Source organism: Coffea arabica, chromosome 5c (genome assembly GCF_036785885.1).
Source record: "Coffea arabica cultivar ET-39 chromosome 5c, Coffea Arabica ET-39 HiFi, whole genome shotgun sequence".
NCBI classification, from domain to species: Eukaryota; Viridiplantae; Streptophyta; class Magnoliopsida; order Gentianales; family Rubiaceae; genus Coffea; species Coffea arabica.
The window spans coordinates 16,651,411-16,723,499 of record NC_092319.1 but is presented as its reverse complement, the minus strand read 5'-3'; the positions used below and the strand labels follow the sequence as shown (position 1 = coordinate 16,723,499).

Sequence of the window (72,089 nt, the reverse complement as noted above, 5' to 3'; positions counted from 1 at the left end):
CAAAAGACAAATAACAAAAAACAAATAAATAAAATAGGAACACGTGAATTTACGTGGTTCGATCAAATTGATCTACGTCCACGGACGGAGGAGGAGCAATATTTTACTATGAAGAAGAGAGTACAAAAATGCTTTAGGAAAGTGTTCCTAGACCCAATAATACCTAATACTTAAAACACAAGCGAGGCCAAAATAGTTAACTAAACAAAAGACTTAATAACTCAAATGCCCAAATAGCCCACTAATACTCTCTTGGTTTGGTGCACTTAATCCCATCACAGACCCACTATATTTATAGGCAACTAAGGGAAAGATTCCCTTATACAAAAAGCGATGTGGGACAAAGCCACTTTAACATATACCCTTTTAATTTTTTCTCTCTTCTGATTTCATGAGATTACTCAACTCAAATTTGCTTTACTTTCTCAGTTTCTGATTCATTTTTGATAACTTTAAGCCTATCTAATTTTCTGTTTAAAAGTGCATGCCAATTGTAGATTGTGGAAGGATGCTGCAGACAATTTGTTTTGGTTTGAATTTCCTTTCTTTTGTACTTTTAAGTATACAGGCGTGCATGTCTCGTGTATCTTGAAGTTTATGTTCTGCAAGTTGGACATGGTTTCTTATGGTTTGTCTCTCCATTCTTTCACAAGATGTCCTGCTCATTCTTGCAAGAGGCATTAGTGGAGATGGTACACTGACTCGTTAGTCTTAAGATTAGCAATTGAAAGCCAATGTTGGTAAATATTACCTGATCAAAGAGAAGTTCTTTTGCGTAGCAGTACATAAATTCAGTTAAAAAGCAAGAAAGAAAAAGAAAAAGTTGTGGCATTGTTAAAATTATATAAAAGTTCAAGAGGATTCTTAAATCCTAAATTTGGATGCAAAAGAGAAAGAAAGAAAATACAAATTTTGATGTCTTTTATTTGGTTTCTAAACATAATAATGAAAAAGTGTTTCAAGTTTACTAATCTCTATTTAAATGAAGAAACAAAATAAGATATTCTACAAGACAAGAATAAACTACTGGCAGAATTTCCGATGCTCGTAAAACACTACTTGATCAAAGCAAAACTTTTTCTACCTAGTAGCACATAAATTCAGTTTAAAAACAAGAAAGAAAAAGGAAAATTTTGTTGCATTTTGAAACAAGAGATAAAGATTCGAGAGGAATTTTAAATCCTACATTTGTATAAAAGAGAGAGAGAGAGAGAGAGAGAGGAAGAAAGAAACACAATGTTTCATGTCTTTGATTTGGTTTCAAAATATAATTTGTAAAAAGTGCTTCGAGATTACTAATCTCACCTAAAATGAAGAAACAAATTCAAGTTTTCTACAAGATAAGGGGCCTGTTTGGAACCTGAGTTTTTTGTGAGTTTGTCTAAAACTTTACTGTAGTGAACTGTAGAAGTTTTTGAAAAAATTTTGTAGAAGTTTTTATAAGGTGAAAATTTTTTTTGTAAGGTGCAAAATTTTGTAGAAATTTTTGTAGAGTGAAAAACTTTTTTTTCCTTTTCTTTTTTTTTCTTTCTCTTTCTTTTTCTTTTCTTTCTTTCCTTTTTCTTTTCTTTCCTCTCTTCTTCTTCTTTTTCCTTTTTCTTCTTCTTCTTTCTTTCTTTCCTCCCTGTTACCTCCCAGCATCACTCACGCCCGCCACCCCTCTCCTCCCTTTCCTCTTCTCCTCCCACCACCTCCCCTCTGCCACCGTGACCCCCTCCCCCCACCACCCCCTGTGCCCCTTCCCCCTCTGCCACCGCGACCCCCTTCCCCCGCCACCCCCCTGCCCTTTCCCCCGGCCACCCCCTGCCCTTTCCTCTGCCAACATGACCCCCTGCCCTTCCTCCTCCCCCGTCCCTTTTCCCGAAACTCCCTCCCCCGCCGCCCCTCCTCCCTCCCCCTCCCCCGCCACCCCCTGCAAAAGTTAAATCCGCCGCCCCCTGCAAAAGCTCCCCCACCCCGTCGCTCTCCTCTGCCCGTAACCCCCCTTCCCCACCCCTGCAAAAGCTCCCCCTCCCTCTCCCTCTGCCCGCAATCGAACAGGAAGGCAGTCGGAAGATTCAGGTTGGTCTGGGGCGGCCGGAAGATTCAGGTCCAAAGACAGGAGGGCTCTTAGCGTTCCTGCTGGTGCCAGTTAGCGTGGGCAGAACCTTTTTTATTTTTTATTTTTTTTGCAATTTTTCTTCTCCCCAAGCTGCGGGAGGGGGAAGGTGGCGGGGAAAGGCAGAGGGAAAGAGGGGAGGGGGGAGGGAGAAAGAAAAAAAAAAGAAAAAAGAGATTTTGGAAACTAACATATCGGTCAAAGGGGAAGGGGAGGGAGAGAAAAAAAAAAAAGGAAGGCCGGCAAAAGTTGGCCGGAATAGTTACCGGCGCCGGAAGCGGTGGTGGCCGGTTGGGTGGGGGAGGAAAAAGAAGAAGAAAAGTTGAAGGGAAAGTTTTTTGTGTATTATTTTAAAGTGTGTAGATAAAAAACTTTGATAAGTTTTTTGGGGTTCCTGTAGCAAAAGTTGTTAAAAAACTAGTAGCTAAAAAACTTAGCCAAAAACTTCACTTCCAAACAAGCCCAAGATTACAAAAAGAAAGAAAAAAAAGGCAAATATCGTCAAATGTAAGTTGCACAATTTCCCACCCTAAGCCATCCTAACTGCACCAATCATACTTAGCGCTGAAGCATTTTCCAACATGAAACCTAAATGTTTTTCTTTACCTCACTTCTAAATCTTTAACTCAAACCCCCGGTCGCCTAACTTCGGTCAATTGACATGTATATTTATGCCACATGCATTTTATTTCTCGCCTTACCCAAAAAAAAGAAAAAAGAAAAAAAGCATTTCACTTCATCTCATTTTGCCTTTACCAATTTTCACCAATCTGCCCCTCTGGCTCAATCCAACTACCATGGCAAGTCCCTCCTCGAATCCCACCAACAACCTGTAATTAACACAAACCTTTGGTAGTAAGCTTTAAAGACCATAATCCTGTTATTCTGCTGCAGTCAAACCCCACCCGTAGTAGAAGAAATTAAAACTAGGATCATAAAATTTAGTTAAGGGGTTTGACTTTATACCTTCACCTTTTTTTTTTTTAAATATGATTTCGTCACGAAGCCATAGAATCTAAATTAAAAGGCACTTATAGGGTTTGATGCTTAAATTACTGATTAAATTAGAGTTTGGGTGTAGAAAAATTTTGAAAATTAACCCTAAATATTGTTGGGCTTCCATTGAAATTGATGTTAAAAAATTTTCTGCAAAATTAACCCTAAATGGTGGTGATGGTAGCGGTGGTGACTGATGAGCTAAAGAAGATGATGGAAGGAGTTATTTTGGACTTGGGTAGAGGATAGAGAAGAGAAAACAAAAAACATATTTCAAAAAAAAAAAATAGCTCTCGTGAGGTGTTTTAAATGACTACAATGTATCAAATTGTGTGACTGCATAGCGACTGTAATATGTGATTGAGGATTTTGTCCCACTTAAATCCTTCTCTCCCCGCTTCTTATATCCTCCATTTCCTTGCTAGGAAAAAAATTTTAAAAAGAGAAAAAAAAAAAAAAAGACTGATGGCATAGAGAAATCAGTAGCAAGATAACCACATATAATTAAGGGCCTATTTGACAACCTAATTCATTACCTAACCTTAATAGGTTCAGATTTTAACCTGTTTAGATACGTTTAATAACAAAAAATCAAATATTAAGTGACACTGAATTTTTTAGGTAAAACTTACTCCCAAAATTGAGTAATAAACTATTCACTTATCACTAAATATCATATATACTCAAATGTATCAGATTTAGTATTTTGCAATTCATAACTTAATTGATTCAAATGTTAGATTTTAGATATTAGATTTCAATTTTATCAAGCACACCCTAAATCAACTAATAAAAATCATATCTTCCCACACATTTGCCAAATATAAGCAGTAATTTAAGTGTGCAACAATGAAACATTTTTCTATTGTCAGCAGTAATTTAAGTGTGCAACAATGAAACATTTTTCTATTGTCAAATTCGATCATGTTTCTCTAACAAGAATTGATGTGACAACAAAAGTTGAGCATCTGACCTAAACAAATGTGACAATTTGGTTACTTATCAAGACTCCTAAAAAATCAGAACTGCATAACATGTATACAAACGATAATACTCTTTAGGGTGCAAGTTGCAACCTACACCGTTTCTTTATAAATTACCACTTACTTTGATAAAAACTCCAGCACATATTTTGAAAAATATATTTTGTAATGAAGTTCGTATTAAAGCTTAGTCTTTGATGTTGTCAACAAAATCAAAAGAGAAACGGTGTGGCTACCCACGACACAACACAGGCAATGCACGTCACATTAGCTACCCAAACACAAGTAAAATAAAAAAAGATTGCAAGGCCAAGCAACTCGAAGGGCTTTATTGAAAAGCTCACTGTTCTAAGTTCTGACTAGCTACCCAACACAACTTTGTCGATTGGAAACAACTCACAGTACAATCTAATCCAAGGAAGGAAATAGTTCAATCAAAATCTAATAGTATAAACCTTAGACAGCCCAAGCACAGTAGTAAAAAGGGGTAAGGGAAAAGGCCGAAGTGAAGAAGGCGTGAAAGGGGAGCTCCGAAACAATACTTACTACAAAGCACAAGTGTAAGAGCAGTAGCGACTTTTTTTTTCCCCGTCACACTCTTTCCTGCTGGGAAAGGGGTACCGGTACAGGCACACGATATCAGAGTTAACTCGGGACAAGTTTCTCTTTCCCCAAATACCAGTTAAAATAGCAATAAACCAAATCACCAAGTAATAATACCAGCAGTGATAATAAAATATAAGAAAAATAAAATGCACAGGACACCAAGATTTTTACGTGGAAAACCCAAATTGGAAAAAATCACGGGACCTAGTCCAGTTAAAAACTCCACTATCACAATAATGGAAATATACAGGTCTATCCAAAATATTCAGATGACAATAATATCACCACCACCAATCAAGTGAAATTGCTACAAAATTACCCCTAAAAATTACAATTGTCAAATAAATGGGTTTTGAAAAAGTGTTACCAAATAAAGAGAAAATCTGAAATCTGAACTGGTAGATGAGTAGAGTTTGACGAGAGAATCGCCTGTGTAAAATTTGGTCTCAATCGGATTTCAAATCACCTTCCAACTGAGATTTCAAAGTTGCAAAGAATTTTCTCTCTCTAGCTCTCACTCTTTCTCATTCTTCGTCTCTCTCAAAGTGGCGGCTGTCCTTTTCTCTCTATCTATTTTGGCTTGTGCGGCAGCTTCTTGTATTTATGCTTGAGAAACCCTCAAGCTTTATTCACTTGCACAAATGGGCTGGCCCACACACAAGTCCAACAATCTCCCCCTCCAGTTTATTTGGGGGGTTCCACCAGACCTACTTCTTGTCTGCAAAACAAGAGTTTCTCCTTAGGTAATGTTTTGATAAATATGTCAGCACCATTATCATCCGTATGCACCTTCTCAAATGTCAATAACTTGAAATCCAGTACTTCCCGAATTCAATGATACCTCACATCAATGTGTTTGGATCGGAGTGGAATGTAGAATTCTTACACAAATGAATAGCACTTTGACTGTCACAGTAAAGACTATACTTCTCTTGTTTCATGCCCAACTCTTGAAGAAATTTCTGTAACCAAAGAGTCTCCTTACATGCTTCAGTGGTTGCGATGTACTCCGCCTCCGTACTAGAAAGGACGATACACTTCTGTAACTTACTTTGCCACGACACTGCTCCCCCTGCAAAGATCATCAAGTACCCAAATGTAGACTTCCTATTGTCAAAATCACCTGCCATATCTGCATCAGTGTACCCATCTAGCATAGTTTTATTATCGTCAAAACATAGACACAATCTAGAAGTTTTCTTAAGATACTTGAGAATCCATTTGACAGAATTCCCATGCTCCTTACCAGGATTTGAGAGATACCGATTGACTACTCTAACTGTATGATCAATATCTGACCTAGTGCAAATCATAGCATATATCAAACTACCAACAGCCGAAGCATAAGGAATCTTCTTCATGTTTTTTTTATCTTTCTCACTTGTAGGACACTACTTAATATTCAGTTTAAAGTAACCTGCAAGTGGAGTTGAGACTTCCTTAGCTTTGCTCGTGTTGAACCTGTTGAGTACTTTTTCAATGTATTTTTCTTGAGACAACCAGACCTTTCCATTTTGCCTGTCAATTGAGATTTTCATCCCCAATATCTGTCTAGCCGGACCCAAATCCTCAATTGCAAAGGATTTATTTAACTCCTTTTTCAATTTGTCAATTTTTATAGTATCACAGCCAACAATCAATATGTCATCAACATATAATAAGAGAATAATGAAATCCCCATCTGAAAAATTTTCACATAAACACAGTGATCAGATGTAGTCCTATGGTACTCATGGTCCGTCATAAAGGAATCAAATTTCTTATACCACTGTCTTGGTGCTTGTTTCAACCCATACAAACTCTTCTTGAAACAGCATACAAGATTTTCCTTACCATTTTCTTTGAACCCCTCCGGTTACTCTATGTAGATCTCCTCTTCCAAGTCGCTATGCACGAAGGCTGTCTTTATATCAAGTTGTTCGATCTCCAAATTTAAACTGGCTGCAATACCAAAAATAATTCAAATTGATGACATTTTTAACACAAGAGAGAAGATTTCTTCAAAATCTATACCCTTCTTTTGACTAAATCCCTTCACAATCAATCCCGCTTTGTACTTTGGTTGTGAACTGTGTTTCTGAGTTTTCAACCTGTAGACCCATTTATTCTTTAGAACTCTCTTGCCCTTAGGCAGTTTCACTAGCTCATAAGTGTGATTCTCATGCAGGGACATCATCTCATCTTGCATGGCTTGCAACAAATCTTCTTTATTCTCACGCTCTAGAGTCTCATAGTAGGACTCTGGCTCTCCTCCATCTATCAATAACACATATTTATAGGGATTATATCTGCTCGAAGGTCTCCTCTCTCTGGTAGATCTCCTAAACTCATCTTGTGGTGGCGGTGGTGGAGTAGGTAGTGCCTCATGCCCAGGTTCATCAGCAGTATGATTATTACCATCATCAATATCCTCTCTCCGCTCTGTCTCAACTCCCTCTTAATTAAAATCAACAGGTATTGAAACTGGATCTGGATCTGAATTTGAACCAGCAGGAATGTCATCTGAAGATTTTGGATTGTCACTTTTATCAATGTTTTCAATGGTTTGATTTTCAAAGAAGATAATATCTCTACTCTTGATCACCTTCTTATCAATAGGGTCATACAACCTATAACCGAAATCTTCACATCCATAACCCAAGAAAATACACTATTTTTATTTTACATCAAGTTTTGACCTTTCATCTTTGAGAATATGAACAAATGCCCGACAACCAAAAACTCTTAAGTGCTTAAAAAATACATCTTTTCCCGTCCATACTCTCTCTGGGATGTCACCATCTAGAGGAACTGATGAAGAAAGATTAATCAAATCGACTGCAATCATCATTGTCTCACCCCAAAAGATTTTGGCAATTTAACATTAGAGAACATACATCTGACCCGTTCAGTAATGGATTTATTCACCCTCTCTACTACTCCATTCTCTTAAGAAGTTTTTGGCACAGTCTTCTCCAATCTGATCCCACGAGACTTGCAATAGATTTCAAATGGTCCTCTATACTCACCACCATTATCTGCACGTACACACTTTAACAGCTTACCAGTTTCTCTTTCAACTTTGCTATGAAAGTCTTTAAACACATCCAAAACCTGATCTTTGGATTTCAAAGCAAAACACCAAACCTTTCCAGCAAAGTTATCAATAAAAGTTACAAAATAAACAGCACCACCAAGAGACTTATCTTTCATATAACAAACATCAGTGTGCACCAATTCTAACGGATTCAATTTTCGAGATGAAGAAAAATTTTGAAATGTAACTCTGTGTTGTTTTCCATAAATACAGTCAACACAGGGTTTAAGTACATTACCTCTAACTTTAGGTAGAAGTTGTTTGCGAACAAGTGTCTGAATCCCTTTTTCACCCATGTGTCCAAGTCGCCTATGCCAAAAGTCAATTGATGAATCACGAACTGCATTCACTTCTCCCTTCCCCAACTTGGCTTGCATCAAGTAAAGGGTAGTCTGTTTCTTTCCTCTAACAACAACGAGATTTCCTTTGCTGAGTTTTCATTTGCCTCCACCTTGCAAGTTATGGTAACCCGCATCGTCAAATTTTCCTATAGAGATAAAATTAAGGCGAATATCAAGGACATGTCGAGCATTTCTTAATATTAGCTGGCACCCCGTATCTGTATCCAAATATATGTTTCTCATGCCAACAACTTTGTATGAGACCTCATTTCTCATCCTAACATATCCAAAATCTCCTTCGGTGTAGGTCGAGAAGAAATGCCTGTGAGAAGTAACATGGTATGATGCACCCGAATCAACTACTCAATCACTGTCATAATGAATAATATTCACTTGACCATCATCACAGAACACAAACATATCATCATAAGTTGCCACAACTGCTGTAGTCTCTACATCATCTTTTTCTTTCGCCTTACCCTTTTTCTTAGTTTGTTCCCGTTTTAGGATTTTGCATTCTTTCATATAATGTCCAGCATGCAATATTTTTTTCGACTCAGACCTACCTCTGGATTTGTCATTTCTGTTGTGGGGTCCTCTACTTTTGTTTCTCCCTCTTCTTTCTTTCTTTTCTGTCACTAGGGTCTGGGACTCATAAACAATTCCTTGTTCCTTCCTTCTGAACTCTTCATTTATCACGGTCTCTTTTGTAATAGCCATAGTCAACACACCATTGGGAGCTGAATTGCTGACAGAGACCACCATGATTTCCCAACTATCCGGTAGTGAACTGAATAATAATAAAGCCTATATTTCATCATCCAAATTCAAATTTAACGTAGTTGCCTGGTTTATCAATCCCTAAAAATTACTCAAGTGTTCAGTCATATCTTTTCCATCTTTATATCCCATCCGAGTAATCTGCTTCAGACATCTAGCCTTGTTCAAACCGGTATTCCATTCATACATACTTTTAAACTTTTTTCATAATACATCAGCTCTGGTGTCATTAGCAAAATATTGAAAAATACTTTGACCAATCCATTTTCTAATATTATCAATAGTTTTCCTGTGCATTACAGCCAATTTTTCATCACTCATATCACTTGGTCTACCTTTATCCCCTAGAATAGGTTCAAACAAATCTCTACAATACAGGTAGTCTTCCATTCTAGGCTTCCAAATCGAATAATTAGTAGCATTCAATTTTATCATGCAACCACTATCCGAATCATCCATTTTTAACTAGTACAACTGAGCAGCCCAATCTGATTGCTCTGATACCACTTGTTGGGAAAGGGGTACCGATACAGGCACACGATATCAAAGTTAGTCCAGGACAAATTTCTTTTTTTTTTTCAAATACCAGTTAAAATAGGAATAAACTAAATCACCAAATAATAATACCAGCAGTGATAATAAAATGCAAGAAAAATAAAAAGCACAGGACACCAAAATTTTTACGTGAAAAACCTAAATTGAAAAAAATCACGGGACCTAATCCAGTCAAAAACTCTACTATCACAATAATGGGAATACACAGGTCTACCCGAAATATTCGGATGACAATAATATCACCACCACCAACCAAGCGAAATTGCTACAAAATCACCCCCAAAAACTACAACTATCAAAGAAGTGGTTTAGAAAGATGATACCAAACAAAGAGAAAATCTAAAATCTGAACCGGTAGATGAGTAGAGCTTGACAAGAGGATCGCGTGTGTAAAATCTGGTCTCAATCGGACTTCAAATCACCTTTCAACTGAGGTTTCAAAGTTACAAAGAATTTTCTCTCTCTAGCTCTCACTCTTTCTCTCTCTTCGTCTCTCTCAAAGTGGCGGCTGTCCTTTTCTCTCTATCTATTTTGGCTTGTGCGGCAGCTTCTTGTATTTATGCTTGAGAAACCCTCAAAGTTTATTCACTTGCACAAATGGGCTTGCCCACACACAAGTCCAACATTTCCTTGCCATTTTTGGGCACTCGGATCATTCCACTGTACTAACAGTTTCAGATACAATTGGAAGTGTCTATGAGAGATTGTGAGGAAATAAATAAACAAGATAGTGGGAATTCACCCAACTCCATGTCAAAAATTGATGCTTAAAAAAATTGCCACCTTGCTTATGAAGTATTTTCGAAGAGGGAGTAGTTGGTTGGTATGGAATCTTAGACTTAAAAAGTGAAGAACAAACAGTTCCACAGGGGCGTCAGATAAAATATACTGTTAATCATGAAATCATGCCATGTCAAAATTGTAAAGGAAAAGATATTGTCAATTACTGCTTCACAAACTAATGGAGAGCTCTAGACAGAATGAAGCTTTAGACGAAATTACTATACCACTTTAATTTTGTGAAGTAGGCTTCAAAAATCTTGATTTGGAGTTGTGTAATTGATCTCGACCATTTCGGTACCTGCACAAAGCAAACTGGAGCTTCTTTGTAAACATTACTCGGACAAGGAAGGTAAAGGATAAATTGGTGGAATTTGCAATCTTAACATATCCTTTATGTAGGAATCATAATAGGTATATATTCCATATCACGTGCTTCGTACGGAATTTGGTATGTTCAAGTCTTCAAGAATAGAATTCCAACACTTGATAAAACTTATTGTCATACACTTCAATCACAAGTTTTTCTAATGAATAAACGAAAATTTGTTCTCCACGACTTATCACCGAATTTTTTACAATCCTATTTTGCATATGTTGGAGTCGCAATCAAAAAACCTGAATTTATTCAATAATTCTAGGATTTTGTGAAGACACTACAACTCTAAATCCCAAATTCATCTTAAAAGAGTTAAAATATCATCAACTCTCAGTTGCGTAATTCTCACCCTACACCATCCTGACAGCATCGATCATACTCAGCACTAAAGCCATTTTCCAGCATGTTTGTAACACCTAAATGTTTAACTTTAACCTCACTTCCGTTTCTGTTTCCAAAATAGACTGATGGCATAGAAAAATCAGCAGCAAGATAACTATATCAACTGATAAAGGTCATATCTTCCCACACATTAGCCAAATAGTATGTAATTTAATTAGGCTAAATTACTAATAATTCCCTTGTAGTTTATCTATTACCATATAATCCTCCTAATGTTTCAAAATATCCAGTTCACTTCCTATTATTTCATGTAAACTGAAAATTTAATAGAAAATAGCCTATGTAATATAGTTAACTGAAATACCAGTAGTGCCCTTACTTAAATACTAATCAAATGACGATTTAACAACCTTGTACAAAATCATAGGGGGATTATGTGAATAAATACAAAAATTATAAGGGGGCAAAGTGGATATTTATGCAAACTATAGAAGTTTAAGTAGATATTTTGATTTCATCACGCGCACTTTTAGAGTATGTGTGGTCTAATCACCATAACTGATTATGTATTCTATCCATTTTCCACTTTATCTAAAATCACAGGGAGATTATGTGGCTATTTTGAAATATTAAAGGGGTCATCTAACATTATATAAAAGTATAGGGGATTATATGTAATTTACCCAATTAAATCTGTAACAATGAAACATTTTATTATGGTCATACTCAAGTATGTTTCTGTTACAGGAAAAAAATTGTTTCTCTCACAGGAATTCTTGGTACTACAAAAACTAATGTGAATTAAGGCATGATGAACTAGTTTAGGTGATCTAACATATACTTACATAAAATTATGTGTAGGCCTCAATTTCAATATTGACTAAAGAAAGGATGCCAAAACTTTTCTAGGAAGTTGATGGAAAGGATTAAAAAAATATATAAAGAATAAAATTAAAGCTAAGCTAATCTAAAAAAGTCGACACACTTTATACCCGTGTTCGAGTGCTCATGTCACGAAGGTAGTCGAACACTAACTTCTTAGTTTTCGGAAGCCCTATGGAAATTGTAGCACTTTAGGTAACTCCCAAAGTCATTTTCACTCTTTTTTTATCACAATCCCTATTTGATCATTCGGTCTTTCAGTTAGATTCAACACTGCATACGCAGTTGTGGAATTTACACCCTCAAAATCATTTCAGTTATAAAATGGTTTTCATGCACAACTTATAATTACCAGAATTATTATGGGGAGAGAAATTCATCTGCATCGCATTTGCAAGACGTTGACATTGTCTAGTCAATATGAGAAAGCCAGAGACTATGGCTTACCTAAAATTTTACCATAAAGTACTTTGATATTTAGTTTTTTAAGAAAAGAAATTTACTTAATGGCTACCTTGGAGCAATTATTTGGTAGTTCTTGAATTATGGAACCCGATGGTCTTCTCTGGCACCTTTTTAATGGTCCTGGCGAGAAAAAATTGTTAAAAGAAATATCAACAATTCCTCATATACATTCGCCTAGTTTTTTAAATCTTAGAAATAAGCTCTCTCGAGTTGGAATAGTTGGTGTGAGGACTTGATATTCCATTGTCATCTATAATTCCAATCACATAAAAGTCATTTGTTTACATGAAAAGAACTAGTAAATAATATAGTTTTTTGATAAAATGATTGATTAAGTGCTAACAAGATAGGAAACCCTAATACCATTAGCAAAATTCCTTTGAAACTTAGATCCTTCTGAATCACCTCTATAACTAAAGCTCTTGAAACAATGTTCGTGAATACAACTAACCATTTATCCTATGAATCAAAAAGGAAGAAAAATAGTTTTTAATAGCATTTATAAAATTTAAATCTATTAAATTATCAATTTAAGCCTAAAGAAGAAAATATTAGCTACTTGCCATGTGCACTTCGTTAGATTCACATGATTCATCTTAACTATATTGGTCGCTTTGGATGCTTCAACATTAAATCTTTGTTAGATTCACAATATTTTTGCCAAACTGCTCCAGGGAACATATCATAGTAAGCATCTTGATTTAGCAAATAGCTCTTATTATCAAATGGTTGGGATCCGTAAAAGATATTCAATGCCATCCTGCTAAGCTCCTCCGGAGCCGAATTCACAGGCACAGTAGTTGTTGTCTTATCAATAATAGTTTAGTCCAGATAATGACTTAATCAAGTCTTATTCAGCAATCGTCTCCTTAGTAACATTTGGTTGCCATTCTCTGGATGCTACCACAATCTCAGGATTAACAGAGCCACTTGGACTAGCTGAAGAGGAAGCAATATATGTTGTTATTGGCATCTGCCTGATTAACATATTTTGCCACTAGATATATCAAAAGTGCAATCTGAAAAAGAAACCAAAGTTTTAGTAATGACTGATAAATGCTCCAAAAAGATAAACATTTGAGCTCAGAACTTTGACAAATTAGTTGAATTTTAGTGCCTTTTCTTTAAGCCCTAATATTCTCCACCCTCAACTAATGTAGATCAAGAGAATCATTAGTTGTAACTTGAGAGTTACCAAAAGTCAAGCAACAAGTACTGGTCCAACATTTGAAAAGTACTGTTATAATAACATTTGAGCCAAGAAAAAAAAAAACATTTGAGCCAAGGAGGACTTTCTATTGGCTAATTCATGATATTCAATTGTCACATCAACTATATTATGTATTCTTCCCCAAGTGTCCGCTGCAATGTGCTATAATGTTTGACATGAAAGAAACTATTTCGGTATGGTCCATTGGAACAATTGCACAAAGGATCCCTAATGCCTCGTGTTCATTAAGGGGCATGCACATTATGTGCTATAAACATATTGGTAATTAAGGTGACCGTTTAGAGGATACTTCTATCACCTTCATGTTTTGTATTTTGAATTATTTAAAACCTAATGTTCTCAACTGTTTTCAGAACTTTGTCCCTCAAATTTTTGTTTTTGCAAAATTTGCTACTTAATTAATATTATCTTTTGGGTGATTTAGGAGAAGTTTTTTACGTTAAGTTGTCAAGCCATGCACCCCAAAAATTATTACGAGTATGAAAAAGGAATCTGGTGAATGAGTTATGTGGAACGTTTTCTGGGAAAAGCCTCCGTGAAAAGTAGCGATGTTTCTGGTGTGAATGATGCTGCTGATATGGCTGAAGGGAGTAGGATTCGTTAACAAATTAATTTGTTAATTTCGAGAAAATACTTGCACAGATTTGGCGCTGTAGGTTATGTCCTTTATGCAAATCATACAATTTACTGACATCTTCTAGTATAAAAAACGATATAAAAGAACCAAAAGTGGCAAATTCCATTAAGAAAACATTTTCATAATGAGCCTAATGCATTCATTCGTGTTAGAACCTAGTGCTATTGACTTCGGGTACTATTGTCAAATCCAACAATGAAAATAATCTTTGCTGACAACATTGCTCAAGCTTAGGCAATAACAAATGCCATTTACGTTAAAAATAAAAGATGCCGTTTACGTTAAAAGAAGGAAAAAACAAAAGGGAAAATCGCCATTTCGCCCTCAAACTTAATGATTTTATACTTTTAGTATTCCAACTATTATTTGTATATTTTTAGCTCCTAAATTGCTAAACGCAAGTACTTATGGTCAGTCTGTCAAATTAAATTGTTAACTCTAATGGAATGCAGTGCAAAACGATGTAAATTTGATCTCTTCTTCGTTAAATCAGGTTTGGTGACCACTATAACTATTTCACCACTAGTTAACTGCAATTAGCCACCAATTAGCCGTCATTGACCGAGGGTTGACCTTCACTTTATCATTGTCAAATTTTGATGAAATTACACATCCGGACCTCATTTTGTGCATAGATACCAAATTTGGACTCATTTTAAATGGATCGCACAAAGTGTTAGATCGTAATTCTATTATCATTTTATAGATCTTCCACCAAGTCTTTTGAGTTTTACAAAAAAAATGTTCCTTGAAGTAGCAAGAAAAAATATGATATGAAATAATCTAAAATTCATAATTCAACTTTGCACTATTGCAACTTTTTCTGGTTACTTCAAGAACCACTATATGTCAACTTAATTTGCCAATATTTTATCTGATGACGTTTTCATGTCATGATTGGTCCGAATATATGATTCATTTGTACGTCCTAATTTTGTTCAACTAAAAATCTTACAATTTGGGTGCTCCCTTTACTACTTCGGAAAAAAAAAACTTTTTAGTTTCATTCATGTATCGCACTTGATGCTCTATATGTTGACTTTAACCTTTCAAGCTAACGAAAAGAGTCACAAGTATACATTTTTGACAATTTAAGGGCCAAAAGGATACAACGAATATTTAAAGGGCTAAACGTTTGAGGGCCAAATGAACTTTTTGCACTAGAAAAAATTTTAGGACTTTCCACTGAAATTGGCAAACTTAACATCTAAACTAACCCCACAAAAGAACCCCCAAAAGGCGTTAATTTTTGGAGTCTCCTATGGAACTTAAATCCTAAACCCACAGACCCCAACAGATCGATGTGGGACGCGGGACAGGAAAACAAGGAGGTTGAAAAAATTGTAGGGCTCATATAATGAATATAATTTATATCACAGTATACATCACAGTGTACTATAAAATTTTGTTAGATATGATGAAAAATTTTATTTCAAACAAGTAGACAATAAAACAGTTCCCCTTCTAAATGCCCTCAGTTATATCCTCTCTCTCTCTCTCCCTCCCTCTCTCTTAATCTGCTTATGTTCTAACCACGCATCCACAATAATGTCGAAGTTGAATTAATCCCCACAAGTACGAAACCATTACTTGAAACACATGGATTTGTCACTATAGAACAATTGGCAATTTGTTTAGATGTAGTTTCATATTGCCCGCCCAATTTTTAGATGTTATGGCTAGGATACATGGCATGACCAACAAATGGCCCAGATTTGGCCAAAAATTTGACTTTAACACAATGAATGAAAAGAACTAAATAATTTTTTCTGGGGGAAAATTGTAAAGGTTTTATTGATCAAAAAATCAGTGAAGTTTGCACACAGAGGAAAAGTCTTCTTTTTTTCTCTATCAGACACTAACTATTTACATTTCCAGTCAACCTATACTTAACAAGTAAGAGAAACGTTCCACCCCCCAAACGAGCCAGAATCACGTTTTGGGCATTTGAAGTAATAGCTAACAAAATGCGAGTAGAAAAGCAAGGAATGTATCGGAACATAGCTGCATTCCTTGCCTTCCAAACCTGATATATGAAGAAAGACGAGGCTAATCCTTAAATGCACCCAGCAAAGTTGGTTGAATTCCAGTGATCAGCTTGTTAGATCTTTAATCCAACGTTAGATTCGCATGTGAATAATTATGAGTTACAGATTGTCAAATAAGATTAAATTCAATTAAAGTGATTAATTATGATTTGAGGTTTAATATATCTAATAGAATATGGGTTGTGTAGAAATTTAAGTGTTATTTGTATTTTTATGATGGATTGAAATAGGAATTCAAAAGATAACAAAAAAATTTTCTATAAGTAAGGTTATGGTTCTTAAGTCACATATATTATTATTGTCGTACTTTAGTACTACAGAACAGCTCTCTCTTGATATTTCATCATTAAAAAAAAAATACTAGAGAGAAACTAAAGGATTCTTTCAAAAGAACATCGAATATATGTTGATCTGGAAGATCGTCCTAAGACTTTAAGGATTCAAATATCAGTCAGTCAACATGAATCCAGGCACACTTTCACAATTTTGTTGTTAATTTATTTCTTACTAATTACCGTAAAAATTTTGACTTTAATAGGTGATAGTTTTCACCAGTAGTTCATATAAACAAGCACTAATAAGTGGTATCGGAGCTAAATAAGGCTGATGATTGAGAAATAATTTATGGTTTAGTAATTTCTGAATTTTCTGGATAAAATCAAGTGTACAAATTTATTGTTTATTATGATGCTTCCGTTGGCCGACATGATGCAAAATCAAGTGTACAAAATTCATTGTTTAGTTTTTTGGTTTCCATGTTCATTAAAAAAAAAACAAAAAAAAATTGAAGATAGAAAACGCCTACGTGAATAACTAGTTGAATTATCATTTTAGTTGGCTATTTGAAACTTTTAGTAATTACGATAACAAAAAATTTTAATTAGAAATTGAGAATTCTTAGTGGCTGTTTTTCACCTGCAAAAAATGCTACTGCAAAGAGCCATACCACTAGGAAGAAAAACCAGTTAAAGAGAAGAAATGATAATCAAAGACACAAGTCATTAATTTCATTCAGAGGGTCAAGTTACACACGCATTCCTGTAAATTCTCCCAATTAATTAGGCATGACTCTATTCTAAAACAAATTGAGCCAGCTAAATTGGCCACCAGAGGAAGGACTAAGTCCCTCCAAGGACGTAGCTCAGGGAGTCAGACCTTCCTAACCGCTATTCCTCTCCAAAATTTCTTGGAACATGGGCGAAGGTTATCTGGCCCCCTTCAAGTCTCTCAATAGATTCAATATCTCCATCCCCATCCCCTTTCTCCCAGTATAGGACCAATTGTAACAATGTCATACTAGTGATTCGAAAAAAAAAAAAAAAAAAGACTCTATCCTAAGATATTCACAACATTGACTAATTATTCTTTTATATGTAGCAAACGTAAATTACTGAGACAATCAAATACTCGGACCCACAAGAATTCTTAAAAGTGCATTAGAATTTAGAAGTGTATGGTAGAGGTGTCAAAATGGGTGACTTGGACGGATTTGGATTGGGTAAAATGAATAATAGGTATAAATGAATCAACTCATTTATGCCCATTTAATTAGATGGGTATAAATGGATAAGTCAAAAAATGAATTGGGTAACCCAATTTCTCATTTATAACCCATTTATTTTAACTTTTTGTAAACTCATTTAAATTCATTTTTGCAAACTAAGTTATCAATTTATACCACTCTTTGTACCCATCATTAGTTTTAAATATTTACTTATAATGTTCAATAAACTTAATTACCAATTTTTTTCATTTATACTCTATGTCACTAAATTACCTATTATTTAATAATTGAATAATAAGATTATAAAAATTTGAACTAAGTACTATAAAAATTAATATAAAAACTTAATCCAAAAATTTTGAACCCCTAACATTTTTTCATATATAAATTTAAAATTTCATTTTATAAAGATAAGAAAATAAGCTAAAATTTATCATAAATTGGTAATGCTAACAAATGAGCAAGTTAACAAACTAAGAGAAAATAAAATAATAAGATAAAACCAACAAATAATAATAATAATAATAATGAAACAAAAGTAGTTAACATCATAACAAAATGAAAAATTTGAAAAAAAAAATGGGGGAAAAGAAGAGATTTGAGGGGAAGAAAATTCTAAATGAGTTACCCAATAATACCCATTTAATAAATGGGTATTATTGGGTAACCCATTTATACCCATATACATACCCATCTATTCATGGGCGGGTATGGGTAAATTTAGTTAAGTGAGTTGATTTGCCACCTCTAGTGTATGGGGTCCCCTAAAATTGTCAATGAAAATAAGGATGCAGTTCACTCATTAGGTTCACCTTACTGCCAATACCAAGAAGCAACAGACAAACTGAAAAGGTGAATGAATAAATAGTAAGTAATTAGAGCTAGAGATGGATAAAAAAATCCTGGATTAAATGAAGCAAGAATACACAACCAAAAGTTCCAAAACCCGAGTCAGTTCAAATACTGTAATAGCTGATAAATACCTTATCATAATGTGATATTAAAGAAGAAAATTGTGTCAATAACTGAACTTTCAGAAACTTCTGCCTTGTCTGGTGAGCTACTAAGGTTCACAGCGAGAATTACCCCTACTTTTACATACATATTGGAACCAAATATCAGACAAGTGTAGAAAAATCAATGAGCATTCTTGTTTGCAAACTACAGAGTCTTACAAATAAAAACTTTATGAGATCCTCCATTTCCTCTCCAATTCGTAGCATATACGTCTCACACAGACACCTGCACTCAAAGGAAGTGCAGAAACTACAAGTACAAAATCCAGACAAGATATTAACATATAAAGAAAAAAGGCCAATCATACACAAAGCCATTTTACTCACAGGAAATGTGTATTTTCAAGCATGTAGGTGCATATAAAAACAGTACCTGATATAAGATCATCTGTGTAGTCACTATTAATTTTCCCATGAGCCATGGCACCAATCTGTTGGGAAGTTTTCAAAATTTTAGAAGTGGCCTACCAGAAAAAACAATAGTAAATCTAATTAAGACAATTAATCCGAGGAGACCTAAAGCCGTACCACAAATACAGGAGTGCAATCATTGCCCACATCATCAACATAGTCCCGCAACCTTACAGCATTTGGTGAACTAACAGAAAGCCCTGAACCATAAAACTTTTCTACATTGTCAAATAAACAAAAGAAAGATGCATTTTCCATAAAATGAGCAAATTCAACAGATTACCTATTATTCGAGAATTAACAGGCAAATGCTTGACCAAAGGGTTGTCAATCAACTGCATTAGTTTCTCACCCCCACCCCTAGCTTTGATACTAAACTTCTGCAACAACTGGGCTGTATCATTTATTAAAGTGATATGGGGAATGCAAATGAGTAGAATGAGAGTAGGTAGGTGAAAAGGGCACATATAATAAACATAAAACAATATAGAAGACTCACACATCATAGCACAAAATTTGCCCAATGTCGGTGGTATGTGTACATGTGGCTTGATTTTGATAAGATGCCCTAGATCAGTTTTAACAAACACAGCCTGAACCATACCAGCCATATTAAGTCGGCTGCCCAGTATATCAACGAGAATCTGGAGATACAAGATATAGCAAAATAGATGGTCAAGGTGAGCATGATTTTGAATAAAAGAGAAAAAAAACATGGGCTCAAGCAAGAACAGACTGATACATAGCACTTTATTGCCACAATGGGATCATTGGGAGATAGAACATTATAGATCCTTCACACACGGTCATATGGAAACAAAGTATGACGAGACTATACAGGCATTCATAGGTAGAACAAGAAACAAGGAAAACATTCCATGCAGAGAACTTAGAAAATCCAGATACAAAATCAATAGATTTTACTACTCTATGTCTTCACATATAAACCAGGCTGCTGTACTTTGCACCTTTTTCCTCTTTCTTTTTGTTTTATTTTATTTTTGGCCCTATGGAGGGCTCAAGGCCCAAAGCTATTCACAAAGATGTCGGTCTCAGCATATAGACCCCTCTGCATTCTGCTCAAGAAGGCTCCTTGATTTAAATGCTATACAAAAAAGATAAGAATCACCTGCAATGCAAAATATTAATGGAATGGAACATGGGAAAACATGAAAGCATGGAAGCAGCCGAAAAGTAACAAAATACCGGATACTACTCCCTCAGATGGATGTTCATTTATACAACCATAAACAAATGGAAAGGCCAACAATACACAAGATGTCAGATGCATTTATAATGTATTTAAGTCAGTAAAGAACAGGAATCTTTTCACTTCTAAAATGACCTACAAAGGAGACATTGCAAGTGGATGAATGCATTCTTAATGCTGTTGGATATGCACACCCCTATCTTCTCTTTACCTACTGGCTACTACTTTAGGTAGAAGCACCAAAAAAAAAAAAAAAAAACACACTCACACACACACAAACTTCTAATTCATTTTTAAGCTTTGGTCTTTATGAAGACTATGAAACTCGGATTAGGCAGACAACCCAATGAAAACCCTATAGATTACACAAAATAACTTAGTACCAAACCACGACGACACAGAGAGAGAGAGAGAGAGAGAACTTTGTCAAAGTCAAGTGTAATCAAGTAGGCCTGTCCAAAATGCTTTTCCTTCTTATCTTTATCTCCAAAGTCCTAGTCAACTCAGTCAGTTACGCTTTCTATTTTTCCTTACCCTAGGACCCTTTTCTCCAATCTAAGGGTCTCAACATTCAAAATACACGACAAATTCCAGAGAAAAATGAGCTCATAGTAGAAGTAATTTAATATTCTTTCTTTGACATCATTAGGCTGAGAGATTTCAGGAAAGCCACATGGAAAGGTATGTAAGGATCATGGAAAACCATAGAATTTGTAATCATGTTTAAATAGATTTCAAATTCCCATGCTTAAGAGATTTTATAATGCCAGAATTTTTAAAACCTGGAAACTTCATAGAAAATGGCAATGCAAATTAAAGAATATTGTCAAAGGAACACACAAAAGGAAGAGAACTTCTCCTGAATTAAGAAGTAAAACGATAATAAATGAATTCTATAGAGAAATAACTAATTTATTTGGTTATTCTTTGCCTCCATGCTCCATTACTTAAATAAAGGTTAGGTAAACTGAAAATATGCCTCGCTAATATATTACCATGACAGCAAGATTTAGACTACATCTATAAGACATGAAACAGCCAGGGATTGAAAACTGAGTAATGGTAAAGAATGGATCATCTTTAACAGGAAACATAGAGGAAGCTATGACTCAGAATGAGGGCTTAGCACTGTAACTCTCGTAAAAAACCCTTACTGAAATTTTGGTTGGTAAAAGACCAAATACTACAATATTAACTAAATCAGCAAGGCCCAGAGATTTTATGCAGGGAACTTGGTCATTTATAAGTTACTAAAGTGAAAAATAGAACATGGATGACAGACATAAAGAAATATGCACACCAGCACACGCACGCACGCACACCAGCACACGCAGGCACACACACCCACACACATATATATAATGCACACACCCACACACATATATATAATGCATGCACATGTATATGTACATGTATGGAGAGAGAGAAAGAGATAGTGAATATACAATTGTCGCTATTGGTGTATACGCAAATATATTATATAAACTTGTTTTTATGCCTCTCTCTATGTATACAAATATAGATTATTATGACATTTATAACATTTACAACTTTAAGTAGAAATTATACCTACCTCTAAATCTGCCGAGACTGATCAATCATAAGCAGAGACTGTGAAGAATAAAGAGCTCATAATTTTTTAATTACCTTCAAGAATGCTTCTGAAGAAAAACAACAAACAAAATTTGGAACAAGATTTCATACACATCTTCTACTTTGGATGTTGAATCTCAAACTGATTTCAACTCACAAGTACAATCTAAATGCAGGAAAAACATCGAATATCATTTGCAGAAAAAGAAACAAAAATGAACCATCTAGAGGGTGGTTAGCCTGCCTTAAACTTGGTAGAAAAAGGACCAAAAACAACACAAGATCATTGACTTTCCATATATAGTGGTTTAATTTACAACAAAGTTTAATTACAAATTGATTATCATAAGATTAAAAGGAAAATCTAGCCAACTTGACCAAGAAACTAAAGCCAAAGAAAGATGATCCATCAAAGGAATGGGAAACATTAAGTTTCTGAGGTTACATTCAACTGTATAATTATGGATCACATATTTGATTACCTAGATGCAACTTCAAGTTATTAACTTGTGTCTAATTTATCCTTCAATGACACCAGCCTATAATACAAAGAAACAGAGATGCATTTTTATAGTCAGACTAGAATCTCACAAACAAATAAAGAAAATAATTCTCTCAACCCTCAATTACACAACTCATAATCTTAAGAAAGAAAAGATACAGATGTATCTCTAGCACATGAACAGAGTAAAGTGAGCAAGCAAAGAGCAGATCGAGATCATTTTTGTCTAAACTGAGACATCAGAGTTTATAAAAATCAAATATAAAAATTCCATAAAAAAAACATGAGCAGATTGATAACGGATACAAAGGAATTTCCTTGAGATATTCACAGTATCATCTTCAGCAAGAAAGAATTTAACAGATGAAAAGCCACAAAACTACTAAACACTCTGCAAGTAATATCTTCAAGGTAAATTTCCAAATTCAACAACTATGTCTAGATCATAGCATTCATCAAGTACGAAAATTACCTCATGGACAATATCAGGTCTGTAATCATAAGGATTCATGTTCTTCTTTCTTAAAAAATCAGCATGCTTGTCTGGATTCAATATCTCGTATGTCTGAGGGAAAATAAAAAGAGAAACCAGCTTGAAATTTAATCATGCATCAAAATACAAGTATGAAAGCATCGAGCCTAATTATGTAATACCCTTTGAACAAATTGAAGAAAGCAAAAACAAAATAAATATTTAGAGAATGCAAAAGTTGAAGAGTATTATCCTCATCTACCCTTCCGACATAAGCAGGCACAAGTGAAGCTTTTTCAAGAACAAATGCTACACCAGACTTTGGGTGGTTGCTCGAAGGAACTGGTGGAATCCCTGGAAGTACATCCTCAGAGTCACCAGCTTTTGTCTCCTCTTTTCTGGCTTTTGCCATGTCTTTCTTCCTTTCCTCACCTTTGTTCACAGCATGTTCATGTTCTTTCTCTGGTTCAAGCTCTTTTGTAGAATGACTTAGAAGTTTCTCCACTGAACAAGGACGCAATATGCTTTTCCTCCGTCTTCTTTTTACCCTAATTAAAAAAATAATAAACCTCAAAATGGGAAACTCGCACACGGCAAGTACAACTGGAGAATAAAAAAACAGCAGGAAAACATGCAAAATAGAATAAGGCACATAAGGAATAGCATACCAAAACAGTCAAGATCTGCTATTAAGACAACTGGATACACTCTTCTCAACTCGTCAGAAATGCAGCAAAGGACCTCAGGTTATTTTAGCTTATCATTCTTCCAGGTTTCAGTTATAGTGGATAACATTACCATTCCAAAATTAAATTCAAAGAAAACCAGATCAATTAAATTGTGTGCATGTAAACCTGAGCTGCAGAAGGCTTGGGAGTTCATCAAGTTACAACTTACTCCTTGATCATTGTAAAGGAGGCTTAAGAAAAAAATTCCACTACCTTTATCATTCCAAATAGCTCTTATCTCTAGTATGCACATACTAGATAAAACAGATATGTATTAAGTTTCTTAGTAGAGTCACAAAACCATCTCTAACCACATCTATACAAACTGCATGTCAAAATTTGACAACCTAGCAATGTTTGCCAATGTCACAAAACATATAAAGTGGTCTTGCATTTATCAAAAACTTGATAAAACAATCCCAACTTGAAATTCAAGAAAAACTCTGTTAACAGTATAGATATAAAAAATGAATACTCACAGAGCATAACTCCAACAGCAACATAAGCAATTTTTATTAGCACTGAAAAAGATACTGTAAAATAAATAAAGTCACATTAAGAAATGGTAGAAACAATTTACTTATTCCAATACGACCAAATAATTTATCTATTCACTCCCAAAAGAATAACAAATATTGGTATCAAAAGAAGTTTAAAAAAAATGGTGAATGATGGTTTTTGGTGGTAGTGACTTGAAAAATAGATTATCAATCTACTCCTTATTTTGGAAATTCACTCCATAAAGATTCCTCCAGTGACTTGCGAAAATGACATTGAATTCAACTACAGACCACAAACAGGACAAAGCTCTCCAATAACGAATTTCAAGAGTAAGCAGTCAGTTACCAAAGACTCCGCTGATTATAGATAAGTCGATAAGGAAAACCTCGAGGCAGTCCATGTGCAGTAACCATCACTAGCTCTTTCAACTGCGCAAGAGATGCAAATAGTTATGGATCAACTCTTACGCATCATTAGTATCATGCAATGCTTCCCAGAGAATTAAAACCTCTCCATCTAATAGTTCAATGTGCAGCTCCTACATTACATTCTACCAAACTCTTATCTCAAGCAACATTGAGAACAACGTTAGTAGATAATTATACCAAAGTTCACTTTATCAGGCCAAAATTAACCAGTAAACTTCAGAGAAAGCAGGTCCAGTATGTAATGAAGCAAGTAAAACACGAAGGTATTGCAAAACTCTACCAAACCACTAACTTCTGAATAAATGACATTCGTACAAGTAGTTATCCTTGTAATTTTATACTCAATGAACTCTTAGTACATGCAAAAGCTTCAGAGAGAGTCAAAGAAAAGTGCTGAAGAATGTTTATCACTGTCTAGAGTAATAAATCAATTTTTTTCTAAATTAAAAAGCAAGGGGTGCAACCCTGGTTCAGTGACTTGGACGGGCTGTTCCGAGAAGGCGAGAACGAGTCCGAGAGGTTGATGCCGGGTGTGGCAACCCGTTTCATTACTCAAAAATTTATGCAAAGACAATGCCAATCAATTCCTCAAAGATAATGAAAAGTGAAATCCAATTGGAAAAAATCAATGAAAGAAAATTACACCAGAAACAATCAGAAACTAATCTAATTACCTGTATTTATGCCAAACCTGTCTCCTGAAAAAACCGTTGAAAGAACAGCAATTGGGAGGGACAGAAGAAGAAAGGGCCTGAGAAGGGCGACCGGCTTTGCTGGGTAGTGGCCGTCGAGTGAAAAGGTTTTAAGTTGTTAGCGAAGGCTGTGCAAAGGGTTTATGGGGGAATTTCGCCAATTGTGTGGGCTGACCGAGGCACTGTTTGGATTGAAAGGGGAGAGAAGGGAAGAAAAGGACTCTGGTGGAAAAGAATGGTAAGGAAAAAATGTAAAGGAAAGTGATTTCATCAATCTTGTTTAGATTAAATATGAAAGTGAAACAAAGAAAATATTGTAGATGGATATCATTGGATTATGGAAGGAAAAAAGGAAAGGAAAATATCACGTATTAGTGACAATTTTACCCATAATTTAACAAAGTCTAGTTTAGAAAAAATATTTTTAGCACTTTTCCCTCCTAGTTTTTGTTTCTATTTTTATTTTTATCATTAGGATGCGCGGGGTGTTTGGTACATGTAGTTAAAGAGAATTTTAAATTAGTTATTTGTTAGAATGCCAACGTTGGAAGAGTTGAAGGATGTGGCTTTCTTGATGTCCTGCGAAAAGTGCTGCTTGATCGGATGGGTTTGGAGCAGGTTTTTATCAAGGGTATTGATCTATCATTCATGATAATTTGTTACAGGCTATTCAGGAGTTCTTTAAGGGGGCCCAGCAACTAAGGAGATTCTCCAGTGCTATGTTAATTCTTTTTCCAAAGGTTCGTAGGGCATCTCAGTGGAGAGAGTTTAGACCTATTATCCTCTGTAATTTCACCTCTAAATTTATTTCGAAAATTTTGGCTATTTGGCTTAACTCATTGCCTCCCAAACTGATTTCTCCTTGGAAGTCCGACTTTGTTCCAAGAAGGGGTATAGTTGATAGTATCCTACTGGCGCAAGAATCGGCATTGGATTTAGATAAGAGATTGGGTGTTCGAATTTAATGTTAAAGTTAGATATGGAAAAAGCATATGATAGGGTGGAGTGAAATTTCTTACTTTTTATGATGAGACAATTTGGTTTTGCGGAGTGGGTCATAGATTTAATTTTCAGAACTTTGTCGAATAATTGGTTCTCAGTTTTGATTAATGGTTCTCCTGCAGGCTAATTTAAATCTTCAAGAGGTGTTCATCAAGGTGACCCACTCTCTTCGGCTTTGTTTTGTTGGTATCTGAATTCTTAGGACGGGGGTTACCAAGATTATTTTGCCAAGAGGAGAATAGATATTTTGTGTCTTCTAGGACTCGAATTCCCTATCTGGCCTTCACAAATGATATTTGATTTTTGCTAGATGCTCGAATAAGTGTCTCGAGGTGATGGTCTGCTTGTTTGAGCATTACCAGTCTGATTGCGAGCAAAGAATTAATGCAAATAAGAGTTCATTCCTGATCTCTAAGCGGGCGTCGGATGAACAATGTTCATTAGTGGCATCGAATTTACATTTCCAATAGTAAGGTTTCCCTTTTACCTATTTGGGCGCACCTATCGCTAGGGGTCGAGCTACCTGCATCTTATTTGATTCAATTGTTGCTAGAATGAGGGAAAGATTGATTCATTGGAGTGTGAAGCTATTGTTTCCTTGGAGTAAGTTGGTGCTGCTTAGACATGTGCTTAGTTCAATTCCTATGTATTTATTGCAGGTACTGTGAGAACTCGTAAAATTATTATTTTTCGACTCCTATTTTTGCTCATTTAATTATTTATTCAAATATTTGCTTCGATTATTATTTCCTAGCCTTATTAGACTTAAATACATGGAGTCATGACTTCATTATAGTTTTAAAGTGACTCGTTTCAAAAATTAATTTTTTGAAAACTCGATTAATGAAAATAGTGAAAACGTGTCTGAAAACTTTAGCCATTTAGGAGTACAATAAGTTCAAAACTTGGAGACATGTACAATGGTCCTAAAATAGGTAATTCTAGGTGTAAATACTCAAGTGATAGTTAGTGGTACGATCGTTATAAGAATTTCTCGAAAATTTCACTTTATCGCACCTAAATTGGAAATACGCGTTTTCACGCGAGCGCTTAATTGAGAGACTTTAGACCATTATTTTGGAACAATTAAGAGTGGATAATATTTATATGAATATAAGTGTACTAGAGGTTTAGTGCACTAGTAAAACAAATGCAAGAAGAATCGATCACAAAACGCGCGCGTACGCACACTATTGGAGAGTTGACTTTTGTACACTTAAAACCAAAATTTGCTAAGCTTCTCACGGAAGTTTTATCATCAGCAAACACTCCTTTTTCCTTCTCATTTGACCGAACCAACAGCAGCAAAAACAACCAAGGCTTCTCAAATTTTTCCATCTCCAAATTCTTGCACCAAACCTTCATAGATTCACACCAAACTTCACATACACTTAGCTCTACACTCGGACACCTCTTTGAGCTGCAAAAGGGAGCTAAAACTCACGGTTTTTCAGGAGCAAAAAGGGCCGAAAATCACTGCCTTGGACATCAACTAAAGTAAGTAAAGATCAAGCTTTCTAATTTCGATTTTTGGAAGTCCTAGTATACCTTTAAGCTCTTATTTTCATATGGGTTGATGTTGTTGTTGGAAAAAGTGGAATGTGGGTTCTATGAACTCCCACCCTTGTCTTGGAGACTGATCTCATGCTTGATGATGTTTATAATGTTGGATTAGTGTTTAAACTAGTGGATTATTGGTGAAAAATTGATGGAAACTCATGATGGGTGCAAAGGCCAAATCTAACCATTTTGCCCCTGCTTTGTTCGGCCACTTTAATGCAAAAATTTGAGGATTTAATGGCTTGATTGTGTTGTTTACATGTTGTAGTAGTTGTATAAAAATTTTCATTGAAAAATACTGAGTTTTGGTTGGTCAAATGAATTTATTTCCCAAAGCTAGTAATCTGGAAACTGTTCTCGTAATGCTCAGACCAGTGTTCATATTTCATCCATAACTCCATGCTCCGACGTCAAAATCAAGTGCCGTTAGTGGCATTTGAAATTAGACATTCCCACCTTTCCAACTGTATAAAATGCACGTTCTGGTTCCATGTGTGTGAGCCGCACCACTCTTTTGAACTCAGCTGTTCTGTTTCTCTGTTCTGCTGGAATGAAATACAGAAGCTGTGATTTGAAACTCGATTTCGTGCTAGTTGTGTACTGAATTTCAAAACGTTTTCTTTTGTGAAATTTTAGCCCTATGAATGTATTTTCCAACACTATCAACCATGCTCAATTCTGAGTTAAATTGAGTGAGTTATGATCAAAATACGGAGACTGCCCTGTTCTTGAAAACCCCAACTTTTGGACTGATTTGAGACAAGACTTGGAGTGGTTTTGCTAATTGAGTTCCGTGGTGTTAAACACCTACTAAATGTACCATGTATGTTCCTTAGGCCTTTCCTGCACAAATGAACCATGTTTGGAGGATTTTCCTTGGCCAAATGTTTGGAAATGAGGAACAAGAAGTTCAAGGCAGTTATGCCTTAAGAATTTTTCAAAATTTTGGTTGTATAGTTGACTACCTTCCCGAAGGTATTTTTCCATGAAATTTGATAGAGAGATGCCCTTCATATAGGAGTATTATACTGCTAAATTTGATACCAATCCAAGTCCGTTTCGATACTTAACTAAAGATCCAAAGTCGGAAACCCAAATCTGGAATTTGTTCAACAGTCTCGAATTTTCCCCAACTTTGAACTACCGTATCTCGGTGCTCGAAACTCCGATCCTTGATCCGCTTTTTCTGTTATAAACCTTACCTGCAACTCTAATTGAGCTACAAATTTCAGAGACTAGCTCACAACGTGTGAATTTTGTCGAATTTCCAAAGTTAGCGAAAAATCAACCCCGACTCAATTCTGAGTGTTCTGGAACAGCAATTTTAAACCCATTTTTGAAGACCTTCCACTTAGATTCATGGAAAAGTGTCTTCTAAGAACTTTTAGTACTTTCAAAGAGGTTTGCAACGGTACCAAGTTTTCCAATTTTTGACATGTAGAATGTGAGATACGATTTTTCAAAATATCATATCAAAACTAAAAATTTTTCGAATTCCAAAAGAAGGGAGTTTTCAAGCACTCCTTATCCCTTCGATATTACTTGAACGTTTTATACTTGATTTCCCAAAATGAAAACTCGATCGCTCTTGTACTTTAAGAACTCTAGTTGAACCTCGATTTACGAGTAATTGAGGTTCGTTTTCATGAAATTTCCTTAGATTGTACTAACATACAATCTTCCTTGATAATTGAGGCACGTGAATGATAATACATTATTATTTGCTCAGGCGCCCACGAGGACCTTCAGGAGGATCCTACAGTGAACACTTGAACTTTCAGAAAATATTTCTTCTTAATTTGCTCGGTGAGTGTTAAGTGTATGAATACTTGTACTCTCTGGACTTGATTCTTGCTTGGTTTACCTGATTACGTGCTTAGCCCCCTTGTTTTAGAAAAATAGAGCCGAGTGTGTACTTTATCGCACTCGTTCTCATTTGAAAACAAATTACTCATGCTTAACATGATTTACCTGGTTTACATGACTTGAAATACCTGCTTAGATCTGTCAAATGCTTGAATACATGACATGGTATGCTATGGCTGCATACGTCGTTGAAATGAATCTTCTCGACACTTACACGATACATGGGGGACGCCCAAACTCGTAGGCCGACCTTGGAACTCGAGCCGACATGGGATTGGTCGGGAACCTTGGTGAGCCATGAGAATTACATGATAAGCCTGATCTATTTGAGAGATCTTGTTTGGCATACTCGTGGAGTATAGCCTTCTAAATATCGTGCGGGCCCGAAGCGGTGTATGGTGGACAGATGAGAAGTAAGTGGTGATCTACGGTTTGGAAATATCAACCCGGTTGACGGAGAGTCATCGCGGGAAGATATACGAATGAACTGGCAAAGCAAGTGAAATTTAGCTCCTGAGAGCTACCATATCCTTGAATTGTATCTGTTTACATTTTGTTGGCATTATTAACTACTTGCAAGTTATCACTTGAATTGTTATTTGGGCTTGTTACATGAGCTATGTACCTGTATGTGTGTTCTTGGTCTTACGAGCGTTTTTGTTCACCCTGTAGATTTGTTTTCCTTAACAGGTTTGAACTCGAAGGTGTACTGGGGAAACCCTCCTGATGTGTTTTTGTTTAGGGTTTCTATTACATTTTGGCTATGCCCCTTGGTTTTGGATTGTACTTTTGAAATTGAAATGTAACTTTTGGGGTGTAATGTATATTTGGAATTCATGATGTATTTTGAATACCCGACGTGCGGGTTGGATAATGGATGACTATTGATAAGCTTGAACGTTTCCGCATTTACTGTACTTAAGTTACTTACTTTTGTTGTGTGGTTCGAAAATAAGTTTGAATGATTTGGCTTGAATCCTGACGAGAGTTAGGCAGGCGTCCCGCGGATACCCTTTGGTTCGCCTTAGGGAGAAGTAGGGGCGTCACAGTTGGTATCAGAGCGCTAGGTTAGCGCTAGGTTAGAGATCTATATGGGAGACATATTAGATACTCTACCCGTACGATCTGAGACCGGATAATTAAATTATACCTTAAGAGGTATTTGGGGCATACTAGTGATTGGGTTAGGCATGCATAAACGATATCCAAACTAGATAGTGATTTAAATTTCTAATCCGAAAAGTGCTATTATTTTGTAGGGATGGAAAATGGAAATGGAGCTCCAGCAACTGACGGGAATGGCCATGCGAATGGTCATATAGCGCCTCCTAGGCCTATTTACTACCGAGTTTTGGTTGGGGGAGTTCGAGTACGCTATTCCCTATCTGACAGATATCCCTGATGTGCGTGTAGGGTTACTTTTGCTTACCCGAACCACCTTGTGCTTGCTCTAGACGACGAGCGTCGTCAGCTAGTAGATCTTAATAGGGACCTTCAGGCAGAAGTGGACGAGCTTAGACAGATGGTTAGCGCTCAGGGTGAGCGAATTGCCGAGTTTGAGGAGGTGATCGAGGGTGAGGTGGCCACATCTGCAGTGGTCCGTGATGAGTTTCAGAGTACTAGGGCTCAACTTACTAGGTTGAGGGAGAAGGTCCGTAGTTGGGCTTTCGATATCATAGCTGATGCCACTAGGCTAATGGATGAGGTGATGGGTGTAGCTCAGGACTCTGAGGAGGAGGATCTTGAGGAGGAAGTTCCTCCTGATAGTCCTGCTGCGGACTAGGTTTAGATTGACTGACCTTTCTTTTGACTCTTTTGACTAGTATAGCTAGTATTAGCAGGGGTGATGCTAAGTGCTGAGCCCATTGTATTTTGCATGACTGTGTGGCCTATTTTTGAGATACTTGCTTTACTTTAGTCTTCTGTGACTAAAAGTACTCTTGTGGCACCTGTGTGCTATATTTTTGTGCTACCCCATGACTTGCTAATTGTATGAACTTGATATGCTAATGAATGTAAATTATTGTTAATTCCAATGTTTTCTTGATTGGTTCCTGCTCTCTACTTTGCATCGCATAATTTATTTATTTCTTGCATTAGGCACGCCTAGATTATGGAAGGGCTAAGAAGGGGTCGAGGCCGTGGGCGAGGGACTAGACCGGCCCAACCTCAGGGGAATGACCAGGAATCGGCAACTGGACCGACCCAGGGCCAGAAAAATATTGAGGGTAATCAAGTGGCTACTGCCATTAACAGGATTTGGACCGTTCAACCAATCTGGGGGTCAAGAAAGAGGAGAGGATAGAGCCTTAGAGAGGTTCTTAAAATTTAACCCGCCTAAGTTCCTTGGCGAACCTGATCCTGAGGTAGCGGAGAATTAGGTAGAAAGGATGACCAACATATTCACTGCTTTAGACTACACTGAAGATAGGCGAGTGAATTTCGCTGCTTTCCAATTTGAGGGAGTAGTCCGTGCTTGGTGGGATCTGATAAAAGGAAAATGGGAAAGAACTCAGACCCCTTGGACTTGGGAGAATTTCACTAGGGAATATAACGAAAAGTTTCTTCCGCCCTTAATTCAAGAGAGGAGGGAGGATGAATTTATCAAACTAAAATAGGGAACTCTTAGTGTAGCTGAGTATGAAGGAAAGTTTACTAAGTTTTCAAAGTACGCTCCCGATTTGGTGACCAATGAGTGAAAAAGAATTAGACGGTTTGTTCAAGAACTTAATGTGGAGATACAAGAGGGTTTGGCCGCAACCCAAATCTCTACATTTACTGAACCTTTAGAGAAAACACAGAGGGTTGAGAGTGCAAGATTGCAAGTGAGAGACTTCCACAATAGGAAAAGAAACTTTTCTAGCCATACCTCTGGACAAGCTAGTAAAAGTGCACAACCTTCCAAGATGGGAAGAGGAGCGGGAGGACCAAGGACTGCTGGAGTTTGGAGAGGAGCTCTATCTAGAGGAGGCCGTAGTGGACTGACACAGGTTAGGAGAACGCCTTCCAGTGGATCAGCGGTGACCCCTCAAATTATGTGTGGGTACTGCGGAAAATCCAACCATTCTGAAAGTGACTGTTGGAGGAAGTCTGGGAAGTGCTTGGCATGCGGTAGTACCGAGCATCAGCTCGCGAATTGCCTAAACAAACTGAAGGTGGGAGGTGATACCCAGAGACCGGAAAAGTCAGCCTCTAAGCAAACCAGTGCCGAAGGGAGCCGACCAAAAGTACCGGCCAGGGTTTATGCACTGGATTACCAACAAGTTCCTGAGGCAACTGAGGTGGTAAAAGGTATAATCCCAATCTTTTACCGTTTAGTTAGGGTTTTAATTGATCCAGGTGCTACACATTCTTTTGTAAACCCTAACTTCATGAGTGGGATAGACTTGAAACCAATTAAGTTACCATATGATCTACAGGTTAAAACGCCTACTGGGGATCAAAATCTAATTGCTAACTTGGTGTATCAAGATTGTGAAGTCTGGATTGGGGAACGAAAATTACTGGTCGATTTGATGGGATTGACGATTAAGGGATACGATGTAATTTTGGAGATGGATTGGTTAGCCCGTTATAATGTTCAGCTAAACTGTAGGATGAAGATCGTAGAGTTGCGTCTTCCAGGAGAAACAACTCTGAAACTGGATGTAAGGGGTAAATTAGTTTCGTCTGCACTTATTTCAGGAATTCGGGTTAGAAAGTTGTTAAGTAAAGGAGCTCAAGGATATTTGGCTTTTCTTATTAACACCCCTAGTGATAAGGTGAATTTGGAGGACATGCCTGTAGTGAAAGACTTTCCTGATGTTTTTCCTGAAGAATTGGAGTTCCTACCCCCGGAACGAGAAATAACCTTTAAGATTGATGTAACTCCGGAAGTAGCCCCTATTTTTAGGACGCCATACCGAATAGCCCCAGCCGAATTGAAGGAGTTGAAATTGCAACTACAAGACTTGCTGGAACGGGTACGGGAAAGTGATTCGCCGTGGGGAGCTCCAATTTTGTTTGTTAAGAAGAAGGACGGGAGTCTGAGACTGTGTATAGACTACCGAGGCTTGAATGATGTTACAATTAAGAGTAAGTACCCTCTGCCCCACATTGATGAATTATTTGACCAATTGCAAGGGGCTGTAGTATTCTCGAAATTGGATTTGAGACAGGGTTATTATCAGTTGAGAATTTTGGAGAAGGACATACCCAAAACTGCTTTTAACTCGAGATATGGGTATTTTGAATTTGCCATGATGCCGTTTGGGTTAACGAATGCACATGTTGCTTTTATGGATTTAATGCATAGGGTCTTTAAACCTTACCTAGATCAATTTGTGGTGGTCTTTATTGATGACATATTGGTATATTCTAAGAATGTGAAGGATCATGAGAAACATTTGAGAATTGTTTTACAAACTTTGAGGGAACATCAATTATATGCTAAGTTTAGCAAGTGCGAATTCTGGTTAAAAGAAATGACTTTCTTGGGACACATAATTTCTAAGGATGGGATCAAAGTGGATCCAGTTAAAGTTGAAACTGTTTCGAAATGGAAACGATCGGAAAACCCTACCAAGGTTCGGAGTTTTATTGGATTAGCAAGGTATTACCGGAGATTCATTCAGGATTTTTCAAAAATTGCTGGACCCATGACTGAATTGACCAAGAAAAATGGGAAGTTTATATGGAGTCTTAAGTGTGAGGAAAGTTTTCAGGAATTGAAAAGACGGTTGACAAGGGCGCCTGTGTTAGCTTTGCCAAACGGAAATGATAATTTTGTGGTTTACACAGATGCATCTAAGGAAGGATTGGGGTGTGTTCTAATGCAAAATGACAGAGTGATAGCATATGCCTCTAGAAAATTGAAACCGCATGAAGGGAATTACCCGACTCATGATTTGGAGTTAGCAGCTGTGGTTTTTGCTTTAAAGAAATGGAGGCATTATCTGTACGGAGTGACGTTTGAGGTTTTTACAGACCACAAAAGTTTTAACTACTTATTTTCTCAAAAGGAACTGAATTTGAGGCAACGTAGATGGATGGAATTTTTGGAAGACTATAACTGTACGATTAAGTACCATCCAGGGAAAGCTAATGTAGTGGCTGATGCTTTGAGTCGTCAAGTACAGATGACTGGATTGATGATTAAGGAATTCGAATTATTGAAAAAAGTTAGTCAGTGGAATCCTCGACTGGAACCGAGAAAAGTAATTCTAGGGAACATTGTATTGAATTCTTCTTTGATAGAACGTATCAAGGAATCTCAAGGAAAGGACACTGAAGTACACAAATGGTCGGAAAAGGTTAAAAAGGGGGACAAATCGGATTTTAACTTGGGACCGAATGGTGTATTGAGATTTCGGAATCGGATAGTTGTGCCAAAGGATGAAGGGCTTAAAAAGGAAATTTTAGAAGAGGCACACCGATCAAAGTTTACAGTACATTCAGGAGGGAATAAAATGTACCAGAACTTGAAGAGTCTTTATTGGTGGGAGAACATGAAAAGGAGATTGCTAAATTTGTCCAAACATGCTTAATTTGTCAACAAGTTAAAGCCGAACATCAGAAACCATCGGGACTTTTGCAACCTCTAGAAATACCTGAGTAAAAATGGGAGAATATCACCATGAATTTTGTATCGAGATTACCAAGGACACAGAGAGGCCATGATGCGATTTGGGTAATAGTGGATAGATTGACCAAATCGGCTCATTTTCTGTCGATTAATATGAAATACCCATTAGAGAAGTTGGCCAGATTGTATTTGGATGGGATCATTAGGTTGCATGGAATACCTATCCAAGATTTGTTTCAAGATTCTGGCAAAAGATGCAAGAAGTGTTAGGGACTAAATTGAACTTTAGTACCACTTATCATCCCCAAACTGATGGATAATCGGAGAGGACAATTCAAACTCTTGAGAACATGTTACGGACTTGTGTTTTGGATTTTGGAGAGAATTGGGGTAAGTTTTTTACTTTAGTAGAATTTGCCTACAACAATAGTTTCCACTCTTCTATTCAGATGGCTTCGTATGAGGCACTTTATGGTCGGAAATGTAGGTTTTCAATTTGTTGGGACAAAATAGGTGAACGAAAAATCTTAGACCCGACCACAGTAACTTGGATTGAAGAAACTAGTGAGAAAGCAAGGTTGGTACGCCAAAGAATTCAGACTGCCCAGAGCCGTCAAAAGAGTTATGCCAATAATCGAAAAAAAGATTTGGAGTTTACTGTTGGAGATTTGGTATTTCTCAAGACTACACCTTTGAAAGCAAGTTTGATGTCTGGAAAAGGAAAGAACTTACAGCCAAGGTTTGTAGGATTTTACAAGATTATCCAACGTGTGGGGAGTGTAACCTATAAGTTGGAATTACCGCCGAATTTATCTCGAATCCATAATGTGTTTCATATATCTATGCTTAAGAAGTATCATCCGGACCCTTCTCACGTCTTACAACCGGAAAATGCTGAGATTGATGAGACTTTGACCTATGAGGAAAAATCGGTTAAGCTTCTGGATAGGAAGGTGAAGAAATTGAGGAATAAACATATACCATTAGTAAAAGTCCTTTGGAAGAACCATGGGTTGGAGGAAGCAACTTGGGAGGTCGAAAAAGCAATTCGAGAAAAGTATCCAAACCTGTTCGCCAATCAAGGTAAATTTCGAGGACGAAATTTTCTTAAGGGGGAGAAGATGTGAGGACTCGTAAAATTATTATTTTTCGACTCCTATTTTTGCTCATTTAATTATTTATTCAAATATTTGTTTCGATTATTATTTTCTAACCTTATTAGACTTAAATACATGGAGTTATGACTTCATTATATTTTTAAAGTGACTCATTTCAAAAATTAATTTTTTGGAAGCTCGAATAAAGAAAATAGTGAAAACGTGTCTGAAAACTTTAGCCATTTGGGAGTACAATAAGTTCAAAACTTGGAGACATATACAATGGTCCTAAAATAGGTAATTCTAGATTTAAATACTCAAGTGATAGTTAGTGGTACGATCGTTACAAGAATTTCTCGAAGATTTCACTTTATCGCGCCTAAATTGAAAATACGCGTTTTCACGCGCGCGCTTAATTGGGGGACTTTAGACCATTATTTTGAGACAATTAAGATTAAATAATATTTATATGAATATAAGTGTACTAGAGGTTTAGTGCACTAGCGAAACAAATACAAGAAAAATCGAGCACAAAACGCACGCGTACGCGCACTGTTGGAGAGTTGACTTTTGTACACTTAAAACCAAAATTTGCTAAGCTTCTCACGGAAGCTTTATCATCAGCAAACACTCCTTTTTCCTTCTCATTTGACCGCCTTCTCATTTGACCGAACCAACAGCAGCAAAAACAACCAAGGCTTCTCAAATTTTTTCATCTCCAAATTCTTGCACCAAACCTTCATAGATTCACACCAAACTTCACATACACTTAGCTTTACACTTGGAGACCTCTTTGAACTACAAAAGGGAGCTAAAACTCACGATTTTTCCAGGGCAAAAAGGGCCGAAAATCACTGCCTTGGACATCAACTAGAGTAAGTAAAGATCAAGCTTTCTAATTTCGATTTTTGGAAGTCCTAGTATACCTTTAACCTCTTATTTTCATATGGTTGATGTTGTTGTTGGAAAAAGTGGAATGTGGGCTCTATGAACTCCCACCCTTGTCTTGGAGGCTGATCTCATGCTTGATGATGTTTATAATGTAGGATTAGTGCTTAAACTAGTGGATTATTGGTGGAAAATTGATGGAAACTCATGATGGGTGCAAAGGCCAAATCTGACCATTTTGCCCCTACTTTGTTTGGCTACTTTAATTCAAAAATTTGAGGATTTAATGGCTTGATTGTGTTGTTTACAGGTTGTAGTAGTTGTATAAAAATTTACATTGAAAAATACTGAGTTTTGGTTGGTCAAATGAATTTATTTCCCAAAGCTAGTAATCTGGAAACTGTTCTCGTAATGCTCAGACCAGTGTTTGTATTTCGCCCATAACTCCATGCTCCGACGTCAAAATCAGGTTCAGTTAGTGGCATTTGAAATTAGACATTCCCACCTTTCCAACGGTATAAAATGCAAGTTCTGGTTCCATGTGTGTGAGCCGCACCACTCTTTTGAACTCAGCTGTCCTGTTTCTCTGTTCTGCTGGAATGAAATACAAAAGCTGTGATTTGAAACTCGATTTCGAGTTAGTTGTGTACTGAATTTCAAAATATTTTCTTTTGTGAAATTTTAACCCTATGAATGTATTTTCCAACACTATCAACCATGCTCAATTCTGAGTTAAATTGAGTGAGTTATGATCAAAATACGGAGACTGCCCTGTTCTTGAAAACCCCAACTTTTGGACTGATTTGAGACAAGACTTGGAGTGGTTTTGCTAATTGAGTTCCGTGGTGTTAAACACCTACTAAATGTACCATGTATGTTCCTTAGGCCTTTCCTGCACAAATGAACCATGTTTGGAGGATTTTCCTTGGCCAAATGTTTGGAAATGAGGAACAAGAAGTTCAAGGCAGTTATGCCTTAAGAATTTTTCAAAATTTTGGTTGGATAGTTGACTACCTTCCCGAAGGTATTTTTCCATGAAATTTGATAGAGAGATGCCCTTTATATAGGAGTATTATACTACTAAATTTGATACCAATCCAAGTCCGTTTCGATACTTAACTAAAGATCCAAAGTCGGAAACCTAAATCTGGAATTTGTTCAACAGTCTCGAATTTTCCCCAACTTTGAGCTACCGTATCTCGGTGCTCGAAACTCCGATCCTTGATCCACTTGTTCTGTTATAAACCTTTCCTGCAACTCTATTTGAGTTACAAATTTCATAGACTAGCTCGCAACGTGTGAATTTTGTCGAATTTCCAAAGTTAGCGAAAAACCAACCCCGACTCAATTCTGAGTGTTCTGGAACAGCAATTTTAAACCCATTTTTGAAGACCTTCCACTTAGATTCATGGAAAAGTGTTTTCTAAGAACTTTTAGTACTTTCAAAGAAGTTTGGAACGGTACCAAGTTTTCCAATTTTTGACATGTAGAATGTGAGATACGATTTTTCAAAATATCATATCAAAACTAAAAATTTTTCGAATTCCAAAAGAAGGGAGTTTTCAAGCACTCCTTATCCCTTCGATATTACTTGAACGTTTTATACTTGATTTCCCAAAATGAAAACTCGATCGCTCTTGTACTTTAAGAACTCTAGTTGAACCTCGATTTACGAGTAATTGATGTTCGTTTTCATGAAATTTTCTTAGATTGTACTAACATACAATCTTCCTTGATAATTGAGGCACGTGAATGATAATACATTATTATTTGCTCAGGCGCCCACGAGGACCTTCAGGAGGATCCTACAGTGAACACTTGAACTTTCAGAAAATATTTCTTCTTAATTTGCTCGGTGAGTGTCAAGTGTATGAATACTTGTACTCTCTAGACTTGATTCTTGCTTGGTTTACCTGATTACGTGCTTAGCCCCCTTGTTTTAGAAAAATAGAGCCGAGTGTGTACTTTATCGCACTCGTTCTCATTTGAAAACAAATTACTCATGCTTAACATGATTTACCTGGTTTACATGACTTGAAATACCTGCTTAGATCTGTCAAATGCTTGAATACATGACATGGTATGCTATGGCTGCATACGTCGTTGGAATGAATCTTCTCGACACTTACATGATACATGGGGGACGCCCAAACTCGTAGGCCGACCTTGGAACTCGAACCGGCATGGGCTTGATCGGGAACCTTGGTGAGCCATGAGAATTACATTATAAGCTTGATCTATTTGAGAAATCTTGCTTGGCATACTCGTGGAGTATAGCCTTCTAAATGTCGTGCGGGTCCGAAGCGGTGTATGGTGGACGGATGAGAAGTAAGTGGTGATCTACGGTTTGGAAATATCAACCCGATTGACGGAGAGTAATTGCGGGAAGATATATGAATGAACTGGCAAAACAAGTGAAATTTAGCTCCTGAGAGCTACCATATCCTTGAATTGTATCTGTTTACATTTTGTTGGCATTATTAACTACTTGCAAGTTATCACTTGAACTGTTACTTGGGCTTGTTACCTGAGTTATGTGCCTGCATGTGTGTTCTTGGTCTCACGAGCGTTTTTGCTCACCCTGTAGATTTGTTTTCCTTAACAGGTTTGAACTCGGAAGTGTACTGGAGAAACCCTCCTGATGTGTTTTTGTTTAGGGTTTCTATTACATTTTGGCTATGCCCCTTGGTTTTGGATTGTACTTTTGGAATTGAAATGTAACTTTTGGGGTGTAATGTATATTTGGAATTCATGATATATTTTGAATACCCGACGTGCGAGTTGGATAATGGATGACTATTAATAAGCTTGAATGCTTCCGCATTTACTGTACTTAAGTTACTTACTTTTGTTGTGTGGTTCGATAATAAACTTGAATGATTTGGCTTGAGTCCTGGCGAGAGTTAGGCAGGCGTCCCGCGGATACCCTTTGGTTCGCCTTACGGAGAAATGGGGGCATCACAGGTACTCCAGCCTCTCAAGGCAAGATTCATAAAGTTGGGGAAAATGTGTAATTCTTTCTTGTGGGATAAGTCGGCTAATATTAAAGGTATTTACTGGGCTGCGTGGGAGAAACTTTGTTATTCTACTGAAGAAGGAGGTCTTGGCTTTCACTTCTTTGAAGATATGAGTTTTGCTTTTGCTTGTAATTTATGGTGAAGATTGAGAAAAATGGATTCTATCTTGGTAGAATTTATGCATGCTAAATACATTAAAGGGACTCACCCTTCTATAGTTCAATTGCATAGACCTCCCTTATCTTGGCGGCGGCTGGAGAATATTAGGGAGAGAGCCGAAAGTAAGATTAGATGGTACGTAGGTAGAGGGTTTGTTAAATTTTGGTATGATCATTGGCTTTTAGACTTGCCACTAGCAGACGCTATTTTATTGGTCAATCCCCCTCATATGTTGTTGGCCAAGTTTTATGATGAATGAGAATGGAAAGTTGATAGGTCGAAGGAGTGGGTGGCTGACTGGGTGGTTCAACAGATTCAAGAAGTTCACATTTACTCGAAGCAGGACGATTGTATGATTTGGTTGGATTCGACAATAGGAGATTTTTCGATTAAAGCTGCTTGGAACTCTATACGACAATGCCGAAATTTATCTCAAGTAGATAGATTGGTCTGGAATGGACTTGTCCAGCTAAAAGTATCCTTTTTCATGTGAAAATTAGTTCGCAATCTGATACCCATAGATGTGAATTTAAAGAAATATGGAATACCTCTAGTGTCTCGATGTCCTTGTTGGTTAATGTAGGAAGAGTCTTTAAGACATTTGTTCACTCCAGGGTCGATAGCTGTTGAAGTATGGGCTCATTTTCGGAGGAGATTCAGTATTATTGATCATACTTTTCCTTCTATTTCAGCTATGCTTCTCACATTAGGGTGGTGGTTCCGATACTAGTGCTATGGTTTGTAGACACCAAATTTTTAAATATTCTGTATCTCATTCCTAATTTGATTCCATGATTTTAGTTTTAGATTTTTGGTATGTCTCAGATTATTATGGTCTATTATTTTTATTTTTATTTTTATTTTTATTTTTATGTTAGTTTTACTTTGTATTCGTTTTTACCCTTTTAACTACTTATTTTTATTACAAGATTGTTTTTAGCATAAGATTTGTCAAAAGAGAAAAAATTATTCTTAAAAATATGTTTTATTTTCCTTTTCACTATTTAATTGAAAAAAGAAAAAAAGAAAGAAAAAAAAGAGAAAAAATCATTAATCAAACATAATTTGTTGTTAGGCATTTTATTTTCTATCTTTTATTCCGAGTTTTCTTCTTATTATCTGATTTTTATTTAAAATATTATTTTTGTATTATTATTATTAAAAAAAATGAGCCGCACATTGCAGCGGCCTGAATATCATTTTCAAGGAGAAAATATGGCTGAGGGATCGGATGGCTGGGGTTAATGTAAAGACAAACCCTTCATCCTCACCTTTGAGGTGAGGGTTTAGGGCATATAGGTCCCATATAAAAGCAAGGAGAAACGGCAAGAATTGGGGGTTTTTTAGTTGACGGCTGTAGAGAAAACACAGAGAAAAGCTACGGGGAAAAGATTGACGGCTGGAAGAAAATTCTAAAAAACTAAAGAGCAAGAGAGAAGGACGGTGAAGGAAAAAGGAGGGAGTTTTGTGAGGTTTTTGAGAGTAAACTAAGGGTAAGAGATTCTAGACGGCGGAACAAAAAGAGAACTAGGGAAGATCGGGGAAAAGGAAAGGAAGCCGACTATCTGCTTTCGCTCATCCGAACCCATTCCAAAAAAAGCTTCTTTAGGTATCTTTTGAACTGATTTCTTATCCCTTTCTGTTTTGTTTTTTCCCTTCATGGATGAGCTGTGTTCTTGCATCTTTTGTTTGCTCATTGGGTCCGCCGTTGACGTTGGTAGTGGTTCACTGGGTTAGATGTTTTGTTCATCTCTATTGCTTTAATTTTGTAATAAAAATGTAATCTTTGGTTTGTTCGCTGATTGGGATGGGATCCGTATGGATCGAACATGTTGCTATCAGATAAGTTTGGTTAAGATGTTAAGGATTCAGAACATGGTTAGATTTGCATGTTTTCTTTGGATTCTGGTGTTTAGATTCAAAGATCTTTATGGCATTGTTTGAAAATGTTGCTTGATAATGTGGTTGCACGAGTCAGATGTTCGTTTGGTTGAAGTTTTGTGCATAAAATCTGCTGCTGCAACAAGCTTGGAGTTTTCGGATGGCTGCAGCAGTGCGATTTGGAGTTCATGGTCTGGGTTGTTGGTGTTAGTTGATCGTGGTATTGGTTAAGTAGGAGAATTGTATTATGGGTTGTTTTGCTTGAATTCATGGCTAGTTTTCGCATGATGAACAAACCTAACTCAGGAAGACAACATGATAGTTCTGGCAAAGTTTATTTGCTGATGTCTCATAATCTTCTGCCGCCTCCTTTTTGTGGTTTGTGTGTATAGTTTGATGTCTTGTTTCAGCAGTAAAAGGTTAAGTTTTGCTAGTTGGGGGTTCATTTGCATGTTGTATGTGATTAACAAGAAAAGGAAAACTGCTGCACCAAAGATATGCATGCCGCCGCAAGGTCCTTTCTTTTTCTCATTTTTGCTGCAACCTTCCATACTTGTAGCAGCCAGCCGTGACTTGTTTTTTTTTTACTCTTGATGGTTCTCACCAGATTTCTGAGTTCACGTTTGATCAATTTCTGGTTTTCATGTCTCATTATTTCGGTCATGCATGGCTGCTTTCCCAGTTTCTTGTGTTTTTAGTTCTTTCCCACATTGTATGATTCTATCCTTGAGGTTTGGTTTACTATGGTTGGGAAATTTGGTTCATGTTCCGGTTGCTAGGGGGTGGGATTGTTGTTCCTATCAAAATGATAAGGTGTAGTTCTCTTGTTTTCTTTGTATGCAACAAATTTGTATGATGAATAGTTGAAAGATATGGAAATTTTCGTGAGCATGAACTGCAGCAAGGGAATGTGAAGTAGCAAAGAATAGCTCTAGTTTGCAGAATGTTTCTTTGTAGTATTTGCTTGAAACTTCGCATGAAATCCTTCCAATTATTCGCATTGTTAAAGGATGTTCAGCCATGTTCAACTGAAGTAATTTCAAAGCTATTGTATGAATCTGCTTTGCTGGAATTTCGGAACCTCGTGCATGAAAATTGCAGCAGGCTTCATTCTTTGTTGCAGGCGGTTCCTGCGTAGCTTTGCATGCATTTTGCATGGAAAATGTTCCAAAAAGTTTCATTCTAGCCCTTCAAGTCTTTCCTTATTTCACTATGGCCCAATCATATTCTAATTTCTTGCAAGTAGGTCCTAGAGTAATTGTGTTTTGAACCATTACTTTACCTTATTCTTACTCTTGGACCTTTGAAGTTCCTCAAATGTTTTAATTGGGTTTGAGTGCTTGATTAATGTTTGCAATTGGGTCCTTGGTAGTTCTCTATTTTAGACGTTGGATCAATAATTTTGCTTTCTTGGAAATGATGCATTATTTGGTTTCATATGAGTCGCAATTAGGGAAGAATTTGGTGGTTTGTTATTACCCCTTTCGAAATTTCTAAGGTGTTCTGAGTTTCCTTTTTGGCTTTTATTCTACTTATCTTTAAAGTGGTGCATTAATCCCTTACTTTGATGGTTTTAGCCCAAGTTATCTCTTTCTTTGGTGACTCTAGCCCAAGTTAAGTTTTGTTCACTTTACTAACATCACAAACGGGGAGGTATAACTTCTTTTATCCTTTTTTGTCTCTCCTCTATGTGATCCAACGTGTTAAGTGAAAATTGCATGTTTACTTTGTTTTCCTTGCCTTTTCTTAATTCCCTTCATTTATTTCTTTTACTTTTGTTTTTATTAAGTTATTCTTTTATGGGGTATGTGTACACCTCTTGACTTGTAATAGATAGGGCTTGGAGAGCATTTTTATCCACTTTTCCCCTTCCCCATTTGTTTTAGCTAGCAAATGTAATAGGCTCATTAGCTTGATTGCTTGCTTTTGTTGCTTTGTGTTAATTTGCTTTATTAGGCTCTTGCATTTAGTCGAGCATGCTAAGTGTTATGTGCTACGTGTTTATAGATGATTGGCATGTCTACTTGCTTTCTATAGTCATAGATGAATGCGTCACCGTGGCTAGTCCAACGCTGGCCATGGTCTTTCCTCTCGAGCTCTTGCAAGTCCAATGCTTGTGAGAGAATTTTAGAAAAGGATTAGTCCAATACTATACCCAATAGGTTGTCCCCTCTCGTTAGTACATACTTGCATGTCTCACTACATTTCATGCATTTTTCTTAGTTTTCTAGCATTTGGCATGCCCCTCCAACCCTTTCCCTTTCATTTTAGGCTTTTTGCATCTCCATGCTAGTTATGGGGTACATTTGCTTGAGAGTTACTCCTTAAATATGAGATATAGACGAGTGTGGCTTTTCTAAGTCTTAGCACGCTTGTATTCCCTCTATCAAAGGGAAAATTAAAATCACAAAATTAGGAGTCATTCCTGTACTCGACTTGATGCATTCCTCTAGGTTCATACACTCTCATTTTTATCATATCACTTCCTCACATTCTTTATCCACATTCTCTTACTACTTATATTTTTTCTCAATCCACATGCCATGTTTGCACATTTTTCTTCTTTTCCTATCACTTATTTATTTTTCTACCTCACAAATTGCATCCAATTGCACTTATATGCATTTACTACTATTATACCATATTTTCATCCATTTGCACACAAACACCTTTTTTTTTTGCTCAATTGGCACACATGCACTTTTCTTACATTTGCACACATGCACTCTTCTTACATTTTCACACTTGCACTCATATTTGGGTCTTCATTTGCATTACCCTTGATCTTTATGAGAGTTTTCCTTATTGGCCATCACAACTCATGTGATTGGGACCAAAAAGCCTCATAAGAGACATTTTAGATTTAGGATTGTATTTTTCTCTTTTTCGCATCCATTAGTCATATCCAACATGCAACACATACTTTGGGTAGAAGAATTAGGAAAAAAAGGGCTAAATCACGCAACTAGCTTTGGCTAGGGTAAGGGAGTGCCTTAAGTTTTGCCTTTGCCTTCTCCCTTATCAAATGTGACCCCCGATCCCTTTCTTTGGTTAGATCTAAAAAATTCTTTAAAAAGGGTTTGTTTACTTTTCTTTCCAAAAACAAAATCATTTTTTAGGTAACTTAGTACACCCTAACTCTATACCAAGTGGTGACTCCTTTTCTATCTAAAACCCTTTGTTTGGCCAAACCGTCGCATTTTACAATCCCACGGCCTTTTATTTTCACTTTCACACGTTCACATTCATATCCTACACACTACTTCCACACCTCAAAAGTGGAGTGCGACAGCTTGGCGACTCCACTGGGGACCTCCTAAGTGGGTCCAAGCATTTGATTTAGCCATTCTTTTCCGTTTTCTACCCTTGTTATGGTTAGCATTTGGATATTAGGGTTGCATTTTCCATTTTAGGACCTTTTGCCTCGCGCGCGTATCAAACTACTCCCTCACTCACGTATGTATGATTGGTTGCTTGGATGTATGCTTTACTTGTTTTATCTCGCGCTTTGCATTGCATTTGGGGGGGGGGTGTGTCACCTTTAGAGTCTCGCGTTGGGTCTCAACCCTTTCCCTCAAAATAGGGAACACTTCATACGTGCACGTTTATTTACTGTTATCCCATTTTATTTTATTTTCACGGGCTCTTTCCCACACCGCCTTGTAAGACTAGGAATGATTTCTCTAGGTATGTGGATGGTGTGCTCTGCGCCCATAGCAGTATCTAGGGGATCGCTCGAGCCACCGACCGAGAGTCTTGGGATTGATGACCCAATCCCTTAGGTCTGAAGGCTTGGGGACCTTTTTAAACCTTATCGAGTCTAGTTGCATTAGTGAGTCCCAGCCTCATGCATCCATGTTAGAGTTTTCCTAGGTTAGAGTCAACCTCACCCTTTTTAAGCACATTAAGCACGAGGGAAGGGGTTCCACCTCTTTTACTTGCTTTTATTGTATTTCTTTTCTTAATTGCTCCCAATATATTATGTATACTATCAATTGCACTAACCATTTCGTTATTTTTTTTTTGCTTGCATTCATATGCCTTAGCAATAAGAGGCCTCTTTGGCACTCTTTTAGTGACTTACCCATTAGATAACTTACATGTTTAAATTTCAGTTATTACACTTAATTTTCAATAAGTACATTTTATTTTTAGACCTTTCCCCCCCGATACATTATTTATGTCCTTTAGGCCATATTTGTCACATATTTACATCGCTTTAATAAATGACATTATGCATTAAATTTTAGAAGGAACGCCATTTAGGCAATTCCATGTTAGGGATAAGCCAACCCTATAATCCCATGAGTATTTAACCCTATTTTTGGGATCTGCACGTTTACCCTTTTTGCAAAATAACCTAAGGGGTAAAATCCCAAGGTAACGGTATCTAAATGAATTCTCCATCCAGATGACGCAGTGTCGAATGCTCAACCAAGTCCCCCGAGAGCTGAATCAGTGGAAGAATAACCTATCTTATGAGATTGGAGCGCTATTCCAATATGTGGGGCATCTACCAAGCCTTGTCGACATAATACCCAACGTGTCTGCTATCCAAGCATTGATTAATTATTGGAATCCGGATGCCTCAGTTTTTCGGTTTGGAATGTGTGAGCTCACCCCAACCCTAGAAGAGTTAGAGGGATTGTTGCAAGTACCAGGAAAAAGCAGTCCTATGATATACTCGAGCGGGGGAACGAAAGAGCAGTTTTGCAGATTTTTGGGATTGAGAAACAATAGCCTAGACCAACACCCCGACGCTAGATCTTGTCCACTGAGATTTTTATATGACCGGTTTGGGGAAAAGGAGTCTTTTGAGTGCCATCAGATTGATTTCTTTATGACAAGGGGGCAATGAGAAGAGAAGCGTGTGCAAGTTTTTGGTTTGGTTTTGATCAACTTAGTGCTATTCCCTCAAAGACATGGAAAGGTGACATTTGCAACAATCAACATGATTCAAAATCTTTTTTTAGGAATTCGTGGAACGACACTAACTTTGATACCCATTGTCATAGCGGACATCTTCTCAATCCTTACCAATTGCCAAAGGAAAGGGGGTTTCTTCTATGCTTCAAATTTAATACTTCAAATGTGGATCATGAAACATTTGGCGAAGAGATCGCTTAACCCTTTGGGTTCTTGTCTCTTAGTTGAGAATTGGATTGATTCACATCGAGAGAGAGTCAGCCGCTACTACCGCGTGATGTCGTCAAGCCAGTTTATTGAGGAGTTCAACAATTTGACACCAGAAAAAGTGCAGTGGGTTCTAGATTGGACCAGAGTTAGAGACCCAACTTTTAGGACCACTCAACATGACTTCATCCCTCTAGCTGGAGTTAATGGTCTAGTCGCCTATATTCCACAAAGGGTTATGAGACAGTTTGGATACCCGCAAAGCATTCCTATGGTACAAGGGGTTGAAGATCTCAGATTGGGTACGGTGACCGAGAGTCGAAGCATGGTATTAGAGGTTTGGGGAAATTTGCAAGGTCTTGAGAATTTGCAGTTAGAATTGGTAAACAAAATGGCACCTGCAATTATGCCTGGATACAATGAATGGATCAAACAAAAGGTGGAACAGGATAGGGCAAGGCAACAATCAGCATCAGCCAGTCCCGAAGAACAAATGGAGAAGCTAAGGAAAGAATTAGAGGAATCTCAAGCCCAACTTATAATGGCCAATAGAGTTTTAGAAGATACTCAAGTGCAGTTGAGGAGGGAGAAGAAGAAGAATGAGAAACTAGAGGAAACCATAGACGCCTTTGATAGGATTAGGGAAGGATCTCGTAAGCTCAGTTTAGGGAGCTCTAGAGAGTCACAAAGTACAAGTCTCTTGAGACATAGGGATTTTGTAAACATGGTTACTAAGACCATTGACGAGGTTGTAAAGAAAGATTGAACTCTTCCACATTTTATGAGAAGCTTTCCATTTCAAAGTTTTAAATTCACTTACAGGTTTGGAAATGGGATTTTACCCCGAAGGCTTGCATCATTCTAGGCCTACCCTTGGCACAAAAAGGGTTCCCCCATAGGACATGCATCTGAATTGTTTGAACAATTACTAACTCATGTCTTTTTCTTTTTCTCTTTTTTATAAGTTGCAGAAATCTAGTAACGATTGGTTTATCTAAAGATGTCTTTTGCATCCTCAGGTAAAGTTTCAAAATAGCTTCTCGGAAAAGCCCCATTAGTACGTGATCCCGAAGTAAAGCCCAAAGAAATCGTGTAGATATGAGTACTCAACCAAAATCGTCTGATAAGACCGTTGCAACTATTCAACCGGAAGCCACAAGTCCCGGAGTTCAGTTGACTGAATTACTCACTAAATTTGGGAAAATGGCATCTGAAATGGCCGCCCAAAAGAAGTTGATCGACGAGCTCATTAGTAGCGCAGTGTAGCCTGAGCCTGTGCCCATCAAACAATCGGAATCCGAACCATTTGTCATTCCTCCAATTCAAACCACTTTTGAGGGAGTTTTCAACCCGCAGTATACTTATACTCAAAATCCTCCGTTCTATCCTCCCTATGGGCAAGGATTTCAGCCTCAAGGTGGTCCAAATATGCCTCTGGATCCACAAGCTTTTTATCAGACTACCGCAGAGCCTGTTGTGTCAGAGCACACTGTTCAAATCAAACCAGAAGTGGGAGAGTCGTCTGCCCCGGTGGATATGAAGCTACTTAAGCGGTTGGATCGTTTCGATGAGTTCATCAGGATAAGCCAAGGTTTAAGCAAACAAGGGGTGTTAGACTGCGATGATCTGTGCCTGTTTCCAAATGTACAGCTGCCCGTAGGGTTCAAGACCCCGAAGTTCAATAAATATGATGGTACAGGCAACCCTAAGACACACTTGCATTTGTTTGCCAACAAGTAGGGCAGACCAGTGGATGACGAAAACTTGCCGTCAAGATTATTTCCAAAGAGTCTAGAGGGAGACGCCCTCGATTGATATTCAAACTTAAAATCAGAGGAGGTGAAAACTTGGCTCGATTTGTCCAACGCTTTCATTAGACAATACGAATATAATTGCGAGCTAGCACCGACCCGAACTATTTTGGAAAGTACGAAGAGGCGACCATCTGAAAATCATAAGACATATGCCAAATGATGGAGAAAGATAGCTGCCAAGGTTGAGTCTCCGATGACCGAAGATGAAATTGTTCGCACTTTCATAAAGGCGCGTGATCCTCCACACTTTGAAGAAATCTTCCGTATGACCGGATGTTCATTTGCTGCGATTGTGAATAAACTCGAAGAGTATGATGATTTTGTGAGATCCGAAAAAATTGTTAACGTCTCTGCCTTAAAATCACAAGTAGAAGCTTTGCAAGAGCAAGGGAGCAGTGGAAAAAAGCCGCAGTTTAAAAAGAAAGAGGGGGATGCAACTTTTATCTGGAACCAGAACCCTTCACCCAAACTCCGATACCAACACAATCTAACCTACCAACCACATTACCCTTATTATTCAAACCCGCACCATGTATATACTACCAATATCCACCACCCTCGACCTCGCCCAAGCTATCCTAACCCACCTTTAGCTCATTTTCAAATTTCTCAACCAAATCCACCCCAAAATCGATCTCGCCCTCCATATAACCCAAGATTTTCTCCCCCAAATAGACCTGTTTACAGTCATCCTCAACCTCCTGAACCTTACAACCGAGCCCCTAGCCGTATATTTACCAATTTAGGTAGGCCTCTAGACCAATTGTATGACCAATTGAAGGCCGCCGAGAAAATTGGTATGGTACCCCCTCCTACCTATCCATATGGTATGCCCGCTTGGTATAACCCACAAGCTGTCTGTGCTTATCATTCAGGGGCACCCGGACATTCAACTTTGGATTGCAAGGCTCTTAAGCATAAAGTTCAAGATATGATTGAAGTCGGAAAAATTGTAATTAGGAAAAAGGAGGCACAAGGGCCGAATATAAATAGGAACCCCTTGTCGGAACATACTAATATCATTGGGGTCATTCTGGACGATGCAGAGTATGAGGAGCTAGCCCAAAAATTGGCAAGGGAAGCTGAGGTGTTTGGGGTCACAGACCGACCATTCATAACAGAAGATAAACCGTTTGAGGAGGATAAAAGACCTTTTATTTTGAATTTCACTCCAGTTGAGAGCGAGGCTTTGGAGCCAGTGGTCATCGAATTCCCAGAGCAAGAGCCTGTTCTAAATTTGCAGCGAGTGCCATGGAATTACAATGAACCTGTCATACAAATTGGAGGAAAACCAGTTGCCAAAGAGGAGGTGTCAGTGGTCACTAGATCAGGGAGGATTGCAAGTCCGTTTGGAGCTGCCGTTCTAATTCAAACAAACAGCCCCGAGCTGCCCGCTAAACCAACAATTACTGAGAAGGAAGCCTTGGTTTTTCTTAAAAGGCTGCAAAGAAGCGAATATAATGTAGTCGAGAAGTTAAGCAAGTCGCCCAACCAGATATCCATGTTGGATCTGCTTTTTTCTTCGGATATGCATAGGGATGCGTTGCTCGAAGTGTTGACTAAAACTCAAATCCTTAAGGACATTTCGGTTGCTAATTTCTCACATATAGTTGGGAGTGTGTTATTTACAAAACAAATCACTTTCTCTGATGATGAATTACTGGCACAAGGCATTAGACATAACAAAACTCTGTACATAGCTGTGAGGTGCAACGGAAAAATGTTGCCAAAGGTGTTGATTGACAATGGATCAGCGCTTAATATCTGTCCTTGGAGTACTTTGGAAAAGTTAGGGTTGCAAGATATCAAGCTAAGGCCTTCAGGGACCATAGTTAGAGGTTTTGATGGAGCACGAAGAGAACCTATAGGAGAAGTGGATTTAGTAGTTGAGATGGGCTCAAATAGCCTGCCAAGTTATGCACTTTCCTAGTATTTACAATATTTTGCTTGGAAGGCCGTGGATTTATAAGTCCAGGGCTGTGCCTTCTTCATTACATCAATTGTTGAAATTCATAGTAAATGACAAATTGATAACTATCTTTGCCGAGGATGATTGTCTCGTAATTACTGATTCTGGGTCCGAAGAAGATGGTAGCCGAAACGCCACAGTGACCCCTCATAGCACAGTTGATATCGTCTCCGTAAGTTGGATAATAAAAGAGGAACGAGCTCTGTCAAAGGCCAGTGTCATGATGGTTAAGGAAATTATCCGCGGACGATATGAGTTTGACAAAGGGCTGGGACGTGATCTACAAGGAATTCTGAAACCAGTGAAAATTATGGAGAAAAAGGATTCATTCAGTTTGGATTTCTGACCGACCGTTAAAGACATCAAAGAAATGAAGGAACGCAAGAAAGCAGAGAAAGAAGATAGACAAAAGGCCTTTGATATTCCACCACTGCATTATACTTTTCCACGACCAACCGAGGTGATCACGTCAGAGATTAACCCAGTTGACGAAATCGAAACTAGTTTAGCCCAATTGTTCATTGGGGCAACATTTGAAGACAGTTCCCCAGATGAGACCGAGTTTCCCGACATCCCTGAAGGATCAATTTCCAATTGGACAGCCGAGTTTCTGCCCATTTAGAAGGAGTTTCGGTAAAACTAGAGGGGTTTGTCATTCATGCGAATTCATGAAAATACTTCTGCATCTGTAAATAACTAATGAAAGCATCTTTATTTTTGACTAAAATTTGCACATGTAAATATTGTTTCCGCTTGCTTTTTTTTTGTTTTCGCTTTCAATCAAAGGTTTTATGAAAATGCACAAGTGGTTCTTGTCATGTTGTTTTGTTTATTCGTTTGTCATATTGCTTATTCATTTGTTTGTTGTATGTTTGTTTGTTTATTATCCCATATTCGTTAATTCTTTCAGATGGTCAAAAATAAAACTATTTGACCCTTTGGATATCACTATTTTGGAATTCAATAATGGCAATCTCTATATCACTCACGACTTGGAGGTCTGGGAATCTGAGTTTCAAAACGAGAGTGATAATGAGGAGGTATTCGATTCTTTTGCAAAGGACTCTGAACAATGATTTAGGCAACCCTAGGGGAAGACCCTCCTAGAACCTCCCAACCTTGTAATTATCAGAGTTGGATCTTTTCTCCCAACAGAAATTGAACTCGGTTGTTCTCATGAACTCAAGACCTCTGACACACAAAGGCAATCAGCAACCTTAAGCAAATAATGATGGATGAAGAGACACCACGATTAGGGAACAAGCTAATCGATAAAGTCAGATTTGAATCCTAAGCCATGAACTCAAGAATTCAAGAGTAAGTTCGATTAAGAACTTGAAGGAAAATCCTCACGATTTCTGGTTGTAAAATATTCTGTCTTTTACTCATACAAGAGGTGCCTTTTTATAGGCCAAAACTAGGGCAAAAATCCGGTCCACATAAACCTGGAAGAAATTCGGTCCGCATAAAGAGCTTAAAGAGCCAGCTCTTTAAGGCCTTCCGATAAGGCCCAATAAGTAATAAAATACTCAACGCCTAACAACTACTAAACTAGACAATCTTAAAACAACTACTAACTAATCTACCAAGTAGGAGATCATTCTTGCACTTCAAATGTACAAGTGAGCAAGGTAACTTCATGATCCATCAATTCTTCAAACTTAGCCTGCTCCTTGCTTGTATGGTGAATAATCAAGGCTCTTAAAGCTTCCTTCACCTTCTTGGATCTTGATCTTGTCATCGGACCGTCAATGTTGTCCTGGACCCAAGGTTGAAGTGGTTGCACACCCGTATCTGCATCATTCCCTCCCTCATCGAAAGGATTCGTTCTCGAATCTTCAAAGTTTGTATCAAAGTCAAAAGGAGATAGGTCAGATATATTAAAAGATGCACTTATGCCATACTCACTTTGAAGTTCCAATTTGTATGCATTGTCGTTGATTCTCTCTAGTATTCGAAAAGGTCCGTCGCCTCTTGGATGTAACTTGGTCCGTCGAGATGCTGGAAACCTTTCCTTCCTCATGTGCACCCAAACCCAATCACCGGGTTCGAATACAACATGTTTTCTACCCTTATTTGCATGTTGTGCATATTGTGCATTTTTCTTCTCAATTTGAGCTCGAACTCTCTCATGCAAGGTCCGAACAGTTTCTGCCTTTTTGACACCATCTGCGCTTAAAAACTCATTAACAGGAATAGGTGATAAATCTAGAGGGGTTAGCGGCTGAAACCCATAAACAATTTCAAAAGGGTAATGATTGGTAGTAGAATGAGTGGTTCGGTTATATGCAAACTCGGCAATAGGCAAACATTCTTCCCACTTCTTCAAGTTCTTTTGAACAATGGCTCGAAGTAGAGCACCAAGGGTTCGATTGGTTACCTCAGTCTGACCATCCGTTTGGGGATGACTAGAAGTAGAAAATAGCAACTTAGTTCCCAACTTTCCCCAAAGTGATTTCCAGAAATAGCTTAAGAATTTCACATCCCTATCACTTACAATAGTACGCGGTACTCCATGCAATCTAACCACATCCTTGAAGAATAAATCAGCAACATGGCGCGCATTATTTGTTTTCCTACAAGGGATAAAATGAGCCATTTTAGAAAATCTATCCACTACAACAAAGATACTATCCATACCTGTAGAAAATCTTGGTAAACCAAGCACAAAATCCATGGAGATGTCTGTCCAAGGAGCATGAGGTACGGGTAGAGGAGTATACAATCCATGAGGGTTACTCCTTGACTTTGCCTACTTATACTTTAAACACTTATCACAAATGTTAGCAATGTCACGCCTGATTTTAGGCCAATAGAAATGCTCATGCAAAATGTCAAGAGTTTTATCAATACCGAAATGCCCCATCAACCCTCCGCCATGGGCTTCTCTAGCAAGTAATTCCCTAAGTGAACAGTTGGGAATACATAGGCGATTTTCTTTGAACAAGAAGCCTTCATGCCTATAAAACTTTTGAAATGCAGCATGTTCACAAGCTTAAAACACATTAGAAAAATCAGCATCATGTGCATACAAGTCTTTAATGTGCTCAAAACCAAGTAACTTAGTGCTCAGGTTAGTGATCAAAATATACCTTCTAGACAAAGCATCCGCAACGACATTATCTTTTCCCTTCTTATACTTAATGATATATGGAAAGGAATCAATAAATGCAATCCATTTTGCATGTCTTTTATGCAACTTACCCTGTCCCTTAAGGAATTTAATTGATTCATGATCAGTATGTATCACAAATTCTTTAGGCATAAGATAATGCTGCCACACTTCAAGAGCACGCACAACAGCATACAATTCTTTATCATAAGTAGGGTAATTAAGAGCTCTCCCACTCAACTTCTCACTGAAATATGCCAAGGGCCTATTATTTTGATGTAAAACAGCCCCGATGCCAATTCCACTAGCATCACATTCAACTTCAAACATCAAATCAAAATTAGGCAAAGCAAGAATAGGTGCTGAAGTCAACAATTTTTTAAACTTATTAAATGACTCTTCTTGCTCTTTTCCCCATTGAAACCCCACATTCTTTTTAACTATCTCATTCAAAGGTGCTGCAATAGTGCTAAAGTCTTTAACAAATCTTCTATAGAAGCTTGCAAGACCATGAAAAGACCTTACCTGAGACACATTGGTTGGAGTCGGCCACTCCATGATAGCCTTTACCTTGGCGGGATCAACACTTATGCCATTTGCACCAATAATATAACCAAGAAAGTTAACCTCAGGAGTGCAAAAGACACATTTTTCCGGGTTAGCAAATAACCTATTTTCACGCAAGGCACTTAAAACAAGTCGCAAATGCTCAACATGCTCTTCTAAAGACTTGCTAAAGATCAATATATCATCAAAATAAACAACAACGAACTTTTCAAGAAAATACCTTAAAACATGGTTCATTAATCTCATGAAAGTACTTGGGGCGTTTGTTAAGCCGAAAGGCATCACAAGCCACTCATAAAGACCATACTTCGTTTTAAAAGCAGTTTTCCATTCGTCACCTTCCTTTATTCTTATTTGATGATATCCAGATTTTAAGTCAATTTTAGTGAAAATAATTGCTCCATGCAATTCTTCTAACATATCGTCTAGCCTAGGAATGGGATGACGATACTTAACAGTAATTTTATTAATTGCACGACAATCTGTACACATTCTCCAAGTCCCTTCTTTCTTAGGTACTAAAATAACGGGAACTGCACAAGGACTAAGAGATTCACGAACCTGGTCCTTTTCAAGGAGGGAATCGACTTGCCTTTGGATTTCCTTTGTTTCCTCCGGATTTGCTCTATAGGTTGGTCGATTTGGTAGAATTGCTCCAAGAACAAAGTCGATTTGATGTTCAATACCTCGAATTGGAGGTAATCCTTTCGGTAGTGCCTCCGGAAACACATCCTTGAATTCCTGCAAAAGAGAGTAGATTGCACTAGAAAGAGAATCGGTTATGCCTAGTGTGTAAAAAGAAGAATAATCAGCTTCTCTGTACAGAAGTACTACGAGAAGACTTTGTGCATTTAAAGCCATATCTACCTCACGCACACTTGCATAGAAATTCCTTTTTTTCACCTTCAAGCTCTCGGCCTCACTGAGTTTTTTTCCACTCGAATTTCCTTTTTCACTCAACTCGGCCTCGACTTTCTTTTTTCCCTCATTCTCTCTCTCATTCGGCTTTTTCTTTGTTTCTTTCGGTTGCCTTTTCTCTCTCTCTTTTCTTAAATGCAATTGTTTTTCATACACTTGTGTAGGTGTCAATGGTGAAAGAGTGATTTTGAGGTTGTCCATAATGAACTTATATTTATTGGTAAGTCCAATATGATCAGCCTGTTTATCATACTCCCAAGGACGTCCCAACAAGGCATGACTAGCTTGCATAGGAATTACATCACATAAAACTTGGTCCTTGTACCAACCAATAGAAAAAGCGATTAAAGCTTGTTTGGTCACCTTGACTTCCCTCCCCATCATTTAACCAAGATAGTCTATAGGGTTTAGGGTGGTAAGTCCATGGAAGGTGTTTTTGCTCAACAAAGTCAGCAGTTACGCAATTAGTACAAGAGCCACTATCAATGATCATGAAACATACCTCATCTCCAATTTTGCATCTTGTATGAAAAATGTTGGTCCGTTGGAGATCATCTTCTTGAGCTTGTGCATTTAGCACTCTCATAGTCACCATAGCTCGAGCCACGGGGCCCTCTTCTATTTCAACCAGGTCATCATCCTTCCCCTCTTCTTCAAGCGGTGGCATGTCCGCATATTCCTCCTCTCCTTCGCTTTGCCACATTCCCTCTTCATTCATATACATGATGCTTCGGTTAGAGCATTGAGCCATGAGGTGGCCAATTCCCTTACATTTGAAACATGCCTTTGGCTGGTTGGAAGATGTATTTGCTCCTGGAAGAATCGGCCGCGGGGTTGGTTTAGAAGAAGTTGCACTCGGATGGGACGGTTGTTCCATCCGCTTGTTTTCCCTCTCTCTATTACCTTGCCTTGGCCAAGCACTGGATGTTGGCAATTGATTTCTTTTCCAAGGGGTGGAAGAGGATGTAGTGGTTCGGGCACTAGGTGTCTTTAGAGGTAAGACTTGCTTTTCCACCTTCTCGGCATAAGACACCATTTGTTAAAGTTCAAAGTGGTCTTGAAACTCAACTTTCTTCCTAATCTCAAGATTTAATCCATTAAGGAACCTCGCCATGGTTGCTTCCAGTTCCTCTTGGACATTGGCCCTTATCATCGCTACCTCCATTTGTTTGTGGTACTCATCAACCGAATTAGAACCTTGAGTGAGTCGTTGGAGCCGATTGTACAAGTCCGTGGTATAATGGAAGGGTACAAATTGTTTTCTCATCACTTGCTTCATTTCAGCCCAAGTGTCAATTGGTGGTTCCCTATTTCTCCTTCTTATGGCACATACTTGCTCCCACCAAATGGATGCATAATTTTCAAATTCAATAGCCGCAAGTTTCACCTTTTTCTCTTTAGAGTAGTTGTGGACTTCAAACACTTGCTCAACTCGCCTAACCCAATCTAAGTAAGCTTCAAGATCATTTTTCCCATGAAAGGTAGGCATCTTAGTTTTGATGGAACCAAGATTGTCATCGATTCTCCTAGGTCGGTCTCGACCTTCCCTCGCTTCCCTGTGGCTTTTCCTTGATCGGAATGAGGTGTTAGAATGATACCCCTCATCATCTGCATCATGCTCAACACTCTGAGCACTTGAAGACCTATTGGGAATATCTCCAGTACCTCGCATCTCAATGGCAGCCAACCTGTCGGATAGTTGCGTCGTCACAAATTCTTGTCTCTCCACTTGTTTTTGAAGCGCTTGGAGCACCAGTTTGAGTGACACGTCGGTTTCAGACGGCTCAGGCATGTTCCCCTCTTGAGACATATTGTCAAACCTGCAAAACAAGTGTATCCTAGTCTACCTTGCAAAGCACTCGTGTATCACTCAAGGAAACACACTCACTCTCAATTTTCCTTTTCGAAGTTCTTAAAACAACTCAACTCTCAAAAATTTCAGAATTAATTACCTTATAAGTAATAAGACACAAAGCAGAATTTTTACGAATCCTAGAAAACAAAAAACTCTACCTGAAGCTGGAACCTCTTTTTTTTTTTTTTTTTGAGCGGCTGTTTTTGCTGAGTTTCTGGCCAGTATTTGGATGGTAAATGATGTTTGTGACGGTTTAGGTTTGATTTTGGAAACTGATTTGGGGGTATTTGGGGCTGGTTAGGTCGTTTGGGGTCTTTGGAATTCAATCAAGATTGGAACTCAAGAGTTGGAAACCAATCAAGATTAGGAAACTCAAATTTTGGGAAATCAACCAAGATTTGGAGACTAATCAAAATTTGGGAACCCACCAAGAATTGGAAACTCACGATTTGGGGAACTTGATTTCCTTTGTGTGAGAGCCGATTCCTTCTCTTCTTTGTTTTTTTTTTTTTTTTTTTTTTGCTTCGGCTCTTCAAGGAACACAAATTCAGGTCACACCAACAAGTTCAAGAAGAACGGATGAAAGGTTATGCAAATTTCAAGAAGGCCCTGATTCTTGATTTATGGTTCAAGAATTTTCAAAACAAGATTTGATGGTCCAAGAACTTCAAGAATTTGTTCAAGAAACTCAAGAACTTCCCCAAATTACGTTGTGGTGTTTAGGGTTTGCCAGGACAACAACCAATACTCAAGAAATAGGCAAAACAGAATTTCAGCAAAACTCAAAAGAAAAAAATTCCAGCAATACTCTAGCAACTTAGACACTAAAAACAAGATAAGGTACGTGACTCTTTTTTTTTTTTTTGTCTTTAAACCCTAACAACCCGAACAAAAGTATAACAGACTCAAGAACAAAAGTTGGACAGAAAACACAAAAAGACAATACCCCAACAGTTTTTTTTTCGGATGAACAGTAACGTGAACAGTACGCTACAGTACGATGAACAGTATTTCGGAACAGTAACGATGAACAGTAATCGCTACAGTTTTTTTTTTTTTTTTTGACAAAAGACACAAACTAATAAGATATGAACAACTTCAATTGAAAGAGAATTAACCTGATGCTCTGATTACCAACTGATATAGGCAACCCTAGGGGAAGACCCTCATAGAACCTCCCAACCTTGTAATTATCAGAGTTGGATCTTTTCTCCCAACAGAAATTGAACTCGGTTGTTCTCATGAACTCAAGACCTCTGACACACAAAGCCAATCAGCAACCTTAAGCAAATAATGATGGATGAAGAGACACCACGATTAGGGAACAAGCTAATCGATAAAGTCAGATTTGAATCCTAAGCCATGAACTCAAGAATTCAAGAGTAAGTTCGATTAAGAACTTGAAAGAAAATTCCTCACGATTTTTGGTTATAAAATATTCTGTCGTTTACTCATACAAGAGGTGCCTTTTTATAGGCTAAAACTAGGGCAAAAATCCGGCTCACATAAACCTGGAAGAAATTCAGTCCGCATAAAGAGCTTAAAGAGCCAGCTCTTTAAGGCCTTCCGATAAGGCCCAATAAGTAATAAAATACTCAACGCCTAACAACTACTAAACTAGACAGTTTTAAAACAACTACTAACTAATCTACCAAGTAGGAGATCATTCTTGCACTTCAAATGTACAAGTGAGCAAGGTAACTTCATGGTCCATCAATTCTTCAAACTTAGCCTGCTCCTTGCTTGTATGGTGAATAATCAAGGCTCTTAAAGCTTCCTTCACCTTCTTGGATCTTGATCTTGTCATCGAACCGTCAATGTTGTCCTGGACCCAAGGTTGAAGTGGTTGCACACCCGTATCTGCATCAAACAATATGAGGAGAAATCAAAACCGAACCTGGAAGAAACAGAAAAGGTTAACATTGGCACTAAAAATGAAGTTAAGGAGGTGCAAATTAGTATTCATTTGAATGAGAGGCAGAAAAATGAGATGCTTGAATTCTTGACTATGTTCCAGGATGTATTTGCATGGTCCTATGATGACATGACTGATATTTCAACTGATGTGGTAGTGCATAAATTACCCACAAACCCTACTTTTCCACCCGTAAAGCAAAAATCTCAAAAATTCAAACCAGACATGAGCCTCAAAATAAAAGAGAAAATTGAAAAACAACTCAAAACCAACATTATCATTGTTTCCCATTACCCTATTTGACTTTCGAATCCAGTCCCTATTCCAAAAAAGAATGGAGAGGTGCGAGTTTGTGTTGATTATAGAGACCTCAATAAGGCCAGTCCTAAAGATGACTTTCATTTGCCAAATATTCACATTCTTCTGGACAATACCGCTGGGCATGAGATTGAATTTTTTTGTGATTGCTTCGCTGGATACCACCAGATTTTGATGGCAGAAGAGGATAGGGAGAAGACTGCTTTTATCACCCCTTGGGGCACATTTTGCTACCAAGTGATGCCCTTTGATTTAAAGAATGCCGGAGCTACATGTCAAAGGACCATGACCACCCTATTTCATGATATGATCCACCGGGAGATGGAGGTTTACGTGGATGACATCATAATCAAGTCTAAAAGGGCAGAGAACCATTTGGTTGATTGGATGAAGCAGCGCCATGAGCAATTGACTTTGATCGATGAAAAGCGGCTCAATGCTAACTGTCATGGTCAGTGCTATCAAAACGTGTGGCTCGGGCTTACAACAAAAAAGTCCATCGGCGTGCATTCGAAGAATGTGACAAAGTACTAAAGCGGATTTTGCCAATGCAAGATGAAGCTAAAGGCAAATTTGCTCCAAATTGACAAGGGCCGTTCATTGTCCAAAAGGTATTACCTGGCGGAGCACAAATTTTGGCAGAAATGGATGGACGAACATTCCCTCAACCTATCAACTCGGACATGTGTAAGAATTTTTTCATTTGATCATGCAATTTTCTTTAGAAATTCATGTAAACGGCGAAATGCAAGTCAGGCCATTTTCTTTTACACTTAAAACATTTTATCCCTACTTGTCCCCTTTGAGCCATCAGAATTGACAAATTTTCACTTGATAACCCCTGAGAATTGCAAACCCCACACTGGGGCAAATTTATGTTGAAAGAGAGATGATCAAAAAGAAAAGAGAACCCCACACTTGGGCAAATTTAGTTTTTAAAGAAAAATGCAAAAATGAAGAAAATGCAAAGAGAGAAAATTCGATCAAACTGGGGCAAATTTACCTCAGTTTCGTTCAAAATTGGATACGATTTCAAAGTAGTGCAATCTCAAGTCATTTCACCTCGCATCAAAATTTGCTTTCAAGCCTCAACTTTTCTTGAAAAACACCCCACCTGACCTCATTACAAAGCCCAAAGTCCTGGCTTTCGTCACTTGTTGTATTTTTATTAGGAAATTTGTTAATCAACTGGCAAGTGATGCCCATAATGCCTTCGCCTAATCTCCCAAGAGAAGTGTATTTTACTGATGCCAGGAATCTTTAACTCATGTTTTTGAGTCGATCATGGTCGAGATATTTCATTGTTCTTTAGGTGAAAACCCGAAAGGGCGTCTCGAAAAAAAAAAAGAAGAAAAAAAAAAAAGAAGACAAAGCAAAAACAAAAAAGGGTGTGGGCAACCTTGGTGAAAACCCGAAAGGGCGTCAAGGCAGGTTTTCTCAACAGACGAGCACGAGAAGGAACAGCTGGTGACCTGGTTCATTTAGACTTTTCCTCATGTTTGTGATACTTCTGCCAGAATCGAATTCCGAAGAAAATATATCCAAAATCTTGAATATGATATTCGTTGGCCAAATATGTATCATTCTTTACAAATATTCTTTTGCAAAATGTATCTTTATAAACCTCTTGGTTTCTTTTGCGTTCGACTGCTTGTGGTTGTCTGCATTCTTTTGCATGCTCATCTTTGCCTGACATAGGAATTCATATTGCATATATCATTGATTTTTATGTGACAAATTTTTCATGCATCATTCTTTCACCATTGGATTTGAATGGATGATAAACCCTAAGATTTGTGCAAGGATAGGGGATTCAATCATCTATTAAAGTGAGTAAAATGCAACAAAACTGCTACATAGATTTGGTGACGTGGTAAATACGTACTTTATCAGTCTCAAGAATTGAAAGGTTTCAAAATTACAAGTTCGACTAAGCCAGACGCTGCAGAACAGAGGCAAAAGCATCACAAGACTCATGTTTACACGATTCTCAAGGCAAACCGGATCAAATGATGGTGGCAAGTCCATTATTTTTTCTTTCTTGCAGGAACGTTGCATTTACAAACGAAAATAACCATTCTCCTTTTCGGACCTAAATCGATGTTAGAAAAAGCTCCCCAGTAGGCAAAGATGAAGTGATAATCTTATTGGCAAAACTTGATCATAAGAAACAACATCAGCTATCGTTTCAGCTACAGAGATCAAATCTCCCTCTTGGTACAAAAGTTTGAACTACTCTCAGGTAAAAACTCAATTTATTGTTTAAATCTCCCCAGTGAAGTCCCGTTTTAAATTCCTGTTCGGGTCAGTCCCGTTTTAAATTTTCTGTTCGGGTCAGTCCCGTTTTAAATTTCTTGTTCGGGTCAGTCCCGTTTAAATTCCTGTTCGGGTCAGTCCCGTTTTAAATTCTGTTCGGGTCAGTCCCGTTTTAAATTTCTTGTTCGGGTCAGTCCCGTTTAAATTTCTGTTCAGGTCAGTCCCGTTTTAAATTCCTGTCAGTCCCGTTTTAAATTCCTTGTTCGGGTCAGTCCCGTTTTAAATTCCTTTTCGGGTCAGTCACGTTTTAAATTTCTTGTTCGAGTCAGTCCCGATTTTAAATTTTCTGTTCGAGTCAGTCCCGTTTAAATTTTCTGTCTCGGGTCAGTCCCGATTTTAAATTTCTTGATCGGGTCAGTCCCAATTACATTTTCTGTTTTAATTTTCTTGTTTGGGTCAGTCCCATTTCAAAGTTTGTTAAAGGGGTCAGTCCCCATGTCTAAAGCGTCCATTGTTCGAGACGTTTTCGCCGCCAAATAACACAGGTGAGTATTTGGTGTCTATTTTTTTGTCTCAAGTTTTTCTAAAATTCAGACAAAGAGGGGCAAACTATAGACACTAAATTTTTAAATATTCTGTATCTCATTCCTAATTTGATTCCATGATTTTAGTTTCAAATTTTTGGTATGTCTCAGATTATTATGGTCTATTATTTTTATTTTTATTTTTATGTTAGTTTTACTTTGTATTCGTTTTTACCTTTTTAACTACTTATTTTTATTACAAGATTGTTTTTAGCATAAGATTTGTCAAAAGAGAAAAAATTATTCTTAAAAATATGTTTTATTTTCTTTTTCACTATTTAATTGAAAAAAGAAAAAAAGAAAGAAAAAAAAAGAGAAAAAATCATTAATCAAACATAATTTGTTGTTAGACATTTTATTTTCTATCTTTTATTCCGAGTTTTCTTCTTATTATCTGATTTTTATTTAAAATATTATTTTTGTATTATTATTATTAAAAAAAAATGAGCCGCACATTGCAGCGGCCTGAATATCATTTTCAAAGAGAAAATATGGCTGAGGGATCGGATGGCTGGGGTTAATGTAGAGACAAACCCTTCATCCTCACCTTTGAGGTGAGGGTTTAAGGGATATAAGTCCCATATAAAAGCAAGGAGAAACGGCAAGAATGGGGGGTTTTTAGTTGACGGCTATAGAGAAAACACAGAGAAAAGCTACGGGGAAGAGATTGACGGCTGGAAAAAAATTCTAAAAAGCTAGGGAGCAAGAGAGAAGGACGGTGAAGGAAAAAGGAGGGAGTTTTGTGAGGTTTTTGAGAGTAAACTAAGGGTAAGAGATTCTAGACGGCGGAACAAAAAGAGAACTAGGGAAGATCGGGGAAAAGGAAAGGAAGCCGACTATCTGCTTTCGCTCATCCGAACCCATTCCAAAAAAAGCTTCTTTAGGTATCTTTTGAACTAATTTCTTATCCCTTTCTGTTTTGTTTTTTCCCTTCATGGATGAGCTGTGTTCTTGCATCTTTTGTTTGCTCATTGGGTCCGCCGTTGACGTTGGTAGTGGTTCACTAGGTTAGATGTTTTGTTCATCTCTATTGCTTTAATTTTGTAATAAAAATGTAATCTTTGGTTTGTTTGCTGATTGGGATGGGATCCGTATGGATCAAACATGTTGCTATCAGATAAGTTTGGTTAAGATGTTAAGGATTCAGAACATGGTTAGATTTGCGTGTTTTCTTTGGATTCTGGTGTTTAGATTCAAAGATCTTTATGGCATGGTTTGAAAATGTTGCTTGATAATGTGGTTGCACGAGTCAGATGTTCGTTTGGTTGAAGTTTTGTGTATAAAATCTGCTGCTGCAACAAGCTTGGAGTTTTCGGCTGGCTGCAGTAGTGCGGTTTGGAGTTCATGGTCTGGGTTGTTGGTGTTAGTTGATCGTGGTATTGGTTAAGTAGGTGAATTGTATTATGGGTTGTTTTGCTTGAATTCATGGCTAGTTTTCGCATGATGAACAAACCTAACTCAGGAAGACAACATGATAGTTCTGGCAAAGTTTATTTGCTGATGTCTCATAATCTTCTGCTGCCTCCCTTTTGTGGTTTGTGTGTATAGTTTGATGTCTTGTTTCAGCAGTAAAAGGTTAAGTTTTGCTAGTTGGGGGTTCATTTGCATGTTGTATGTGATTAACAAGAAAAGGAAAATTGCTGCGCCAAAGATATGCATGCCGCCGCAAGGTCCTTTCTTTTTCTCATTTTTGCTGCAACCTTCCATACTTGTAGCAGCCAGCCGTGACTTGTTTTTTTTTACTCTTGATGGTTCTCACCAAATTTCTGAGTTCACGTTTGATCAATTTCTAGTTTTCATGTCTCATTATTTCGGTCATGCATGGCTGCTTTCCCAGTTTCTTGTGTTTTTAGTTCTTTCCCACATGTATGATTCTATCCTTGAGGTTTGGTTTACTATGGTTGGGAAATTTGGTTCATGTTCCGGTTGCTAGGGGGTGGGATTGTTGTTCCTATCAAAATGATAAGGTGTAGTTCTTTTGTTTTCTTTGTATGCAACAAATTTGTATGATGAATAGCTGAAAGATATGGAAATTTTCGTGAGCATGAACTGCAGCAATGGAATGTGAAGTAGCAAAGAATAGCTCTAGTTTGCAGAATGTTTCTTTGTAGTATTTGCCTGAAACTTCGCATGAAATCCTTCCAATTATTCGCATTGTTAAAGGATGTTCAGCCATGTTCAACTGAAGTAATTTCAAAGCTATTGTATGAATTTGCTTTGCTGGAATTGCGGAACCTCGTGCATGAAAATTGCAGCAGGCTTCATTCTTTGTTGCAGGAAGTTCCTGTGTAGCTTTGCATGCATTTTGCATGGAAAATGTTCCAAAAAGTTTCATTCTAGCATCTCAAGTCTTTCCTTATTTCACTATGGCCCAATCATATTCTAATTTCTTGCAAGTAGGTCCTAGAGTAATTGTGTTTTGAACCATTACTTTACCTTATTCTTACTCTTGGACCTTTGAAGTTCCTCAAATGTTTTAATTGGGTTTGAGTGCTTGATTAATGTTTACAATTGGATCCTTGGTAGTTCTCTATTTTAGACATTGGATCAATAATTTTGCTTTCTTGGAAATGATGCATTATTTGGTTTCATTTGAGTCGCAATTAGGGAAGAATTTGGTGTTTGTTATTACCCCTTTCGAAGTTTCTAAGGTGTTCTGAGTTTCCTTTTTGGCTCTTATTCTACTTATCTTTAAAGTGGTGCATTAATCCCTTGCGTTAATGGTTTTAACTCAAGTTATCTCTTTCTTTGGTGACTCTAGCCCAAGTTAAGTCTTGTTCACTTTACTAACATCACAAACGGGGAGGTATAACTTCTTTTATCCGTTTTTGTCTCTTCTCTATGTGATCCAACGTGCTAAGTGAAAATTGCATGTTTACTTTACTTTCCTTGCCTTTCCTTAATTCCCTTCATTTATTTTACTTTTGCTTTTATTAAGTTATTCTTTTATGGGGTATGTGTACACCTCTTGGCTTGTAATAGATAGGGTTTGGAGAGCATTTTTATCCATTTTTCCCCTTCCCCATTTGTTTTAGCTAGCAAATGTAATAGGTTCATTAGCTTGATTGCTTGCTTTTGTTGCTACGTGTTAATTTACTTTATTAGGCTCTTGCATTTAGTCGAGCATGCTAAGTGTTATGTGCTACGTGTTTATAGGTGATTGACATGTCTACTTGCTTTCTATAGTCATAGATGAATGTGATGGATGAATGCGTCACCGTGGCTAGTCCAACGCTGGCCATGGTCTTTCCCCTCGAGCCCTCGCAAGTCCAATGCTTGTAAGAGAATTTTAGAAAAGGGCTAGTCCAATGCTAGACCCAATAGGTTGTCCCCTCTCGTTAGTACATACTTGCGTGTCTCACTAAATTTCATGCATTTTTCTTAGTTTTCTAGCATTTGGCATGCCCCTCCAACCCTTTCCCTTTCAGTTTAGGCTTTTTGCATCTCCATGCTAGTTATAGGGTACATTTGCTTGAGAGTTACCCATTAAATATGGGATATAGACGGATGTAGCTTTTCTAAGCCTTAGCACGCTTGTATTCCCTCTATCAAAGGGAAAATTAAAATCACAAAATTAGGAGTCATTCCCGTACCTGACTTGATGCATTCCTCTAGGTTCATACACTCTCATTTTTATCATATCACTTCCTCACATTCTTTATCCACATTCTCTTACTACTTATATTTTTTCTCAATCAACATGCCATGTTTGTACATTTTTCTTCTTTCCCTATCACTTATTTATTTTTCTACCTCACAAATTGCACCCAGTTGCACTTATATGCATTTACTACTATTATACCATATTTTCATCCATTTGCACACAAACACCTTTTTTTTTGCTCAATTGGCACACATGCACTTTTCTTACATTTGCACACTTGCACTCATATTTGGGTTTTCATTTGCATTACCCGTGATCTCTATGAGAGTTTTCCTTATTGGCCATCACAACTCATGTGATTGGGACCAAAAAACCTCATAATAGACATTTTAGATTTAGGATTGCATTTTTCTCTTTTTCGCATCCATTAGTCATATCCAACATGCAACACATACTTTGGGTAGAAGAATTAGGAAAAGAAGGGCTAAATCACGCAACTAACTTTGGTTAGGGTAAGGGAGTGCCTTAGGCTTTGCCTTTGCCTTCTCCCTTATCAAATGTGACCCCCGATCCCATTCTTTGGTTACGTAGATCTAAAAAATTCTTTAAAAAGGGTTTGTTTACTTTTCTTTCCAAAAATAAAATCATTTTTTGGGTAATTTGGTACACCCTAACTCTATACCAAGTGGCGACTCCTTTTCTATCTAAAACCCTTTGTTTGGCCAAACCGTCACATTTCACAATCCCACGGCCTTTTATTTTCACTTTCACACGCTCACATTCATATCCTACACACTACTTTCACACCTCAAAAGTGGGGCGCGACATGGTTTTTGTGAAAAGCAAGGAATAAAGCTGTTTTTGATGGGATGAGATTTGAGGCTTGCAATGTCATTTGGATGGTTGAACAATTTGTAGAGTAGTTGGGAAAGGCTAGAGTTTTCCAGAGACACATTTTAAGGGTGACCTTGATGATCCATGGGCTGGCTTGGCAGTTCGCTCCATACAGAGAAGGCGCAATGTAGCGGTTTCGTGGAAAAGACCTCTAGGTCAGTCTTTTAAATTGAATACTGATGCAAGTGTTGTTCAAATGACATGCCTATGGGGGTGGTCTTCTTAGAGATTCGGATGGTCGATTAATATTTGCTTTTTACAAGGAGTTTGGAGAGAAGGATTTTGGGTTGCTTTATGGTCTTCAATTGTGTCAAAGACTTCAAATGCACCAATTGCAAGTTGAAGTTGATTCAAAAGTTTTGGTTCATTTGATTCATTCAGGGAGGATGTCTAAGGGGCCTTTATGTAATATGTTGCGATGGATAAGGTTTTTGTTAGCTTCCTTGTCTTCTTCAATGTCACATATTTTTCTAAAGGCCAGTTCTTCATTGGATAGGTTGGCAAATTTGCAGTTGTTGTCTGACTTGTATTACACATCTTTTCGCAACTTCCTGGAATTGTAAGAGCATCGGTGCATTTAGATTCTAGGGGAGTTTTTGTATGTGTGTGTGCCTTCAATACGTTAAGGAGCAGTTCTTATTATTAGTACTCTAGATAGTTGTGAGATTATCTTCAACTCATTGTATCTTTTACTTTCTTTGTATTAATAAATCAGGGGGTTGGCATCCCCACCCTGTGAAGGGGGTTTGCAGAAAAAAAAGGTTAGTTATTTGTCGGTGGTTGTATTGTTATTTTGTGGAGGTTCGAAAATTTTTAAGCTGGTAGGCGAGTAAATGAATGAAGATAAGAGTGGTATATCACAGTAAACAATAATATTTCATAGCATAAGTTTCAATAATAGATTGTCTGCAAAGGCCATCTAAGCCTCCCTTTCTTAGATTATTATTCAACTTGCATTTCATAGATTATAGGTAATTTTATTAGTTATATGTCTGTTCTTAGGGATAAAATGTTAATCAACCTGTTGATCAATAAGGATAATAGCATCTGTAAAAAAGTCACTTAAGTTTCTCTTTCTTCATATTATTATTCAATTTTCATTTCATGGATTACAAGCAATTTCATTAGCTATATGTTTGTTCTTGGGGTTAAAATTCAAAACCACACTCATTCTTGTATAATGTGAGGTTTTGTTTTGCATATTTTTGGTTTCTTTTTGGTTCATCTTTTTAGTTTTTTGCAGCAATTTTAGTTTTGTTTATCTGTATAAGAAAGCATTCATTGTTCTATAATATAAAAAAACACCCATTGAAGTTGTTTGCTTGAAGGACTTTCTACAAATTCATTATTGTCAAAGGAAATCAAACCATTTCGATTACCTTTTTTTTTAATTTTTTTTTTGTAAGCGGGAGGACTCGAACCCGAGACCTCTTGCTTACACTCCCTCCCCCCGTACCACCCAACCCAACCCTCCCCCCCCCGCCATTTCGATTACCTTTGTTTAATTAGAAGGTATATGTGAAATGCTACCAATATGAATGGCATAGAAGGTGTTTATTCTATTAATTCATCAGTGGCTAAACAATTCAAATTCAAATCAACAGTATACCATATAACCTACCAATTCACAATGCTTCACTATCAAAATGAATTCCATATATGAGTCACTTATTGCATGCAGTAGAAAACACATCATAACTGAATTAAGTAAGGTGCTTTTTAGGCTTATCTTATTCCAGATACCCCCTCCCCCCGAGAAAAACTTTTTTCTTGCATTTGCTCAAAACCTATTACATTGTAACCACACCAGTCAAATTACACAGACCAACCAAATATGTGAAAAAATCATAATATTACAGCTAAATTACAGAACGAGATTTTCAAATTTTGCGATAGAAGCAGTCACCCAACGCTACACACCACCAAAACCACCCACATAAACAATAAAATTAAGAAACAAAACTTACCTTAAGTTGAACCACCAAGAATAGCTTCGCCTGAAAACCATTTTGGAATGTAGAGTATAAAGGCAGTAAAAATAGCCCAATCTGGGAAATCAAAAGGAAAAATTCAAAGAATGTGAAGGAGAAGACATTCAAACAACCATAACCGATGTTGAGGCATAAATTCATTAACATACCCACATTTTGTTCAGTTTAATTGAAGTGTAAATGGCAAAGACAATTGAATATGTTTCAGGCAATTGAATATCTTCAAGCGGTGAGATTATAGCAACGTGTCCTCATTTCAATTGCACAATAAATACCACACTTCAAGTAAATGTGTTTGTAACACCATTTAAGTAATTACACCAATACATAAACTTGTATGACTTGTACCCATACACTACCGTTTGACAAAAAAAAAAGACTTGTACCCAATGCAAAAACGATTATAAAATAATCTCACATTCTAAATATACCTAAATGTCGCAATAAACAAATGCTTTAAATGTACAAACATAAGGAGATTTTCGTAAACATACCAAAACACATGCTACCATCACTTGTACCCAAAGCTAAAAATAAACTCCACATCATTCCACATTCCAAAAAATGCTCCTATTTATGCGATTGAAATTCAAAACCCCTCTTTGACCACAACTCATTTAAGGATTTTATTCTCATAAAACATATGAAAACATAATAGTATACTAAAAATGAAAGGTTAAAAATTACAACATCTCAAAAATGTAGAAAGTACATTTTTAAAATAATAAAGACAATAGAAAGGTATTAATAATATAATTAATATACAAAAGTTTCAAATATTACTTAAAAAGTAGAATTCAGTGATGCGGTAGTATGGCTATTGTTTTAAAGATAAATTACATTAATAATAATCACAAAAGAAAGACATAGATACTTTAGAAATTTGAAAAAAAATTTCATTAACTTTACTTTCCTTTCTTTTCGTTTTTGACCACTTTTGGACAGAAAACAGGTCGACATGCAAAAAATTTTAGACCTAATCCCTCCCTTTCATTTCCTATCCTTCAATCCATACATAAAAAAAACCTTGTCATTCCATTTCATTTTCTTTCTTTCTATTCCTCTAATTCCCTCAAAATAGTTGTACTTAATTGAGTTTTTTTTTGGGTATAAGAATTATGTGTACCTTTTACGACATTAAAAAAGAATGAGGTACTTAGTTGACACCAAAACCCTCCCGTCCAAGATGCATTGGATAAATTAAAATTTGAAATCTAAAATCTGAATGTATTAATTTACTATATTATTAAGTATTGAAATTACAACATTGAGCGTATTTTATATTAAATGATTGTTAAATAACTTATCACTTATTATTTGGAGTAAAATTTACCTAGGCAATTTTGAGGCACATAGTTAAATAAGATGTTCTATTTTTTATTACCAAACACATCTAATCTGGACCTATCAAGTTTAAGTGCCAAATTGGGTTATCCAATAGAATTTAGAGTCTTCCTTGAACCAAAAAAGTACATAAAAAAGGGCTAAATTCACTAAGCCTCCATGAACTTTGTTTGCAATTGCAAGAAAATTCTGGAAGAGGGACGATCAAAGGGCTCAAAATGAGCCAAATAAGTTAGCTTTCATCCTCACCTTTGAGGTGAGGGTTTAGGAACTTTTGTTTCATATAAAAGCAAGAGAAAGGCTTCAAAACACAGCATTAGGGTAAGAAAGAAAAAGGTAACAGGGGAGGCGAAAAAAGGAAAGAAAGAGGGAAACCAAAAGGAGAGAAACAGAGAAAAAAGGAAGAAACAAAAAAAAAATTCTAGAAAAAAATCTTATGAACAGGTTGAGCGACCAGCCGGTTTCTTCATCGAATTCCGACCTAACCTTGAGCCTTTAAAGTGATGTCCTTTTTTCTGCACCATTCATGGATGCATTAGAACAACTTTTGTTCAGAAACAGTTTAGGAAAAACACCTCCAAGACGGTCGAATTGAGACCCAAAGTAGCGGGGTTGTCAGCTCTTGAAAAAATTGCGCGGCAAAAGCTGGACTTTCATCTGCAATTTTCCACCTTTGGATCCGTTTCTTTTACAGTTTAACGTATTGTTTTGCCTTTTAAAGTGCCAAAGGTAATATTTTTTATCTCTTTCCATTCGTATATCATCTGATTTGCATCAAAAAAATGTTGAAATCTTGCTACTGTACTTGTTGTTGGTTTTTCTTCTTCCTTCTATGGCTTTCCCCTTCTTTTTACATGTTGTTAGCCCAGATTTCCATCCCATAATGTCGCGTTCGGATGCTTAGATTTAGTGTTAATGAGACATTGTGTGCTTAGAAATAATCTAGCACAATTTCTTGATGGATGATAAGCTTCCAAACTACAGAAGAAAATGCTTCAAACCAGCTTGCATGGAAAATTTGGAAATCATAGTTTGACCCCTCACTCGTTACATAATTATACTTTGGCCCCAAAACTTGTGAAATTGAATCAATTTCCCCCCTTTCAAGCCTTAATCCTCTTTTGCACATTTTAAGCATGTTTTTGAGCAAATTATTTTTGCATTTTAAGGCATAATTAAGGTTTTATAATTTTGGTAGATTTATCTTCTTATATGGACTTGTTTTTTTCTTTAGTTGGGTTTAGGAAAATAAGTTTAGATTTGGGTTTAAGATTATTTGGTTGGATTTAGCAAATGGATTGTTGGTTTATTTTCTTGGGTTATGACTTGGGTTTGGGAGTCAAAACCTATGTATTTTGGTTGGATTTGATTGGTAAAAAGAATGGACTAGCCCGTCTTTTTTCCGTTGGATTTTTGCTGGGCCAAATGAGGCTTCTGCCCAAGGAGAAAGGAAATAAACCAATGGCCTAACAAATTTGATATGATAATTGCAGTTTAATCCCTGATCTTTTAAGTAATTTTACTAT

At 37.2% G+C, this 72,089-nt stretch overlaps 1 protein-coding gene across 2 annotated transcripts; it reads right to left on the bottom strand.

Moving 5' to 3' along the window:
• Positions 1-18,654: 18,654 nt before the first annotated feature.
• LOC113689856 (uncharacterized) lies at positions 18,655-25,490 on the bottom strand. 2 transcript variants are annotated; one of them, XM_027207650.2, is made up of 9 exons: positions 25,239-25,490; positions 24,482-24,564; positions 23,170-23,455; positions 22,908-23,000; positions 19,630-19,774; positions 19,414-19,524; positions 19,248-19,330; positions 19,093-19,150; positions 18,655-18,969 (listed from the first exon to the last, which is right to left on the bottom strand). In XM_027207650.2, the coding sequence occupies exons 2-9, from the start codon at positions 24,547-24,549 to the stop codon at positions 18,890-18,892; spliced, it is 924 nt and encodes a 307-aa protein (XP_027063451.1). In that variant the 5' UTR covers positions 24,550-24,564; positions 25,239-25,490; the 3' UTR covers positions 18,655-18,889. The 2 variants fall into 2 exon arrangements, with proteins under 2 accessions (XP_027063451.1, XP_071906742.1); XM_072050641.1 differs by having other exon boundaries at positions 18,655-18,945.
• Positions 25,491-72,089: the final 46,599 nt, after the last annotated feature.

What these genes read in the sequence shown, in the direction of transcription:
- LOC113689856 (XM_027207650.2), bottom strand. Translation starts at nt 24,549, where the DNA reads ATGGTTACTGCACATGGACTGCCTCGAGGTTTTCCTTATCGACTTATC. An exon ending in TATAATCAGCGGAGTCTTTG is followed by an intron (nt 23,456 to 24,481) that starts GTAACTGACTGC and finishes TTTTTTAATTAG; the next exon opens with GGTAAAAAGAAGACGGAGGA. An exon ending in CACAGATGATCTTATATCAG is followed by an intron (nt 18,970 to 19,092) that starts GTACTGTTTTTA and finishes TTGTACTTGTAG; the next exon opens with TTTCTGCACTTCCTTTGAGT.